Raw genomic sequence first — 72089 nt, forward strand, 5'->3', positions numbered from 1 at the left:
AGAGATTGAGTTCTCTATTGATTTAGTGCCCGGCACGATGCCAATCTCTATGGCACCTTATCGTTTTGCCCTAGCCGATTTGTGTGAGTTGAAGATTCAGCTCCAGGAATTGCTAGATAAGGGCTTTATTCGCCCTAGTGTTTCGCTGCGGGGAGCACCGACCCTCTTTGCTAAAAAGAAAGATAGTCCCTTGAGACTTTGCATCGATTACCGGAAGTTGAATCGGGCTACGGTTAAGAATAAGTACCCTATGCCTCGTATAGATGATTTGTTTGACCAATTGAAAGGATCCCGTTGTTTCTCTAAAATAGACTTGAGATCGGGTTACCATCAGTTGAGGGTCAGGGAGGAAGATATTCCAAAGACGGAATTTCGTACGCGGTATGGCCACTATGAGTTTCTGGTGATGCCTTTTGGGCTCACCAATGCACATGCAGTGTTTATGGATTTGATGAACCAGATCTTCCAGGAATTCTTAGATCATTTTGGGGTCATTTTCGAGGATGACATTCTGATTTATTCACCTTCTGAGGAGGAGCACAAGGAACACTTGAGAGTGGTGCTTGAGTTGCTTAGAGCCCATAGGCTGTATGCCAAGTTTGGGAAGTGTGAATTCTGGCTAGGAGAAGTCAAGTTCTTAGGCCATGTAGTCTCTGGGGAAGGGGTGTCTGTTGATACATCCAAGATAGAGGCAGTGCAGGATTGGGCACAGCCTAAGAGTGTTTTTGAGATCCGCAGTTCTCTGGGATTAGTTGGGTATTACCGCTGGTTTGTGAAAGATTTCTCCAGGCTAGCTTCGCCGTTGACTAGATTGACGTGGAAAGGGGTCAAATTTGCATGGTGTGAGACTTGTGAAAAGTCATTTCAAGAGTTGAAAGTTAGATTGACCACCGCTCTGATTTTGATTATTCCGGAGAGAGGGTTGGGTTATGTGGTTTATTGTGATGCCTCACGAGAGGGTTTGGGTTGTGTGTTGATGCAAGCGGGGAAAGTGGTAGCTTATTGCTCGCGGCAGTTAGAAATACATGAGAGAAATTACCCTACACATGACCTAGAGTTAGCAGGTGTGATTTTTGCCTTGAAGATTTAGAGGCACTACCTTTATGGTGAGAGATTCGAGGTGTTCTTGGATCATATGATTCTGAAATATCTGTTTACACAGAAAGACTTGAAATTGAGGCAGAGAAGGTGGATGGAGTTTATTGAGGATTACGACTTTGAGTTGCATTATCATCCGGGGAAGGCCAATGTTGTGGCCGATGCCCTTAGTGGGAAATCCATTAGTGATGTAGCTTGTATAGCCATCCGGGAATAGGAGATGTTGGGTGCACTTGGCGAGTTTGATTTGCTTTTAGGCGAATCTGTTGAGGCTGCGGCCTTGTTTTCTGTAGTTGCACAGCGTACACTTGTGACTCGAGTGTTAGAGGCACAGAGAGGTGACCTTGAGGTAGAATCCCTCTGGGAGAAGATCTCCAGTGGGAAGGTTGAGAAGGGTTTTTTGTGTATCCTGACCTGAGTATGAGATACCGAGACCGATTGTTTGTACCGGAGTCTTGCCGAGAGGAGGTACTCCGAGAGTTTCACCATTCATGCCTTGCGGTGCATCCGGGAGGCACTAAGATGTATCGTGATTTGGGTCGCCAGTTTTGGCGGCGGGGTATGAAGAGAGATGTGGCAGCTTTTGTGTCTAGGTGCCTTACTTGTCAGCAAGTGAAAGCCGAGCCTCAGAGGCCAGCGGGTTTTTTACAACCCTTGCTCATTGCAGAGTGGAAGTGGGAGCATGTCCCTATGGACTTCATTGTAGGTCTTCCGAGGACTCAGCGGGGTAGTGATGCTATTTGGGTGGTTGTAGACCGGTTGGCTAAGTCAGCGCACTTTATCCCTATGCACATGAGAGATTCGGTAGATCATCTTGCCGACTTGTATATTCGGGACATAGTGAGGTTGCACGGGGTCCCAGTGTCAATTGTCTCAGATAGAGATCCGCGTTTTACTGCTAGGTTATGGCAGAGTTTGCAGAGTGCCTTGGGCACTAGGTTGACCTTTAGCACGGCTTATCATCCTCAGATTGACAGGAAGTTCGAGTGTACTATTCAGATCCTTGAGGATATGCTTCGGGGTTATGTCCTTGACTTTAGTGGGTCGTGGGAGAGGCACTTGCCCTTGGTGGAGTTTGCCTACAACAACAGTTTTTAGTCGAGTATCGGTATAGCACCGTTTGAGGCCTTGTATGGCCGACCTTGTAGGTCTTCAGTGTTTTGGGCCGAGGTGGGTGATGCACCTTTGTTAGGCTAGGAATTGGTTCGTGAGATGACGGAGAAAGTTGAACTTATCCGTAGGAGGCTTGTTACAGCCCAGAGTCGCCAAAAGTGTTATGCCGACCATAGGAGGAGGCCTTTGGTATTTGAGGTGGGTGATCATGTTTTTCTAAAAATATCACCTAGGTGGGGATCGATGAGGTTTGGTAAGAGAGGGAAGTTGTCCCCTCGATTTATTGGCCCTTTTGAGATCCTTGAGAGGGTTGGCGAGGTTGCCTATCGTTTAGCTTTGTCGTCGCAGTTGTCCGGAGTCCATGACGTGTTTCATGTTAGTATGTTTCGGAAATACGATCCGGATCTATCGCATGTATTGGATTGAACCGACTTAGAGGTTGATGACGATGCCTCGTTTGAGGAAAAATCGGTTCAGGTCTTGGATTGGCGGGATCAAGTCTTGCGAGGCTAGACGATACCTTTGGTAAAAGTTTTGTGGAAAGATCACAGAGTGGAGGAAGCCACTTGGGAAGGTTAATTGGAGGTCCGAGAGAAATATCCGGACCTATTTGTGGATGTTTAAGCATATGTTGTATATTTTGTTGTATTGATGAACCTTGAGAGTATTGAATATGTCTTAAGTTGTAAAACATTGTATATATTCCGGTTTGTGGAAGTATTGTAGAACCTGCCTCGAAATGGAAGTTTATGATAACATTATATATGTTGAATGTGTTGCAGAAATGGAAATATATCATGAACATTGAATATGATATGGAATTGTAAATCTTGTATATTGGAAATCGTTGGATTAAGGAAATGCATGTTGATAATGCGTGTTGTAATATATATTGTAATATGCCACTTGAATAGAGATGGAATGACCAGTAATGGGTCAAGTTATGGAATTTTAAATTGTAATGTTATTGAGCATTGAGAAAAACTTGTTTTCGAAAACTCGTACTTAATTTCGGGAACGAAATTCTTTAAGGGGGGAGGTTATAGCGATCCCAGGTATTCTCCTTTATGTACAGTATTCCAGACTTAGGTTTCATGGTGTTGATTGTTGTTTATATCTTGTTTCTGTCCTTTAATTCCTTATAGTTGAGTTATAGGATGTGTTGGGCAGGTTTGTCACAAGTTTGGTGGGTTTTGAAACAAATGGTTGCTGCCCAGGTTTTGGTGTCTTCGCTCGAGCGAGGACTTTGTCGCTCGAGCGAGCTCTTTGTTTTAGATCCTTCGCTCGAGCCAGGTTTCCTTCGCTCGAGTGAGAGTTGGTTGATGTGTCTGGTGGCTCGAGCGAGAAGCCCTTCGCTCGAGCGTGCGTCTGCGTTTGGGTTTGGACCTGAGAGTTGCGATCCTTCGCTCGAGCGAGTTTTCCTTTGCTCGAGCGAGCGAGGACTATGTTTTGGAGTTCTTCGCTCGAGCGTGCTTCTGGGTTGCAGACCTGAAGCTTCGAATTGTTGGCTCGAGCGAGTCTTTCTTCGCTCGAGCGAGGGTTCTTTGTGTCTGGTCGCTCGAGCGACCAATTCTTCGCTCGAGCGAGCCTATGTTACATCAGTAGACAGTAGCGGGATTACACTTCACGTTTTCATCCCTTTTGATTTCAAAACCCTAGATTCAGCTCCCCCTCTCTCTACACTTAACTTCTCTCTAGGGTTTCATCTATTTTTAGTGTGTTTCTACCCTAAGTTCTTTATAAGAAAGGTAGAGGGTGTTGAGGGCTTCCTTTTAATTTCAAAAATAGTGGATTTGGAGCATTTTGTTTTTTCCTCATCTTCTCCTTTGGTCTCTTCATTTCGAGGTAGGAATACCCTACTCCATCTTATGGGTTTTGTCTTTGATTTTGGTCGTTTTGATTAGTTGGTGATGTTGGGTAATTTTTTGGAAAAGTTCGGGTTGTTGTGTAATTTATATAAGGAGGGGGTTTTCAAATAGTAAAACCCATATGTGTGTAAGACATTGAGAAATGGAATTATTGTTGTATTATTGATGAAAATGAACCTTAGGGTTGATATTGTAAATTAGGAAAAAAATGCCCTAGTTATGTGATAAATTAATTTGAATAATTAATTTTGTGGGAATATGAAATTAAGTTGGAGAATTATAAAGTTGAATGGCAGAGTTGGATAATTTAATCACTCACCAGCGAAATTGTTGATATTATATTTGTTGATGCATTTAGTACCTGTTTAGAAATAATTGTTTTGGGCTATCGGTGGAGGATAGTCTTGATTGTTGTGGACACTGCATGCTGATTAGGGAAAATCGAAACTAATCATATTGAATATGTCATTGAATATGACGGTTGGAATAATACATCAAATATGTGTATTGATTGATCCTTGTATATGATAATTATTTATATACTTGGAATATGTGTATTGTGTGGGAGGAGATAGGGGATGTACTCCATGGTTTAAGGGAAGATAGGGGATGGCCTCTCAAACCTGTTTGGGAGGACATAGGGGATGGACGCCATAGATACAACAAACACGTGTATCAGATTGAAGTGTTAATACAACAAATATGTGTATTGAATGGAAGTGATAATACAACGAATATGTGCATTATTTGAAGTATTGGAAGTGTTTTAATATGAGTTGCGACCTCATTTGAATTGTAAAGTATGGAAATGTTATGACCTGAGATATAGTCTCACTGAATGATTGGCCAGGTTCTGAGCCATGTTTATGAAATGATTGGGTTAAGTAAGGGAAAGCATAACGTAACATGGACATGATTTTCATGGGACTGTATAGTGATATAAACTGGTTATTAAGTGTTAACCATCTATCAAATGCTATTATTTTAGTCATTGCTTATATTTGGTTTAGTATATCTCTACTAGGCTGTGGCTCACCCTTTATGGGATATCATTTTCAAGTCTAGGTGATATGCCACCTCCAAGGACATAGCTTGGAAGGTTCTAGGAGTTGAAGACTCTTTGTTATTTTGTTATCTTTTGTTGTATTACATGTACATTCAAGCCAAGGGCTTAATATGATATGAGTTAATACTCTCTTTTGTGTAACCAAGTGTTGGCTTGGAAAGTTGTAAGCCGTTGGGCATTTACTTTTATTGTCAACATGTAATACATTTGAAAGGAATACTCTGATGAATGGAATTAAGTTTTGTTTACTTATGTCTATGCATGTCTATAATGTGGGTTTCTAAGTATTATTTTGAGGGCGTTACAATTAAAATTTTTAAATTTTAATTAAGAAATTAAATATTTAGCTTTAAAATATATCTAATATGTATTATATCATTATTAAAGTATATTTATATCACAACAATTATTTAATGTATTTTTAAACACTAAATTGACACATGTAATTTTTGATGTAATGTAAAAGGGAAATTTTAAATAGAAAATATATATTTAATATTTTTTGTAACATAAATAGAAAATATGCATACATATTATTTTGGTATATTTATTAAAACTTTTAAATTTTAATTAAGAAATAATTTTTTTAATAAATATATCTATTATCTATTATATCATTATTAAAGTATATTTTTATCTCAAAAATTATTTAATGTTTTTTTAAACACTAAATTGGCACATGTAATTTTTGATATAACGTAAAAGGGAAATTTTGTTATACACCCGTTTAAAATGGGTGTACCATATGCACCCCTAGTTATACAATTTTCTTCTTTAGTTATGACCAGTTTTCTTTTTTAATTATGACATTATTTTAATTATTGCACATGAATTCTTTAGTTATGACTCATGTTGGGTTTAGTTATGATATATATATATTTAAGTTATGACTCAGAAAATTGAAATTATGCCATTCTTTTTTTTTTTTTAGTTGTAAGGTGCACATGATGCACACCACTTGAGTGTGTGCACTATAGTGTTTTCCAACGTAAAAATATGCATTAAACACGCGCACACGCGCACACACACATATATATAATTTTCTTTTTATCTGTGTCAAGCCAAATTTTCTTTTTTATTAATAAATGTGTCGTAATATATTGACACCTAATAAGTTTTTAAATTTTTAGGCACCACATGTATTATTTAGTTTTTAAAAATATAACAAAAAAATTAGAGGTAAATGTTTTTAAAATGTGAAATTATACGAGACTAAAGTTACAATGAAATTTCCTTTTAAAAGTTTTTTACTTTCAAATTAGAAATGAGTTAGAAAAGCCTAATTTTTTTTTCTGACTTTTTATTTTGAGGATTTAAAAATTTTAAAATGTGTATTTACTAAAATTTAAAATTAAAAAAAATTAAGGAATTTAGATTAATGTTTTAGAGCTATTTTAGATGCAAAATCATTATAGTTTTCTATCCCACAATGCAATTTTGTAAGAATTTGTTCAAAACAAAGTCAAAAAAAAAAAAGTTTAAATTTAATTTTTATCCAAATAGATTAAACAAAAAAAAAATGACAATAATGTGTAGATAGGATTACAACCTTGTGTAGGTTTCATTATTAAAGGAAATAATTAATAAATAAATAAATAATCAAAACAGTAATGTTTTTTGATCAACAAAGAAAATGAACTTTATTAATGAAACAGAAAACTATTTCAACAATAAAAGAAAAAAAGAGGATGAGTGCAAAAAAATCATAGCGAGCCATATCAATCTCAATTAGGTTGGCACCAATAAGACCGCCTAATCATATGCTAGCATACCGTCAAGAGTTGGTAAGGAACCAACCACAAATACCCAAATCAACCTCAACCAAGTAAAAGCTAACCAAAACTAATACATACCGAAAAACCCAAAACTACCAAACACAACAAAACAGGACAACAACAAAATAACAGCTGCAACAGACACAATAATAAAACAGGACAACAACAAAATATCAGCTGCAGTAGCCCAATTAAAAGATCATTACCCACACAAAACCAGCAGCAACCCATATCAGCAGAAAATGGACATCAAAGCAAGAACATCAACAACAATAGCTAATTGAAAAGGATTACTACCCACACAGATCAACCACCACAGAGTAGATACTCCTTTTCACCAAGTAGAACCAGCATCATTAACAAGTACTATAGCGATCCCAATTTTCCTCCATTATTTATTGTATTCCGGACTCAGTTCTGTGGGTGGTTGTTGTTGTCTATACCTCATTTCCATCCTTTAATTCTTTGTATTTGAGTTGTGGGATGTGTTGGGTAAGTTTGGAACAGGTTAGTTGGGTGTTGGAACAAATGGTTACTGTCCAGAATTTGACATCTTTGCTCGAGCGAGGATTTTTGCGCTCGAGCGAGCCTTGGGTTTTTGCTTCCTTGCTCGAGCGAAGGTTCTTGCGCTCGAGCGAGATCTCTGTGATCTGTCTCTTCGCTCGAGTGAGCACTCTTGCGCTCAAGCGTGCTTCTGTGTCTAGATTGGACCTAAAGGTTGGTATTCTTCGCTCGAGTGAGCTTTCTTTCGCTCGAGCCAGCGAGCCCTATGTTGTGCGTTCCTTCGCTCGAGCGAGAACTCTTGCACTTGAGCGTGCTTCTGTGTTGCAGACCTGAAGCTTTGCATTGTTCGCTCGAGCAACGCTTCCTGTGCTCGAGTGAGGTTCTTTTGTGTCTGGTCGCTCGAGCGAGCCTCGAATGTATCAGATCGCAATAGTATGATTTTAATTAGTTTTTCATTCCCTTTTTCACTCCAAACCCTAGATCCGACTCTCTTTCTCTACACACTCATTCTTTCTACAAATACACTTGATCTAGAGGGTTTCTACCTTATTCCCTTTGTTAAAAAGCTAGAGTACCTCGTGGGCTATCTTTTGATCCGAAAAAGTGTGGATTTGGAGCACTTCCAAGTTTCTTCTTCTTCTCTTTTGGGGTCCTAACTTCGAGGTAGGGATAATCTAGTCCTTATTATGAGTTTTGACATAAATGTTGGTTATTTTGTATAGAAGGTGGTGTTTGGGAATTTTGGGTAAAGTTAGGGTTTGATTTGAAGTTATAAAAGAGGGGTTCTCATGTTGTTGGGCTCCATTGTGTATGAGATGTCTTGAGGTTGGGTCCATTTGTGTATAGTTGATGAAATTGAGGATTTGGAACTTGATGTTTAAAAAGGGAAATTTTTGCCCTAATTGGAAACTAAATAAATTGTTTGGTATAAATATGAAATTGAATTGAGAATTATGAAATTCGAGGAAATTGTGATTAAATGGTGTAGTTGGATTGATATATCAGTCACCCATGGGAAATGTAATAATATATCTATTTGATAGATTTATTTATCTGTTTAGAGATAATTGTTTTGAGCTATAGGTGGAGGATAACCATGATTGTTGTAGAACTGCTTGATGACTAGGTAAATTGAAACTAATCGACGAGATTATGTCATTGAATATGATGGTTGGATTAAAACATTGAATATGTGCTTTAATTGATCATTGTATATGATAAAGTGTTTGAATACATTTCATATGTATCTTTGTTTGGAAGGAGATAGGGGATGTACTCCATGGTTTGGGAGGAGATAGGGGATGTACTCCATTGTTTGGGAGTAGATAGGGGATGGACTCCATTGATAATTAAGTTGGCTGTAGTGTCCAGGGTGAAAGTCCCGAAATGTTAAATACGTTTGAATAACGTTGATGACTGAAGTATTGATAATATGAGTTGTAGTCTCATTTTAAATTGTTGATAGTTGAAGTGTTAATAAAATGAGTTGTAGTCTCATTTAAATTGTTTGAATAGATAATGAATCATGTCTATGAATTGATTTGGGTAAATGAATGGAAGTGGATGGAAATATGGATGTACTTGTTGGTGGCTTTATAAAGGGTGTAAATTGGCTTATAAGTGTTAACCATTTATCAAATGCTAATGTTTTAGTTATTTCTCATATTGAGTTTAGCATATCTCTACCGGGCTTTGACTCATCCTTCTTGGGACACCATTTTCAGGTGCAGGTAACATGTTGCCTCCAAGATCTTAGCTTGGCAGGTTTAGGAGTTAAAGACTCTGTTTTTGTTATTTGTTTTGTATGGAAATGCGATTTATCTATCATGTATATAGAACTGTTAGATGATGGGATTATGTATTATTTTGAGGGCGTTACAAGTACAACATCAGTAGCCCATCTTCACCAACATGAACCCAAACCCCCAGAATCGAGTTGGAAAGATTCCAATAGAACAACAGAAACAGCAAAAACACCCAAGCTTACAAAAAATTTATAAGCTTTCAGCCCCCTAAATATTTTCTAATATGAGAAAAATTAAATAAAAAGTCAGAAATAGAATATTGCTACTCTTTGAAGTAAGCCTTCAACCAAATAGCTAATTTGATAATGATTGCCTCCTTCAGCTCCCCCATCATTGGTTGTACACTGTTGAACAAGAAATCATTTCTATACTTCCATAAAGACCACAAGGCAACCAGAGGTAAAGCCATCCAGATTCTCCTCTCAGATTTTTGGACTCTGTTACCATCCCACCATTGTAACAACCTTTCCACTAATTTAGGAGCCACCCATTGAATTCCTCACCACTGTAGCAAATCAGTCCACACCCTCCAAACCAAAGGGCATAAGATTAGCACATGTTGAACTATTTCTAGCTCATTATTGCAGAATGCACAGTGATTAGACACACTTCCATCCAAAATTCCTATCCTCTGCAGAAAATCAGATGGTTTCACCTTGTGTTTCCATGCAAGCCACCCAAAGAATTGCACTTTGGATGGGAGATAATTCACCCATACCAGTTTACTAACGGTAGACTGCTCACCAGCCTCTAAATCTGTATACTTATAGTGGATGGAAACAATCTACTGACCTGATTGTGCTTCTAACAAAACTAGTTTATCCTCTTCATTCCTATTTAGTGATGGAGACAGACATAACTCCTCTCTGAGCTTGTTGAGTTCCTCCTTCTCCCAAACAAATAAATTCCTCCAAAAGCTAATTTCCCAACCAACAGTACTATCTTGCTTTTCAAAAAAAGACCTTAAAGAACCTCGTCTATTAGTGGATAACCTAAACAACCTGGGAAATTTCTCTTTGAAACAACCATCACCACACTATTTATTCTGCCAAAACCTCACTCTGTTCCCATTACCCACACTAATCTGAACATTGATTGTGAAAAAATTGAACATCATAGGCCTGTGCTCTGCAGCAGCTAAAATATCACTTCACAACTTTGATGCCCTTTTACCTTGGTTCAAAGTTGGAAACCATACTCCTTCATTTAGATTGTATTTACTACAGACCACCTTCTTCCATAAAGCCTCATCTTCATTAGCAAACCTCCACCACCACTTTATCAAAAGACAATCATTAAAATCTCTAATTCTTCGAATCCCCAGCCCTCCTTGCATCTTGCTCTTAGTAACATCCTTCCACTTCACCAAGTGTAATTTCCTCTTCAAATCTGGTCCTCCCCATAGAAAAGCAGCCTGAATTCTTTCAATCTCATTTGCTATTCCTGCTGGCATTTTAAATAAAGAGAGATAGTACACTGGCAAATTGGATAACGTAGCCTTGATCAAAGTCAACCTACCAGCAAATGATAAAAGCCTTCTTTTCCATCCAACGAGCTTTCGGCTTGACCTTATCAACAATTGGTTCCTAAGATTTCTTCCTACTTGGGCTAGCACCCAATGGCACCCATACTAATGAAAATAGTATTGTGAAGAATACAAAAATCAAACACAGAATAGGATATAATCCTCTCACAAGGGGTGGATCCCACATGCATGTGTGTTTTGTCTCTTTTTTCAATTGTTGTGGCTGGATAGGTCATTTCATGTTTGTTCCAATTAATGAGATTGTGCTTGTTGTATTCAAGATTTGGAATTTGAACTTTGAATGATGTTTGGCCATGAAAATGATCTATGAATGAATGTGGAGGTGAGGTCTATTACATTAAAAATGGTAATGACACATAATTTTCTAAGAAAATTTGATATAAAAATTTAGTTATATCTTGGCATTACTCAAAAATATAATTGCTAGTTTGTTGTGATTAAATTTTCTTAATTTGAAAAAATATCAAACAAAACCTCTTCCAATTCAGGATTTCATTTTTATTAATCTTTTGCTAAGGTTATTGTTATTAGGAGGAAAAAAAAAAACTAGAGTTTGACTTCTGTAACAAAGCAAATACTAACTTTTCGATTTTTTGAAATTGTTTTGATCAGCAAAAAAAAGTGCAACCGATTGTATTAGTGAACAATGGAATATTATATAAAAAATAATACATTAATACAATCCAAAACAACAAGAAGGAACAACTAGCAACACTACCACATTGGAGAGGTTCCCAAATAGGTAGCAAAGCATGAGAGACATTGAAACAAAGAAACTCATAATTGTTTCAAATTAAACCATCAACATTTAAAAATATACGAATTCTAACCATTGAAATCCTTATCACGTGGTTTCCTCTACATCTGAATACAATTTTTTTTTTCTCTTTCAAAAGACTCATAGACAAATACACTTAACATGAACAGTCATGAATTAATTAATGAAATGCTATTATATATGACTTTGATACTATTGATAAAAAATTTCAATTTGAGATTTAAAAAGCGCAAAAAATTCTTTGCAAGAACCATCCTAGAACATTACAATAATTGGAGGAGACGTTATTTTTAGCAAACAACCACTAATTCCATACATACATAAGGTAAAGAAATTAAAATTTCATGTTCAACTTCTCATTTCTTCCCAACATTACGATTTGGGTATCACAGATTTAAATCAAGAAAACATTCTCTCTCCACACAAGAGGAAAAAGCTTTCTATATTTGACCCTTCTCAAATCTTCTTGTGCAATACATTGGTACAACCCTCTAGTAGCATATATGTGGTGGGGACTACAGTTTGTTCCACAACACTTAAAAAAACTATCCAACAATCATGGAAAGCACTAGAATGATACTTGTGGTCTTCGGTATCTTTGCTTCCGAATCTGAAACTACAATGTGAGTGAACTTGTGATATAGTTTGTCCATGATTTCACGTCCAAACTAGTTTGAAATTATAGGCTCTGTGAAGGCCATGGCAACCTTGGCAAACTTTTCCCCTCTAACCCATTTATCATTCCCTTGCATCCGTAGGCTATCAAGTTCAAACCCCTCCATATGATCAATTGTGAATGATCCATCCCTCTCCACTATGCCTTTCACTTCCTCAAGTGATGGAAAATAGCTAGGTACATTGAAGGTGTCTACTTTATCTTCATCTATCAATCCCTATTATCACGAAGGAAAGAGAGAAAATCAATAGATTGGAATAAATAAAGCAAATAATTTTAGGGTAGTGCTATGCCAAATATGTATATATATATACAAATGATGGGATAAGTATTGATTTTATCATTTTAAAGGAAAGAACTCATCAAGATGACTTATATTTTTAAAATGTTGGGAGAAAAATTAAACAAAAAATTATTAATTTTGGACACATTGAACTCTGTTTTTCATGATCCGAAATAGTTGGAAAGCTTTAAGAATCTAACTGGTTTGAGCACCAAACTCTTAGTACGTTTTTGAGTTATGAATATTTTACCTTCAGAGAGTAAAATATGAGTCAATGTGATAACATGTTCATAATAATTTCATTTTAACTCTGATTAAGGCGTAGTTTATATATATGAAATGATTTTTTAGAGCAATGAAGAATACTCATTTTTGTAAAACGCTAATAACTATTTCATGTAGCCGATCCCATTTGATGAGACTTAAGGCTTGGTTTGGTTTGGTTTGGCTAATAACGATTTCATTTTAACTCAATTAAAGAATAGTTTATATGTGTATGTAACGAATTTTGAGAGTAATGACGAATGATGGAAACCAATTTTGAGAAATGAGAGATTTGGCACAAAAAATATATAAAAAGCGAAATCAGACCTTTGTGGACGGTGTAGATCGCCCGAACATCCTCCACGCGCCCCCCGTTTCGAAGAGGACGCGGATTAGGTTCTTAGCTACTACAGTTCGGACTCCCGTCATGGTTCTGAATCTAATCTCACAAAGTGCAATGTAAGACTGATAAATCACCAAAAAGTCCAAATCCGGCAAATCGTTTTGGAAAATCGATTTTGATCAAGAAGTGCCAAACATGGACTGCTTTGCCAGATAATAGAGTCGACACCTAAATATTTTATTTTGGGAAATTTAGGGAACCCTGACTTGTGCCAAAGGCCACGTGTCCGTCATCACCAAAGTTACCTAGGCTTGGGAACTTGGGTACGAGAGGGAAAGGTCATGCAATGAGCACCCCCACTCGCCCGATCAAAGATCGGCCTCTACTAACATGATATCTTGTTTTATAAACACATGTGTTCTTATTCCGGTTTATTAGCTAGCTTTACTACGTGATGCGCATAGCAAACAAATATAGACTCAATCACGAGAATTGGAACAAAACAACTCATGTTTGTTTTTGAAAATGGTTTGAAAGTGCTACTCGCAAGTAGGCTAAAGCGCGGATTTGCCACCCTTACGTGGGCTTGAAAACATGATGTGCCACTTCCAAAGTGGGCTTAAAACTCACAATCATCGAGTTGTTCCAATTCAGGCAATCAAGCCTCCATCCACAGGCATTCATGCAGTTAATCACTTAAGCAAATAGCCTCATGGAAAGCATGCTATCATGGCAACACTCACACTCATGTAAGGATGCTAAAGCATAAACACTTACAATATACTCCAAGCCAAAACATAGAACTAGTTAGAAATCATGCATGATTCTAGCTATGTTAAAATGCCTAATGCAACACACGCAAAAATGCAACTAAATAGGCTCGGCTGTCTAAGACGGCATATGAATGTAATGATTTGATGCACGTATTCAAATATGTATTGAATTACAATGCAGTTTGTATGATGAGCCGAGCTCGGTGCATGCGAGACGAATGAACGATGCACGCATGCAAGCATAAGGATGCTAATCGAAATATACCCTAAACTAACCATCGAAAGATGATAAGTAAAAGGGAGAAAGAAGTGGGGTTGGATGACATGCATCACACACACGCACACTTATTGCAACAAAGCGCCCTCTCGACGGAGGGTCTGAATAATTAAGCCAAGTTATACTAAGCTAAGCTAGGCTAGCTAATTAAGTAACTTAGCTAATTAGTTATTACAAACTAAATTAAATTTGAATAACTAGCTAATCTAAGCTAATTAGAATATTACAAAAATGAATTGCATTAGCTAAGCACATTAACTAATTAATTACAGAACCACTAAAGTAATTAGCTAAGTAAAGTAATAAAATGGCCTTGGGGGAGGGAGACATGCATGCTCGATGTGCTTCGCCCAAAGATGCATTGTCTAGCCATGAGTTGCCTCTGTTTGCACTCATTGTGATCTCAGAACACTGCACAAACTTCCAGATGGTTTCTGCCCCAAAACAAGAACATTTTGGACAATTTCTTCTTCAGGTGGCCAGCCGGCCACCTCAACTGGTCTGTAGGCTACTTCATATGGCCGGCCGGCCAGTATAAGTGGTCGGCAGGCTAGTGCAAGTGGCTAGAATCCTGCCTTTGCTGAAACAGAGAGCAATAGAGCCAAGGCAATGTATTTGGCTAGAAATGTGTGTACTACCACCCTCATCATCATCTCTCAGACTCAAAAGAATGTGTGGTACTTGGCTCTTGAGCCACCAATCATGCATCTCAATGCATGATGGCTCAAAAACCGAGCTTGTACAAGCTTAGTGAATGCGCATATAAGACTCAAAGTGCCTTCACCCTATCATGCATGATCAAGGGTGTTGGTGACCAAGAATGCAACATGTTTCATTACTTGGAGTATGAAACGTCTCACATTTCTTGTGTTTGGATTAATGTCCGATCCAAACACAATGCAATACAAACAACGTGTGTTATCTTGGCATGAGACACAAGACTCAAACATGCAAATAGCGCATGCATAACATGTTAAGGGACTAAAATGATGAAACTAGTGAAGGACACAACACTAGAGACAGGCAATACAATGCTCCATGGACCAAACCAGCCCTAAACAGACCTCATGCGTGCCAAAATAGTGGCCAAAAAGTGCTAAGATGATAGCATAAAAGGGAAGAAAATGCATGCTCAACTTATGGCTCGCAAGTAATATAAAAAGATCAACTCTCAAACGCATTGAAAGAGTGATATATACGAGAGTATAGTAGAGATATGAGCACTGAAATCACATGCCAAATGATGACGTATCATGCAAACATCACAAGTATAGCATGCAAGAGGCCCTAAAACTCAAAGCTAGTTATGGCATTCACACAAGAGGCATGCAATACATGGCCTAAACAGCCAAACCAGCTATGGACAAAGCTTAATCATGCCAAATCAGAGGCCAAGACATGCTGAAATTGAAGCTCAAAGGACTAGACAAACATGCATACATGTTAGGCCACAAACAAGGCATAAAGCTCAACTCTTAAACACACTTAAAGAGTGATATATGTGAGAGTGTGACAAGGCTACATGCATTGAAATCATGGGTGGAATGATGCTAAGGCATGCAAATAACTCAAGTAAAGCATGTCAAGGGCCTTAAAGTCAAAGCTAGTAAGGGCCAACAACACTATAGCTATACAAATCAAGGCATGCATGACCAAAGCTATTCAAAAAAGAGCTAGAGCATGTTAAATAAAGGCCAAAAACATGCTGGAGTCAAGCTAACACATGCTAGAATGATGAGCCAAAACATCAAGTACACTAGGCCAGTGGGCAAGATTACACTACAAGTGTAAGAAGAATGCAAGAAGTGGCCAAGCCAGCCACAAACATAGCCAAAACATGTTAAAAAAGTCACAAAAACATGCTTAGATAAAGTCAAGAGACGGTAGAAACACATGCTCAAGTATGAGGCCAACAAGACATGTAACCAAGAAGCAAAGAGGGGAGGCCACCCCCTCCTACTTTAGACCTCAAAACATGGTTTCTACCACTGAAATTTCTCTGAGTTTCAGTGGTAGAAAGGCCAAACAAAGAGTACCTCAAAAGCCTTAAGAGATGGTACAAGGCTTAAGCAAATAAGGCACACAAGGGAGTGAAACACCCCCAACTCCCACAGGGCCTCAAACAGGCACTCTTAACAATTGAAAAATAGAGATTTTTGTAGTTGAAAGCTAGGCCAAAAACAACATGCAAGGGTGGTCAAACCAATGTACAAAAACAAATATTAAGGAGGTAGAATCTCACCTTTGAAGCACAAATTAAAATAGCATGCTAACAACTAACTTCTGAGCCAAAATCACTCCAAGGAGCTCCAACCAGGCCTCCAAGAACCTCAAGTTTAAGGCTAAGGTTTTGACTAGGTGGCTTAGTGCAAATATGTGAAGAAAACACACTTTTAAGCTCAATTTCACACAATATATATATATAGAGAGAGAGAGGGGGGCAAATTTCAGCTCTGAAATTTTGTAACCGTTGTAAAGGGAGAGGGAGCCCCCCTTATATAGAGCAAGCAAGCAAAATGGCTTGCTTGATCCCTCCATACACGTGTATGGAGGATGTGTTTTAGTGAGCCACAACTAGCTCAAAAGATTTGAAAATATCTAAAAAGGAGAAAAAGTGGCCGCCGGCCAGTTAAGGTGGCCGGCCGGCCACTTCCCTTAGCCGACCGACCACTTGAAGTGGCCTACAAGAGAGGAAAGTGGCCGGAAAGTGCCACAAGTGGCCGGCAACGCCTTCCCCTCCCACTAGGCAAGAGGCAACAAGGTTTGGTCCAAAACAAGGGCAAAACACAGAGAGTTAAGAGGCTCAAAGACAAGGCACTCAGCTGAGACCTTCGGGCACTCAAAACAAGCACAAACATGCGCAATCATCGAGTGCATAACCGATGACATCGAAGTCTTGAGGTCGGTCAAAAATGGGGTGTCTATAGTTTTCCCTCTTTGACAGAACTCGAAATTCATAAAATGACGGGAGTGAATGTCAAACCCCAAAGACGACCCATTTTTGGACAGGCCAAAGACTTAGACAAACAAAAATGATAACAAAATAGATGCGCCCGCAGGCAAGGGCAAGATGCAAGTGAGATGCACAATGCAGAACATAAATTACGTTTATGGAAAAAGGGTTGTAATGAAATATTTATGCAAAATAAATACAACATTTTAAGCAAACCAACATGTCACAGCAGTCTCACACATTTCGTATAGAAAGGATACAAGAAAATTATGCAATCTTCACTGCACCACATGCAGGAAAGGCTAAAAGCGACTACCAAGAATACCCGAAGTCTCAAACAAAACACCTCTTAGCGTATCTGTAGACACCCCATTTTTGACCGACCTTAAGACTCAGAAGTCACCGATTGAGCGCTTGGTGATATTACATAATATGCTCGTTCAGAAGTTTTAGAGTCGCGATCGTGAGCCCTGCCTCCGGATTTCCGAACCCTCTTCTGTGCCTTGTCTCGGTTTGCGAACCAGACTCGGTTTTCTCTGTTTCTTTTCCTGAGGGGAGGGAGAGGTCCCGTAGACCATCTCTCAGTGGCCGTGGGCTACATTTGGTGGCCGCAGGCCATTTTGCTCATTTCGGAGCCCGGTTCCCGGTTTTCGGAGCTACCAGGCCGTGTGCCTCGGTTCGGGACCGCTTAACCATCTCCGTTTGGTCTAAAATTTGGCATACCTCCTATTTACTCCCTTTTGAGGGACACTGGGGTCTGAGAAACCCACTTCGTGGCCGAACGCCACTTTCGGTGCTTGGCAGCCCATTTTCGGGACCCCGAACTGCGTGTTTTGGCCCTCGAGGGTTCGTTTTGCATCGGTTCTTGTTCATTTTTGGCAGGTGCCTCTGTTTTATCACCAGGGAGGTCACTGGAGGGTGGGAGGCCAGCAATTATCTTGGCAACCAGTTATATTCTATTTTCGCTCTCCGACAGCCGCTTTTCGCACTTCCGAGCCAATGTTGAACACCTTGGAGCTACTTTCTTCAACCCCAAACCACATATTTGTGATGTACACACATGGGAGGACCCTAAAAGTTGGTGGCCGGCCAGTAATTCCACCTGACCCTTTTGAACCCCTCCTTCCGGGCTAATGTTGAACACCTTGGAGCTACTTTCTTCAACCCCAAACCACATATTTGTGTTGTACACACATGGGAGGATCCTAATATCATATGGCCGGCCATTAATTCCTTCTGACCCTTTTGAACCCCTCCTCAAAATGGCTTGTTCTCTCTCCTGTTTTAGAATTTCCAAATTCGAACCACGTGGTTGTGAAGAGGAGACCTGGGAGGCCACCAATATGTGGTGGCCGGCCACTGATTATACTTGACCCTTTTGACCCCTAGCTGGCCGGCTAGGGGGGGTGGTTGGCCGGCCACCTGCAGCAAAAGTAAGGGGCCGGCCTGCTTCCTCTCAACTTGCACTTTACAGCTGTGCAGCTGTTTCCCCCAGAAAATATCCCAATCCGGGGGATATTTTGTGGGGGAAAGCTTACCTCCTTTTTGCCCCACCTTTACACCCTCTTTTTGTCCATATAACCAGCTGGTGGCATCACATTTGGAGGTTAGAAAATTTGTTCTTCAAGCCTCAAGATCCATATCTCCCTCCATCCTTCTCATTTTCCTAAAAAACCTTAAGTCCTACACCTTGTTTTCTTCATCACCTCCAAGCTCTACCATCACCACTTCATTTCCAGCAACAAGGAGGGCTTCTCAAAGGCTAAAGGAGCTGCAAATTGGTCCAAGAAGCAACAAAAGACTTGTCTCCAAAGGTGAGTTGCCATTTTCTCTTTTTTGAGCTTTTCTTTGCAATATTTCTTAGCCTCTCCTTCTTATACATTTGAGCTCCGACCAAAACTGAAAGTACCTTTTTTTTTAGCTCATTTTCATGTCTCATTAAGGGATCAACCCTGTTTGAGCCCTCCATATGCCACTTGCTTCAATACCCTTCGTAAATACCGTTTTCTTGCATGATTTTTTTAGCTCGTGTGTAATTTGTTTTGGAGCATGAAATAAACTGTAAATAGGCTTATTTTGAGCCCCTCTTCAACATTGAAGAAGGGCTCAACACTTTTTGGGACCTCCATGTTATACTTGCCTTTATACTCCCCTTTTGGTCCCATTTTTGCATGCTATGGAAGCCTATCATGCTTTGGTTTTTGGCCATTTTACAGTTCTGAAAATAGTCTCATTTTGGTCCATTCTTCATGTTTTGTTTAGGGTCTTTCATGGTTTGGGACCTCCATATGCCACTTCATGTTATATCTCACTTTCGGTTCCCATTTTTGCATGTTTTGTTAGCCTATCATGCTTTGGTTTTTGGCCATTTTACAGTTCTGAAAATAGTCTTATTTTGGCCCATTCTACATGTCTCATTAAGGGTCTTTGGCCGTTTGTGGAATATTTTGCATACCTCATGTTATAGCCTCTTTTGAGCCTTATTTTGCATTGCATTTCTAGCATGTTTGTATACTGTTTCTGGGTTTTTACAGTTCTGTAAACATGCTTATTTTTGGTCCCTCTTCAATGTTGTAGAAGGGAATTTTTCAATTTGGGCTGTGAATATACCACTTGCCTCTTTGGCCACCTTTTGGTCCGTTTTCTTGCATAAAAATTTAGCCTTATCTATGTTTGTTTTTGAGGTTTTTACAGTTCTGTGAAAGTGCTTATTTTTGGTCCCTCTTCAATGTTATTGAAGGGTCCTAACCTGTTTGAGGACAGCAGCTATGAGTTGCTTCTTAATCCCATGTTTAGGGCCATTTTCGCATGCTAATTTTGCCCTATCTTTGCTTGCTGTTTGGCCTTGTTTTGTACTAGTAAAATGCTTATTTTGGGGCTGCCTTGCTTCTGTATTTTCATTCCATGTGCCAATTATGCATGTTTGGTATAGCTATAGGCCATTTCGGGTGCCTAATTTTGCATTTCGGGACAATTCCATGCATTTGGTGCCATTTCGCCTCATTTCGGGACTGTTTTCCCCCATATCTTAGTGCCGAAATTCAATTAGAATGATTTCTACTCATTTCATGTCATTATATCGCATTTTGCCATCACCTCGGTTTGCGTGCCCGTGTGCACGCATTTCGAGGCACTTCATTTTTATCCGTCGGCATCCTATGTGAGTGTGGCTGCGGCTCACTCATGTTGGTATAAGCCCATATCATGTTTTCATGTCATTACATCGCATTCTGCCATTGCCTCGGTTTGCGTGCCTGTGTGCACGCATTTCGAGGCACTTCATTTTTATCCGCCGGCCTCTTATGTGAGTGTGGCTGAGGCTCTCTCATGTTAGTGTAAGCCCATATCATATTTCCATGTCATTTACATTGCGTATGTCATTTTCTCGGTTTGCGTGCCCGTGTGCACGCACTTCGAGGCATCTCATTTACATTGCATTCTGTCATTTTCTCGGTTTGCGTGCCCGTGTGCACGCACTTCGAGGCATCTCATTTTCATAGCATAGTGCATATTAGGTTGTATCTTAGATCACATTCTGTCATTTTCTCAGTTTGCGTGCCCGTGTGCACGCATTTCGAGGCATCTCATTTTCATAGCACAGTGCATACTAGGTTGTATCTTAGATTGCATTCTGTCATTTTCTCGATTTGCGTACCCGTGTGCACGCATTTCGAGGCATATCATTTTCATAGCATTGTGCATACTAGGTTGTATCTTAGTCGCATTTCATGCATATCATGCACATTGCATCGTGTCCGGAATAGGAGTTAGCCCGGGCACGGGAAACGAGGTACATTTCGTACTCCGAGTGACGGAATGTGTTTCAATTCCCCAGTCACCGACACTCCGGATTATCCATGATGGAGTTAGGTTTTAGCTGTAGTTTCATGTGCATTCATTCTATATTGAGTTGTGCATTTCGACTCCTCGGCCATCATGCCTCGGTATGCGTGATTGGTGGCACGAGGATCGAGACATGCATATATCTATGCAAATACATTACTATGCCCCTTTCCTGCTCTCTGTTGCAGCAAAACAAAGAATCAGCAACCTTTTGGGGCTTGGCACGCATTTAAAGAACAGGTGTAAACAGAGGCTAATTGGGGCATTCCGGTGGATTTCCGCGCAAGACAACCTGGACATGCATCACCCATCAGAAGCAAGGCAGTCCCTGGCTTGCATGCCAGTTTTATTTATTTCCTTAGTTGATTTGTTAATTAATTAGGAATTTGTACATTATTCGGACTGTAATATTCGGGCTGTAATATTCTTTTATTTGGGACTGTATTATTTATTCGGACCCTCTGTGCGAGGGCAATGCTGTAATAAGTGTGCGTGTGTGTGTTGCATGTCTTCCAACCCCACGTCTTTCTCCCTTTTATTTATCCGCTTATGATGTTTAGATTAGGGCATATTTCAATTAGCATACAGTATGATAGCATGTTTGCATTCATTCATCTGTTTCGCATGCACCGGGCTCGGCGCACCATACTAACTGCATTTCAATTTCCAAGTTGAATACATGATAGCTGTAGCATTCCATATGCCATGTTTAGAATAGCCGAGCCTGCTATAGTTGCATTTTTGCATGTGTTGCATTAGGCATTTCTGTATATTTAGGATCATGCATGATTTCTAATAAACTTCTTTTTCTTAGTTTGGAGTACTCGGTGAGTTTTATGCTTTAGCATCCTTGCATGCGTGTGAGTGACTGCCATGAATAGCATGCTTACCATGAGGCTAAATGCTTATGTAATATATCTGCCTGAATGCCTGTGGGTGAAGGTTGGGTTACTTGGATTGGAATAATTCATCAAATGTGTGTTTTAAGCCCATTAGATAGTGGCAAGATCATGTTTTCCTAAGCCCACCCGAGGGTGGCAAATCCACGACTTAGCCTACTTGCGAGTAGCACCATCAAACCATTTTCAAACAAAAACAAACATGAAATGTTTCGTTCCAATTCAGGCGACCCGGTCTATACTTGTATGCTGTGCGCATCACATAGTAACCTAGGCTAATAACCGGATTAAGGACACACAAAGTTTTCAAAAATTGATATCATGGTTAGTAGAGGCCGGTCTATGACCGGGCGAGCGGGGGTGCTCACGAAGTGACCTTCCCCAATCGTACCCAAGTTCCCGAGCCGAGGCAACTTTGGTGATGACGGACACGTGGCCTTTTGGCACCGAGTCAGGGTTTTCTAAATTTCCCAAAATAAAATATTTAGGTGGCGACTCTGTATCTGGCAAAGCAGTCCATGTTTGGCACTTCTTTCAAAAAAATCTGTTTTCTCAAAAACGATTTGCCGGATTTGGACTCTTTGGTTCAGATTACGAACCGTGACTACAAAATCGAGTCCGAGCTGTAGCGAGGTCCCCCGCGGGCTTGTTACAGTTTCTGGCGACTCCACTGGGGATTTAGAGAACTTGACTCGAACTCATGATATCTGTTTTTGACTACACTTGTGTGTTTCTTTGCATTACATTTGCATTGGTGTGCCTAGGACACCGTGTTTGCCATCTGCTATTCCTGAACGGTTTACCGGAGGCTTGTCTTGTCAAGGCATGACCATAAGGCTGACCGGTTGTGGGCTCTGCCAGTATGGGAACACAAACCCCGGTTTTACCGGGGCACCCTCTTTGACCATTCGACCTAGTGCATATTCGGATCCATAGTGACCATTCCAAACTAGGACAGGTTGCTTACCCGTTTATAGGTTGTTTGAAGCCGCTGTGTGCGTAATGAAACCCTAGCTCCTGACAAAATAGGACAGGGAAACCTTATCCTAACATAGGGGTGTTTTGGCTCTCACTTATCTGTTATGTGCTTTAGAGTGCGTCTCTACAGGAATGCATGTATCAGTGTATGAGTTTGGGCGTCAGGCCTGCGGGCACCAGTTTGCGAATTTTGGCATCAGGCCTGCGGGCATTACTATCAGTATTTGGGAGTCAGCTTTACCCGTGGGTATCAGACTCAGATTTTGAGGCCGAATTTTGGGGCAGAATTCAGTAGAGAGCACACTCATTCAAATAGGCTCATATCTATTCAGGTGGAATCAGGCTGAGATGCTGTCTATTTTCTCTTTTGCAAGGTAGTCTGGGAACCATAGCTTCAGAAGGCTCCGATATCCCCTGAGGTTCATCGAACTTGTGCTGATTAGACTTTGTTAGGGCAGAAATTCAATTCAAGGGCAACCAGTGTTCTTTCGCTGCGGCAAGGTAAAGAAAAGTCGGTCAGGGCTCATCTGTTCATCTAATCCGTCAGTCGCCAGTCACATCACTTTTGTTCAGACTCAGCAGACCGTGATGGCACAAGGTTCGGAAGAATTCGCAGCCGTGACAGCAGCGCTAAATCGGGGAACTGCGATGCAAGCTGAGACCAGTATTGAAACGCAGCGCCCATCTGGGGCATCTACCTCACATCCAGCTTTGGGACCCCAGCCGAACTTTGACCCAATTCTGCCAGTTGAAGACTTGCAGTGTCTGAATCCTCGAGAAGGGTTGGCTCAAGCTCAGGTGCTCAGACCCCTGGTGCAGCCTAATGAGAAAACTCAACCCTTTCATGTTGATGAGTTCAATCCGACTGCAGTGAAAATTGCAAACCTTGAGAAGCAATTCAAAAGGGCACAAGGCCTTAACTCCATTCCTGGCATTGAGGATGGGCACACCGAGGCTTCCATCCGGCTCCCAGACAGATTCAAAATGCCATATATCGACCGTTTCGACGGGTCTGGAGATCCAATGGTACATATCCGAGTTTTCTTAGATGTCCTGAAACCGATGGGTCTGACTAAGCCACAGAAACTCTCTTTGTATGGAAGAACCCTGTCGGGTGTGGCAGCCACTTGGTATACCAAATTGGAGGATACAGTGAAGCAAAACTGGGAAGAACTGGCTGAGGCCTTTGTCGATCAGTATTCCTACAATACCCAAGTTGAAATGACCATCCAAGAGCTTGAAGCAACTCGCCAAAACCCAACAGAGCCTTTTGTGGAATTCATAGCAAGGTGGAGAGCAAAGGCAGCACAAATGACAGATCGTCGCCCTTCTGAGAAGGATCAAGTGCAGATGATGGTCCGAAACCTCGAGCATGATATGTTGCAAAAGTTGATAGTCGCTCCACTATTCACTTTCAAAAGTTTGCATGAACTGGGGGTTCAAGTCGAGAATGCGTTCAACAGCGGGATCATTCCCAGGACAAGGGAACTGACAAGGAAGGTGATTTCAAGGAGTACCAACGCTGGTAGTAGCGCTATTCCCAAACCCACCGAAATCAATACGGTCGCCACAGCCGACCCTTTTGCCAAACCGAGCCTACAAACAGCTAGCCCAGCCCGAACTCAGGGTAGAACTTTCACCCCCCTCTATATGAGCCTGACTAGCACACTAAAAGCCTTGATGGAAAAAGGGCATCTCAAACCCCTCGATCCTCAACCTCTTCCCAACCCACTCCCAGCCAGACATAACCCCGCCAAGTATTGTGTGTACCATCAGCAGCGCGGTCATGGCACCGACCGTTGCTACCGCCTTCGTCATGAGATCCAAAATCTCATCAACAACCGGACGATAGCTCCACCTTCAGACCCCAATGACCAAACATCTCCTGCCTACCTCAATCACATCCACATACTGCCATCCACCTTTGACCCCAGCATATACATCACCCTGGCCCATCTACCCAAGCCTGAGGTGTTTATCCCAGAAAGCATGGACTTATGCATGATGGGTACACCCGAACCTCAACCATTTCAAACCCGTGAACCCACTACTTCTGAGTTGATGGGAATGATTAAAGATCTTCAAAAAACCGTGACGGATTTGGCCTCCGGGACATTGGCTCCATCATCCACCACACCACATACCAGGAACTTCATGCCAAGAGACTCCCCGATGTTGGGACAGGCTGCATTTGAGGAAAGCCAATCCCTTGGCAGAATGGAGGTGAGTGGGAGGAACAAGATAGGGGCGGACATGGATCCCAATGAACATCTTCTGTTGGCTGTTGAGGCTTTGAAAGCCGAGGGGCTGAACAAAGAGCAAGTCCTCGCAGTTGTTACAAAAGCTGTGGATGACACTTTCGCTACTCAGGTTGGAGGCAGTCCGAATCAGAAGGAACATCGGGGGAAGGGCTATCATACCAGAGACGATCCTGTTATCTCTAATCCTCCACTCGGAAGAGATCACCAAACTAGGCCAACACCTGCTAATCCCCCTGCTGGTGCGTCCAGCAAAAATCCACAAACCTTGAAATACCAACCCCGAGGTCGGAGGGTCTTCCATGCCCTCTATATGCCTCTGTCCAAAGCTCTCCAAATCCTTGTTGGACAAGGCCATCTCAAACCCCTTGAGCCTCGGCCTCTCCCGAATCCTCTTCCGGCTACACATGATACTACCCAGTACTGCGCGTACCATCAACAAACTGGCCATACTACCAACGCCTGCTTCCGTCTTCGCCATGAAGTACAGGATCTATTTGACAATGGGGTCATCCCCGCACCAGGTCCTGCAAAGTCTATCGGCACTTGATCAGTGAATTTGTAGGGGATAATGTGATATGATTGGAGGGATGAACCACCTGCGGGCAGCGCTCAGTTTACTCCAGATATGGTGGATGGCATGCACTGTTTTGAGCATTGGCGAATGCCGGTTTCCGACTCGGGTATTGGGTCAGTCTTGTTGTTTTGTTTTGAGTCTGTCTTTTTGTTTTGAGTCAGTCTCTTTTTATTTTGGATCTGTCTTGTTGTATCGAGTTAGTCCTGTTGTACAGGAGTCGGGTGATTCCGGGGGGTGTTACCTCGGGCGTCACCATTTTGTTTTGTGTTTGTCTTTTCGTTTTGTTTTGAGTCTGTTTCTGCTAGGGAGCCAGTTGTACCAACAGATTTGAATGAAACAGCAGTATTTTTTGCACTTCTATGTTCCCTTCTGCCGTGTGCTAGTTGTGACGGAATCTGAATGAAATGGCAGTACATTCCACCTGCTCTCTTCTGCACCCCAAAATCATTGCATTTAACCTAAGTTTTTCAAAACTTTTTGAACACTGCGGTGAAAACGAAGAGGAAGGAATTCCTCGGGATTTGCAAAACTTTGATCATTTGAGAGAAAGAGAGGCATGCTAAGCCCTTAATGAATGAAATCATGCTTGTTAGTGTGAGTACTGAGAAGGACCCTGGCTTGATCCAGACTGGTTTCACACTACCTTCAGCGCGAGCGATTTGTCGCTTTCTTAAAAACTTTCAAAAACAAAATGTTTTGTGCGGTCTTGCGAAGACCTGTGTGGAATCGCTCTTGAGATTGTGCAGCCTAGGATCGCTCTCAGCCTCGAGACTCAACCCCTTCGCTTCCAAACCCTGAACTTGAAATCAGAAGGTTCGACGGTCAACTACGATGTGAGGCCTGTGTGGCTAGATTTGAAGCAGCCCTCGAACAAGAGGCACCAAAGTCAGGTCAAGAAGATCAGATCTCATCAGAAGAAGCTTACAAAGCAAAGCAGCAGCCATTCTCCTGGATTCAGATGACTCCAGGATCTCAAAACCATTTGGCATGGACTTGTTATACTTTTACCCTTGAGAGGCTCGCTGGGCCGAAAACCCGGAAGGGCGACCCAGGCAAAAGTTAGAGCAAGAGAAAAATACAAAAAAAAAAGAAGCAAAAAATGCAAAAAGAAAAAAAAGAGAACAAAAAAGAAAGATGCAAAGAAAAGAACGAAAAAATCAAAAAAGGAAAAAGAAATGAAAAGAATTGAAAAGAAAAGAAGAACAAAGCTCGCAAGGTCGAAAACCCGCAACGAGCGCCTTGGCAAAAGTTAGAGCCTAAAAAGGAGAGGTTAATACCCGAGTGTACCTTAACCCCGAACTACGTGAGGCTTGATTCCCATCTTTGGGATACGTAAGCAACTTCATTCTGAAGTCCAGCCGTAAAACACTTCAAACTCAATCATGTCCATGTAATGGTTCTGATAATCTTTGCCTTCTCTATATCTGAGAGTCTGGTTGCATTCGTCGCTCTGAGGACTGACTACAATACACTACGGTGCCATTCAGACAAGGGGCAACTTTCCGTTGCCATTCAATGCACCGCGGTGTCATTCAAACAAGGGGCAACTTTCCGTTGCCATTCAATGCGCTGCGGTGCTATCCAAACAAGGGGCAACTTTCCGTTGCCATTCAGAACGCCGCAGTGTCATTTCAAACAAGGGGCAACATTCCGTTGCCATGCAGTCTCCTTCAGACAAGGGGCAATTTTCCATTGCCATGGATCCGAGGTTACGCATCTCAGGAGTAGGTCCCATGCTCGTTGAGCAGTGGTCGTTTGCGAAAATAGTTTTTGAGAATTTTTACTGAGGTTGACTAATCTTCTCGAAAAGTATTCCATTTTCAAAAATGGACCATTTCTTGGACCCAAAAAAGGAAAACTCTCAGTGCTCACTGCCTAACTTGTATGATTTTAAATCAGAAAATTGAACAAGTATGTTAATCTAACTCTCATTTTGGTCAAAATTTTGTTTTAGGAGAAAACTAAAACTAAAAAATGGTCAAAATGATGAACTAGGGGTACAGTTGAGTCAGATGTTCTGTCTTTTCCCCATTGTCAACATACATGCCAAAAAAGGCGCCATACTTGCCAAGAAGGGCACTCTACCTGCCAGAAAAGGCACAACTAAAGGCGACAGCGGAAGGGCTGAAAGCTCTCTCACCCTCCAAGCTGCGAGGTATCAAGCCAAGTGCGAAGCACGAACCGGAATGGGGCAAGATATTCCACTCCATCATCTAGACAGATCTTATCACGTCCAAACTCCCCAGCAAAGCATCATCAACTGATGTTAGCTGCAGATTTGCTACACACCCAGTTGTAGCGCAACCTTTCCGTGGGAGAAAGTCCACTATTGTGAGCAGAAGAAGAGAATCTAGCAGAACGCTAGGGGCGCGAGCCCACAATTTGCTGTTCATCCATCAACTACCCAGGGGAGGGATAAAAAAAATGAGAGAATGAAGAATAGAGAGATGTGCGATGAGAGAAAAAGTGAGAAAAGGGCTTTTTCAGAAAAATAGAGCTTGAGGGCCGAGGGATGCGAGGATCACAAACGAGAGAGGGTGGGAAACACTACCCGGTGAAACAGGCTCCCTGAGCACGTCTGAGTGTCGTGTCTTTTTGTTTTATCTCGATTCTTGTTTTGAGTCGTTTCGAGTGTTACCCGATGTGTCTAGGTTGTGTGCCTTTTATTTCCGTGTTGGGTTGTCTTGCTGTGTTCAGTCGTAGGCTCGATACCCGGTCAAGAGCTCATTTATCAATTTCAAAATAAAATCGTTTTGTGCTCCGAGTGCCGTGCCGTTCTCCACATCTGTGCAAAACAAGATTCATTCTTTCATAAAACCGCATGGGTTCAGCCCAAGTCATATCAGAACAGCAAAACAAGGACCTATCTGAAGCTATATAAGTTCCGGACTACGAAGCAAAAGAAAATAGGGAAAATTTTGAGCATCTGAGTGTGTTTCACCTTCAGAAAATTCTGAGATTGCATTCCATATGTACCTCTTCAGGCCTTGCCAGTGCCCTGAAGAATGAGCGTGCCTCTACTCCAAGCTTAAGCATGCTTCAAGCCAGAACGGCAATTAAAGCAGCAGCAGCAGATGTTATCTCCCGCCAATATGAACAGGGTGTGCCCTTTTTGAGCTGAGTGTGTTGCAAAGTCCTCTAAGAGGTAAATCAGAGGCACCAGAGTATATATTTGATACTCCTCTACTACATAGAATGTGAATTTTCATATACACTGTTGTTGCATGCGTTCCGCACATCGTTATGATTCATGCATAGAATATGCCTACTTTCGATTCTGCATAGAATTTGCTTTCAATATTGCATAGAATATGCTCCTGTTTCTTGCATAGAAAATGCTCGTATCTTTTGCATAGAAAATGCACTCTTCCATACTTCCGTAGAAAATGCACCTCATTTGCATAGAACATGCATCACTCGCACTGTCTAGTGCATTTCAAAATCAATCGTGCTGTTTAGCGTATCGCACTGTTTAGTGCATTTCAATCGCGCTGTTTAGCGTATCGCACTGTTTAGTGCATTTCAATCGCGCTGTTTAGCGTATCACACTGTTTAGTGCATTTCAATCGCGCTGTTTAGCGTATCGCACTGTCTAGTGCATTGCAAAATCAATCGCGCTGTTTAGCGTATCGCACTGTTTAGTGCATTTCAATCGCGCTGTTTAGCGTATCGCACTGTTTAGTGCATTTCAATCGCGCTGTTTAGCGTATCGCACTGTCTAGTGCATTTCAAAATCAATCGCGCTGTTTAGCGTATCGCACTGTTTAGTGTATCGCACTGTTTAGTGCATTTCAATCGCGCTGTTCAGCGTATCGCACTGTTTAGTGCATTTCAATCGCGCTGTTTAGCGTATCACACTGTTTAGTGCATTTCAAATCAATCGCGCTGTTTAGCGTATCATACTGTCCTGTGCATTTCAAATCACTCGCGCTTTCTTGCGCATTGCACTGTTTTGTGCACCTTACTTGCATTTTGCATGCATTCCATCGCGCTATCTTGCGCATCTCACCTGTACTTGTTAGTGCATTGTATCGCGCTATCTCGCGCACCTTATCTGTTTAGCACTGTTTTGTGCATTCACTCTGCATCGTACTGTCTTGTGCACTCCCTGGTCTAGGAGACCTTAAATCCTCTAAAGGTGCAATTCTTTTGGTGTTTGTCGTGCCCGAACGAATTCTGGTGGTCTGGTATAGCCACCTGCCTGTGTTCGCGGTGAGTTCCTAGGAGACCAACTGCGACGGTGGAAACTAGAGTTCGGATGGCTCATGCCTAGAACGCAAAGGTTCGGGATTTCCGAGACTAAAGTCTGGTTTAAATACCCAGAGGCGTGTCCTCGGCTTGAAATCTGTATGGAAGCCCCATAGGTTGAGATAGCGTGTACGCACCTCAATTCTGGATACTGAACCAACCTAGTCTGTCACCCTGTTGGAGAATAGGGAAAGCTGCGACCTTGGTCAGGGAGAAAAGTAGTACCTGCAGTTCAACCAAGAAGAAGCGAAAGATCCCCAGCAGCATGAGGTAAGTCATTGCCAATTGCCCCTGTAAGGTACCTTTACCTCTTAGCTATTACATTGCATTTTAGCCACTACATTGCAGTGCATTGCATGAATCCTCAACTTTCAAAACCGGCTTCGCGTAGCGTATAAGTCCAACTTTCAAACCGGCTTCGCGTAGCGTATAAGTCCAACTTTCAAAACCGGCTTCGCGTAGCGTATAAGTCCAATCTTCAAAATCTTATTGCATATCGTTTTGCATTTTGCCCCCCTTTGCCTGCGGGCATGCCTGCAGGCACATCTCTGTTTATCTTGTATGTTTGTCTAAGTCTTCGGCCTTGTCAAAAATGGGTCATCTCTGGGCTTTGACATTCACTCCCGTCACTTGTGACTTCCGAGTTCTGTCAAAGAGGGGCAACTGTAGACACCCCATTTTTGACCGACCTTAAGACTCAGACGTCACCGATTGAGCGCTTGGTGATATTACATAATATGCTCGTTCAGAAGTTCCAGAGTCGCGATCGTGAGCCCTGCCTCCGGATTTTCGAACCCTCTTCTGTGCCTTGTCTCGGTTTGCGAACCAGACTCGGTTTTCTCAGTTTCTTTTCCTGAGGGGAGGGAGAGGTCCCGTAGACCATCTCTCAGTGGCCGTGGGCTACATTTGGTGGCCGCAGGCCATTTTGCTCATTTCGGAGCCCGGTTCCCGGTTTTCGGAGCTACCAGGCCGTGTGCCTCGGTTCGGGACCGCTTAAACATCTCCGTTTGCTCTAAAATTTGGCATACCTCCTATTTACTCCCTTTTGAGGGACATTGGGGTCTGAGAAACCCACTTCGTGGCCGAACGCCACTTTCGGTGCTTGGCAGCCCATTTTCGAGACCCCAAACTACGTGTTTTGGCCCCCGAGGGTTCGTTTTGCATCGGTTCTTGTTCATTTTTGGCAGGTGCCTCTGTTTTATCACCAGGGAGGTCACTGGAGGGTGGGAGGCCAGCAATTATCTTGGCAACCAGTTATATTCCATTTTCACCCTCCGACACCCGCTTTTCGCACTTCCGAGCCAATGTTGAACACCTTGGAGCTACTTTCTTCAACCCCAAACCACATATTTGTGATGTACACACATGGGAGGACCCTAAAAGTTGGTGGCCAGCCAGTAATTCCACCTGACCCTTTTGAACCCCTCCTTCCGGGCTAATGTTGAACACCTTGGAGCTACTTTCTTCAACCCCAAACCACATATTTGTGTTGTACACACATGGGAGGATCCTAATATCATATGGCCGGCCATTAATTCCTTTTGACCCTTTTGAACCCCTCCTCAAAATGGCTTGTTCTCTCTCCTGTTTTAGAATTTCCAAATTCGAACCACGGGATTGTGAAGAGGAGACCTGGAAGGCCACCAATATGTGGTGGCCGACCACTAATTATACTTGACCCTTTTGACCCCTAGCTGGCCGGCTAGGGGGGGTGGCTGGCCGGCCCCCTGCAGCAAAAGTAAGGGGCCGGCCTGCTTCCTCTCAACTTGCACTTTACAGCTGTGCAGCTGTTTCCCCCAGAAAATATCCCAATCCGGGGGATATTTTGTGGGGGAAAGCTTACCTCCTTTTTGCCCCACCTTTACACCCTCTTTTTGTCCATATAACCAGCTGGTGGCATCACATTTGGAGGTTAGAAAATTTGTTCTTCAAGCCTCAAGATCCATATCTCCCTCCATCCTTCTCATTTTCCTAAAAAACCTTAAGTCCTACACCTTGTTTTCTTCATCACCTCCAAGCTCTACCATCACCACTTCATTTCCAGCAACAAGGAGGGCTTCTCAAAGGCTAAAGGAGCTGCAAATTGGTCCAAGAAGCAACAAAAGACTTGTCTCCAAAGGTGAGTTGCCATTTTCTCTTTTTTGAGCTTTTCTTTGCAATATTTCTTAGCCTCTCCTTCTTATACATTTGAGGTCCGACCAAAACTGAAAGTACCTTTTTTTTGAGCTCATTTTTATGTCTCATTAAGGGCTCAACCCTGTTTGAGCCCTCCATATGCCACTTGCTTCAATACCCTTCGTAAATACCGTTTTCTTGCATGATTTTTTTAGCTCGTGTGTAATTTGTTTTGGAGCATGACATAAACTGTAAATAGGCTTATTTTGAGCCCCTCTTCGACATTGAAGAAGGGCTCAACACTTTTTGGGATCTCCATGTTATACTTGCCTTTATACTCCCCTTTTGGTCCCATTTTTGCATGCTATGGAAGCCTATCATGCTTTGGTTTTTGGCCATTTTACAGTTCTGAAAATAGTCTCATTTTGGTCCATTCTTCATGTTTTGTTTAGGGTCTTTCATGGTTTGGGACCTCCATATGCCACTTCATGTTATATCTCACTTTCGGTTCCCATTTTTGCATGTTTTGTTAGCCTATCATGCTTTGGTTTTTGGCCATTTTACAGTTCTGAAAATAGTCTTATTTTGGCCCATTCTACATGTCTCATTAAGGGTCTTTGGCCGTTTGTGGAATATTTTGCATACCTCATGTTATAGCCTCTTTTGAGCCTTATTTTGCATTGCATTTCTAGCATGTTTGTATACTGTTTCTGGGTTTTTACAGTTCTGTAAACATGCTTATTTTTGGTCCCTCTTCAATGTTGTAGAAGGGAATTTTTCAATTTGGGCTGTGAATATACCACTTGCCTCTTTGGCCACCTTTTGGTCCGTTTTCTTGCATAAAAATTTAGCCTTATCTATGTTTGTTTTTGAGGTTTTTACAGTTCTGTGAAAGTGCTTATTTTTGGTCCCTCTTCAATGTTATTGAAGGGTCCTAACCTGTTTGAGGACAGCAGCTATGAGTTGCTTCTTAATCCCATGTTTAGGGCCATTTTCGCATGCTAATTTTGCCCTATCTTTGCTTGCTGTTTGGCCTTGTTTTGTACTAGTAAAATGCTTATTTTGGGGCTGCCTTGCTTCTGTATTTTCATTCCATGTGCCAATTATGCATGTTTGGTATAGCTATAGGCCATTTCGGGTGCCTAATTTTGCATTTCGGGACAATTCCATGCATTTGGTGCCATTTCGCCTCATTTCGGGACTGTTTTCCCCCATATCTTAGTGCCGAAATTCAATTAGAATGATTTCTACTCATTTCATGTCATTATATCGCATTTTGCCATTACCTCGGTTTGCGTGCCCGTGTGCACGCATTTCGAGGCATTTCATTTTTATCCGTCGGCATCCTATGTGAGTGTGGCTGCGGCTCACTCATGTTGGTATAAGCCCATATCATGTTTTCATGTCATTACATCGCATTCTGCCATTGCCTCGGTTTGCGTGCCTGTGTGCACGCATTTCGAGGCACTTCATTTTTATCCGCCGGCCTCTTATGTGAGTGTGGCTGAGGCTCTCTCATGTTAGTGTAAGCCCATATCATATTTCCATGTCATTTACATTGCGTATGTCATTTTCTCGGTTTGCGTGCCCGTGTGCACGCACTTCGAGGCATCTCATTTACATTGCATTCTGTCATTTTCTCGGTTTGCGTGCCCGTGTGCACGCACTTCGAGGCATCTCATTTTCATAGCATAGTGCATATTAGGTTGTATCTTAGATCACATTCTGTCATTTTCTCGGTTTGCGTGCTCGTGTGCACGCATTTTGAGGCATCTCATTTTCATAGCACAGTGCATACTAGGTTGTATCTTAGATTGCATTCTGTCATTTTCTCGGTTTGCGTACCCGTGTGCACGCATTTCGAGGCATATCATTTTCATAGCATTGTGCATACTAGGTTGTATCTTAGTCGCATTTCATGCATATCATGCATATTGCATCGTGTCCGGAATAGGAGTTAGCCCGGGCACGGGAAACGAGGTACATTTCGTACTCCGAGTGACGGAATGTGTTTCAATTCCCCAGTCACCGACACTCCGGATTATCCATGATGGAGTTAGGTTTTAGCTGTAGTTTCATGTGCATTCATTCTATATTGAGTTGTGCATTTCGACTCCTCGGCCATCATGCCTCGGTATGCGTGATTGGTGGCACGAGGATCGAGACATGCATATATCTATGCAAATACATTGCTATGCCCCTTTCCTGCTCTCTGTTGCAGCAAAACAAAGAATCAGCAACCTTTTGGGGCTTGGCACGCATTTCAAGAACAGGTGTAAACAGAGGCTAATTGGGGCATTCCGGTGGATTTCCGCGCAAGACAACCCGGACATGCATCACCCATCAGAAGCAAGGCAGTCCCTGGCTTGCATGCCAGTTTTATTTATTTCCTTAGTTGATTTGTTAATTAATTAGGAATTTGTACATTATTCGGACTGTAATATTCGGGCTGTAATATTCTTTTATTTGGGACTGTATTATTTATTCGGACCCTCTGTGCGAGGGCAATGCTGTAATAATTGTGCGTGTGTGTGTTGCATGTCTTCCAACCCCACGACTTTCTCCCTTTTATTTCTCCGCTTATGATGTTTAGATTAGGGCATATTTCAATTAGCATACAGTATGATAGCATGTTTGCATTCATTCATCTGTTTCGCATGCACCGGGCTCGGCGCACCATACTAACTGCATAGTATTTCAATTTCCAAGTTGAATACATGATAGCTGTAGCATTCCATATGCCATGTTTAGAATAGCCGAGCCTGCTATAGTTGCATTTTTGCATGTGTTGCATTAGGCATTTCTGTATATTTAGGATCATGCATGATTTCTAATAAACTTCTTTTTTTTAGTTTGGAGTACTCGGTGAGTTTTATGCTTTAGCATCCTTGCATGCGTGTGAGTGACTGCCATGAATAGCATGCTTACCATGAGGCTAAATGCTTATGTAATATATCTGCCTGAATGCCTGTGGGTGAAGGTTGGGTTACTTGGATTGGAATAATTCATCAAATGTGTGTTTTAAGCCCATTAGATAGTGGCAAGATCATGTTTTCCTAAGCCCACCCGAGGGTGGCAAATCCACGACTTAGCCTACTTGCGAGTAGCACCATCAAACCATTTTCAAACAAAAACAAACATGAAATGTTTCGTTCCAATTCAGGCGACCCGGTCTATACTTGTATGCTGTGCGCATCACATAGTAACCTAGGCTAATAACCGGATTAAGGACACACAAAGTTTTCAAAAATTGATATCATGGTTAGTAGAGGCCGGTCTATGACCGGGCGAGCGGGGGTGCTCACGAAGTGACCTTCCCCAATCGTACCCAAGTTCCCGAGCCGAGGCAACTTTGGTGATGACGGACACGTGGCCTTTTGGCACCGAGTCAGGGTTTCCTAAATTTCCCAAAATAAAATATTTAGGTGGCGACTCTGTATCTGGCAAAGCAGTCCATGTTTGGCACTTCTTTTAAAAAAATCTGTTTTCTCAAAAACGATTTGCCGGATTTGGACTCTTTGGTTCAGATTACGAACCGTGACTACAAAATCGAGTCCGAGCTGTAGCGAGGTCCCCCGCGGGCTTGTTACAGTATCACACGCGAGAAGCAAAAGGAAAGCACCTCTTAGCGTATCACACGCGAGAGGGAAAATGAAAGCACGTATTAGCGTATCACGCGCGAGAAGGAAGAAAAACACCTCTTAGCGTATTACACGCGAGAGAGGGAAGGGAAACACCTCTCAACGTATCACACGTAAGAGAGGGAAGAAACACCTCTCAGCATATCACACGCGGGAGAGGGAAACAGAAGCACCTCTCAGCGTATCACACACGAAAGAGGGAAAGAAACACCTCTTAGTGTATCACACGCGAGAGAGGGAAAGGAAACACCTCTCAGCATATCACAAGCAAGAGAGGGAAAGAAAACACCTCTCAGCGTGTCACACGCGAGAGAGGAAAAGGGAACACCTCTCAGTGTATCACACGCGAGAGAGGGAAGGGAAACACCTCTCAGCATATCACACACGAGAGAGGGAAAGAAAAATACCTCTTAATGTATCACACGCGAGAGAGGGAATGAAAAACACCTCTTAGTGTATCACACGCGAGAGAGGGAAGAGAAACCCCTCTCAGCGTATCACACGTGAGAGAGGGAAACAAAAGCACCTCTTAGTGTATCACATGTGAGAGAGGGAAAGGAAACACCTCTCAGTGTATCACGCACGAGAGAGGGAAATAAACACCTCTCAGTGTACCACACGCGAGAGAGGGAAAGGAAACACCTCTCAGCGTATCACATGCAAGAGATGGAAAGAAAACACCTCTCAGCGTATCACACGCGAGAGAGGGAAGGGAAACACCTGTCAGCGTATCACACGCGAGAGAGGGAAAGAAAAACACCTCTCAGCGTATCACACACGAGAGAGGAAAGGGAAACCCCTCTCAGCGTATCACACACAAGAGAGGGAAAGGAAACACCTCTCAGCGTATCATACGTGAGAGAGGGAAATGAAACACCGCTCAGCGTATCACACGTGAGAGAGGGAAAGGAAACACCTCTCAACGTATCACACACGAGAGAGGGAAAGTGAGCACCTTTCAGCATATCACACGCGAGAGAGGGACGGAAAACACCTCTCAACATATCACACGCGAGAGAGGGAAAGGAAAACACTTCTCAACGTATCACACGCAAGAGAGGGAAAGGAAACACCTCTCAGCGTATCACACGCGAGAGAGGGAAAGAAAAGCATCTCTCAGCGTATCACATGCGAGAGAGGAAAGCACATACATGAGGTTGGTGTAGACACCGGGCGTAGTCAAATGTCTCTAACCAACGAGAGGATGGTGTAAGCACCCAGGCGTACCCGAATACTTCCAACCAAAGCAAGGAGTGGTGTAAGCACCAGGCGTACCCAAATACTTCTAGCCAAAGCATGGTGTTCAAAGGACAAGAATGATCTTGCCCAAGATCCCTCTAAATGAACCATACATATAATACCGTCTGGTTACACCAGCTTCAAATGAACCGTACATACAATATCGTGCCTGCATAGGAAAGAAACTTAATAGATACAGCAAGATGAGAATGCATGTTCCATGCAAGGTTGACAGCATGCACCATGCTAATGTGAGAAGTGCTTGTACAATGCAAAGATGACAAATGCATGCTCCATGCAATATCGAGATACATATTCTATACAAGAATAATGCATGCATGTCCGATGCGGGAGTAACAAATGCATGTTCCATGCGAGATATTAAAGTGCATATTCAATTTAAGTGTAAGAAGTGCATATACAATGCAAACATGAGAAGTGCGTATACAATGCAACGCAACACAGCATACATATTCTGTGCACAGTAATCAATGCATATTCGATGCAATATGTTCAATGAAGAAATGTGCATCTTGACAAGACCGATTCAAACGCAACCTCCGATTTACCTCTCGGAGGAGTTGCAACAATTTAAAAGGATACACCTCGTACATGCTGAGCATAACATGCTGAAAACACAGTCCAGAGCTTCCATGTAGGCCACTTAAGCTTGAAAAAAGTACTTCCTTTGCATTTTCTTAAGGGATCCAGGCCCAAAACAGTAATACAATAACCAAGGAGAGCATCAGAGACTTGCTGGCCACTCCAGGAAGCCATCGGCCACCCAACGGCCACAAATTAATCTCATCGGCCAATAATGGCAGATTGGAGATTTCACCTCGTGCTGTTGGGGATCTCCTGCTTCTGCATCTTGCGCTTCCAAACCACAGGAACTACCTTTCTTCCTAGCCATGTTCACAACTTTCCTTTCTCTCCAACAGGCTGACAGACTACGTTGGTTCAATATCCAGAATTAAGGCGCATACCCGCTACCTCAACCTATGGGGCTGCCATACAGATTTCAAGTCAAGGATACACCCCTAGGTATTTAAACAAGACTTTAGTCTAGGAAATCCCGAACCTTTGTGTTCTAGGCATCAGTCATTCGAACTCTAGTTTCCACCATCTCAGTTGGTCTCCTAGGAACTCATTACAGGCACAACCAAGATGTCTCTGGCATGGAATAGTACTCAAGGAGAGCGCTTCTGATCACCATTATGGCTTGAAGCAGGCTTGAGCCAGAGCTTGAGGTAAAGGCACACGCATACTTTGGAGCATTGATAAGGCTTGAGGAGGTACATCCGAAATGCAATCTCAGAATTTGCTGAAGTTGAAACACACTCAGATGTTGCTCATTTTCCCTATTTTCTTTTGCTTTGTAGTCTGGAACCCATATAGCTTCAGATAGGTCCTTGTTCTACTGTTCTCATATTACCTGGGTTGAACCCTACATTTTTTTGAAAGAACAAATCCTGTTTTGCACATATGTGTAGAACAACACAGCACTCTGAGCACAAAACGATTTATTTTTGAAATTGAAATGGAGTTCTTAACCGGGTATTGAGCCTACGACCGACCAAAGTCAAAACGACTTAATCAAAGAAAAACAAAGGTAAAACAACCTAAACACCTCTATTGACACTCGAAACGACTCAAAACAAGAATCAAGACAAACAAAACCACACACACAACACTTAGATGTGTTACAAAGGCGAGAGACCTCTCGGTTCACAGGGAGCCCACAGCTTCTTCGGGTATTGTTGTCCATCCTTTCTAATTTGTGATCCTCATGTCACTTTGGCACTCAATCTCTTTTTCTCTGAAAAGCCCTTTTCTCACTTTTTCTCTCAGCGCACATCTCTCTATTCTTTAATCTCTCTTCTTTTTTATCCCTCCCCTGGGTGGTTGATGGATAAGCAGGAAGTTGTGGGCTCTTGCCCCTGGTATTCTACCAGATTCTCTTTCTTCTGCTAACAGCTAGTGAGCTCTCCCACATAGGGGTTGTGATGCGACTGGATGTGCAACAGATCTGCGATTGACATTTGTTAACGATGCCCTTGGCTTAGCTTAAATGTAATCAAACCCGTCCAAATGAGGAAGTGGAATATCCTGCTGCATTCTAGTTCGTGCTTCGCACTTGGCTTGATACTTTGTTGTTCGGAGGATGAGAGAGCTTTCGGCCCTTTGCTGTTAGCTTAAGTTGTGCCCTTTTCTTGGCGAACAAGGTGCCCTTTTCTGGCAAGTATGGTGCCTTTTCTGGAAAATAGGCTGACAACGGGGAAAAGACAAAAAACCTAACTCAACTGTGCCCCTAGTTCATCATTTTGACCATTTTTTGTTTTTGCTTTCTGTTAAAACAGTTTTGACCAACATGAGAGTTAGATTAACACGCTTGTTTGATTTTGTGATTTGAAATCATGCAAGTCAGGTTGTAAGCACTGAAAATTTTCCTTTTTTAGGTCTAAGAAATGGTCCAATTTTGGAAAAAATGGGATAATTTTCGAGAAAATTAGTCAGCCTCATTAAAAATTCCCAAAACTATTTTTGCAAATGGCCACTGCTCGACCAACATAAAATTTACTCTTGAGATGCACAACCACAGATCTAAACTTGAAATGTCTTGCAGCTGAATCTTCTAATGGAATAAGACAATCCGATTTTGAACGAAGGCGATCATGAAGATGAGCCACTTTGCACATGGATGAGATAGCCGAGTTGAACAAAGATAAACCAATCAACATGGATGAGCCAAGCAGGCTAAAAATGATTAGGGCCGAACTTCAAGATGAAGTTGCCTACATATCCCAAACATGGGAATCAGGCCTGACGTAGTTCCTGGTTGAGTTTCACTCTGGTGTTGACGCTCTCCTTTTGTGCTCTAACTTTTGCCAAAGCCGCCCTTTGGGTTTTCAACCTTGCGAGATCTATTTTTCTTTTCTTTTCATTTCTTTTCTTCTTTTCATTTATTTTCTTCTTTTCTTTTCTTTTCTTCTTTTCTTTTTCTTTTCATTTTTTCATTTTCTCTTTTTCTTCTTTTTCTTTTTCTGCTCTAAGTTTTTCCTGGGTCGTCCTTTGGGGTTTTCGGCCCAGCGAGCCTCTCAAGGATAAGAAAGTTTAACTTGTCCATGTTGATCAGTTTGAGATCTCAAAGCCATCTGAATCCAGGAGAATGGCTGTTGTACGCTAATGATGTAGGAGTATATCCAATGGGGGATGAAGTTGCCCCTAGTGTTGCGGATAGGAACTCGATTGTCCTTCAACAATACTTTCTTCTTCCAGCTACTGGAATTTGGCCTTTTGGCTAGTCCTCATTAGCATGAGAAATAACTCATCTTTCATTCTTCAAGCACATCTGACATTTTCTCCCCTAGTTCAAGGGATGCTTCTGATCTAGCTTTGCAAGCTTCCTTCGATAACATCTAATCTTCTTGATCTGACTTTCTTGCCCCTAGTTCAAGGGTTTCTTCAAATCTGGCCTGGCAGGTCTCCTTTGATGTCATACGACCATATTACCCCTAGTTCATGGGTTGCTTTAAATCTGGCCATGCAAGCCTCACATTGGGGTTGATCATTGAACATTCTGAATCCAAGTTCAAGGTTTGAAAGCAAAAGGGGTTGAGTCTTGAGGCCGAGAGCGATCCTATGTTGCACAATCTCAAGATCAATTCCACACATGTCTTCGCAAGACCACGCAAAACATTTTTCGAAATCTTTTAAGAAAGCGACTAGTCGCTCGTGAAGACAGTGTAGAACCCATCGGGATCAAGCCAGGATCCTTCTCAGTACTCACATTAACAAGCATGATCTCACTCATTAAGGGCTTACCATGCCTCTCTGTCTCTCAGTTGATCAAATTTTTGCAAATCCCGAGGAATTCCTCCCTCTTCATTTTCATCACATTGTTAGAAAAAGTTTTGAAAAACTTAGGTCAGTGTAATGATTTCAAGGCACAAAAAAGACACAGTTTTGGTCAAATACTGCCATCTCATTCAGAACTTCTGGCACAACTAGCTCCAAGGTAGAAACAGACTCAAAAGGGTGCAAATCACTGCTTTTTCATTCAGATCTTCTGGTATAACTGGCTCAATGGCAGAAATAGACGCAAAAGAAAAAGTGTAAAAGACAAACACAAAACAAGCAAGTGATGCTTGAGGTAACACCCCCGAAATCACCCAACTCCAACACAACAGGACTGACTCGATACAACAAGACAGACTCGACTGACTCAGTACAAAAAGACTGACTCAATACAACACAACAAGATTGACCTAATACCCAAGTCAGAAATTAAAGTAAACAACATTCGCAAATTGCTCAAAACAATGCGTGCAATCCTCATATCTGGAGTAAACTGAGAGCCATCAGCAGGTGGTTCATTCCCCAATCACATAATTACATTATCCCCCAAGTTCACTGATGCAGTGCCGATAGACTTTGCAAAGCCTGGTGCGACGATGACCTCGTTGTCAATCAGATCTTGTATTTCGTGGCGAAGACGAAAACACATGTTAGTGTCATGGCCAGTTTGTTGATGGAAAGCACAGTACTTGGCAGCATCATGCTTGGCCGGAAGGGGATTCGGGAGAAGTCGAGGCTCAAGGGGTTTGAGATGGCCCTTTTTGATCAACATGCCCATGGCTTTGGATAAGGACATATAAAGCGGGGCGAACACCCTCTGGCCTCGGGGTGGGTATTTCGAGGTTTATGAGGTTATATTGGACGTACGGTGAAAGGGTCAGTAGGTGCTGACTTTAAATGATCTCTTCTGAGCGTAGGATTGGAGCTGAAATGGGTGTTTCTGGTTTGACAGCACTCCTTCCAGCTTGCCCCTTGATTCAAAATGCCCCCAACTTGAGCGACAAAAGTGTCATCCACAGTCTTTGCAACAACAGCGAGCACTTGCTATTTGTTCAGTCCTTTAGCCCTTAAAGCCTCAACAGTCCACCGAAGATGTTCATTTGGACCAATGCCTACCCCCACCTTGTTCTTACCAATTGCCTCCACTTTGCCAAGGGATTGGCTTTCTTCCAATGCAGCCCGTCCCAAGATTGGGGAGCCTTTTAACATGAAATCCCTGATATATGATGTGGTTGATGACGGAGCCAATATCTCAAAGGCCAGATCTGCCACTGTTCTCTGAAGATCTTCAATCATTTTCATTAGCTCAGAAGTAGTGGGTTCATGGATTTGAGATGATTGGGGTTCAAGTGTATTAAGTCCACGCTTTTTGGGATAAACACCTCAGGCTTGGGTAGATGGGTCGGGGTGTATATACTGGGGTTGTAGATGGGTGGTTGTGTATGGTCGAGGTTGAGATGTGGAGGACGGGTTAGTACTAGCCAGAGGTCCTTTTGGTGGAGCTATGGTCTCCTTGTCAATAAGATCCTGAATCTTACGACGGAGGTGGATGCAACTGTTCGTATCATGACTATGTTGTTGATGATAGACACAGTATTTGGTGGGGTCATATCTGATAGGGAGTGGGTCAGGCTGAGGTTGAGGAACAAGGGATTTGAGATACCCTCTTTCCATCAGGACTCCTAGTGTGCTGGTTAGGCTCATATAGATGGGGGGTGAAAGTTCTACCCTGAGCTCGGGTTGGACCGGCTCTTTGTAGGCTTGATTTGGAAAAAAGGGTCGGCTGTGGCGACTGTGTTGATTTCAATGGGTTTTGGAATAGTGCTACTACCAGCATGGGTACTCCCGGAAAACACCCTCCTTGTTGGTTCATTTGTTCTAGGAATGATCCCTCTGTTGAACGCATTCTCGATCTGAATTCCTAATTCATGCAAACTTTTGAAAGTGAATTGTGGAGCCACTATTACCTTTTGTAACATATCATGCTCTAGGTTCTGCACCACTATTCGTACTTGATCCTTCTCAGAAAGGATATCTGTTATCTGAGCTGCCTTTGCTCTCCACCTTGCAACAAATTTCGTAAAAGAATCTGTAGGATTCTAGTGGGTTACGTCAAGCTCTTGCATGGTCATTTAAACTTGGATATTGCAAGAATACTGATCGACAAAGGCCTCAGCCAACTTTTCCCAGTTTTGGTTCACTATATCCTCCAACTCGACGTACCAAGTGGCAACTGCACCCGACAGGGTTCTGCTATACAGAGAGAGTTTTTGCGGCTTAGTCAGGCCTATCGATTTCAGGATGTCTACGAAAAGCTGGATATGTACCATAGGATCTCCAGACCCGTCCAAACGGTCAATATGCGGCATTGTGAATTTGTTTGCGAGTTGTACGACAGCCTTGGTGTACCCATCCTTAGTGTCATGATTGGAGTTAAGGCCCTATGCCTTTTTGAAGTACTTCTCAAGGTTCACAATTTTCACCGAAGTCGGATCGGGATCATTAGTATCAAGGGAATGAAGCCTCTCATCCGGCTACACCTGGGGTCCAAAAACTCGAGCGTGAGCTCACCATCCTCAGGAATCCGGACCATGCAAATCTTTAGTTTGCAGAAGTGGGTCAAAGTTTGACTGAGGTCCCGAGGACTGGATGTGTGGTAGGTGCCCCGGATGGGCGTTGTATTTCAGCATTGGTCTCATCCTGCATGGCGAGTCCCTAGTTTAATGCTGTTATTATGGCCACAACTTTTTCTGATCTCTATGTTGTCATGGTCTGCTGAGTCAGAACAAAGGTGATGTGACTGGTGACGTGACTGGTGACTGTCGGATCAGTTGAACTAATGAGCCCTATCTAGCCCTTCTTTGCCCTTCGACCGGCGAAGGAATACTGGTTACCTTTTAACTAAATCTCTGACCTGACAAAGTCTATCAACACAAGTTCAATGTACCCGGGGGATATTGGAGCCTTCTGAAGCTATGGTTCCAAGACTACCTTGCAAAATAGAAAACAGATAGCATCTCAGCCTGGTTTCACCAGAACAGATATGAGCATAGCGGAATGACTGTGCTCTCTACTGAATTTTACCGTAAAATTCTGCCTGAAATCTGATACCCTTAGGTTGATACCCAAACTTGCAGCTGATACATATATTCCTGTAGAGACACACTCTAACAGCACATAGCAAGAAAGTGCGAGCCAAAACACCCCTATGGTGGGGTAGGGTTTCCTTGTCCTATTTTGTCAGGAACAAGGGTTTCACTACGCACACATGCGGTTTCAAACAACCTATATTCAAGTAAGCAACCTGTCCTAGTTTGGAATGGTCTCTATGGCATCCAACATGCAACTAGGTCCATTGGTCAAAAAAGGTGCCTCGGCAAAATCGAGGTTTGTGTACCCATCGTGGCAGAGCCCATAACCTGTCAGCCTTCTGGCACGTTTTTCCAAGCAAGCCTCCGGCAAACCATTCAGCAATAACAGATGGAAAACATTGTGACTTAAGCGCTCCAATGCAAACGCAATGCAAAGAAACACATAAGTGTAAATAAAACAACATATCATGAGTTCCAGTCAAGTTCTCTAAATCCCCAGTAGAGTCGCCAGAAACTGTAGACCACCTGAACTTCCTCCGCGCGCCTCCCCTTTCGGAAAGGGCATGGATTAGGTTCTTAGCTACTGCAGTTCGGACTCCCGTCACGGTTCTGAATCTAATCTCACAAACTGCAATGTAAGACTGATAAATCACCAAAGAGTCCAAATCCGGAAAATCGTTTTGGAAAATCGATTTTGATCAAGAAGTTCCAAACATGGACTACTTTGCCAGATTACAGAGTCACCACCTAAATATTTTATTTTGGAAAATTTAGGGAACCCTGACTCGTGCCAAAGGCCACGTGTCCATCATCACCAAAGTTACCTAGGCTAAGGAACTTGGGTACGAGAGGGGAAGGTCATGCAATGAGCATCCCCGCTCGACCGATTAAAGATCGGCCTCTACTAACATGATATCTTGTTTTATAAACACATGTGTTCTTATTCCGGTTTATTAGCTAACTTTACTACGTGATGCGCACATCGTACAAGTACAGACTCAATCACGAGAATTGGAACAAAACAACTCATGTTTCTTTTTGAAAATGGTTTGAAAGTGCTACTCGCAAGTAGGCCAAAGTGCGGATTTGCCACCCTCAAGTAGGCTTGAAAATGTGATGTGCCACTTCCAAAGTGGGCTTAAAACTCACAATCATCGAGTTGTTCCAATTCAAGCAATCAAGCCTCTATCCATAGGCATTCATGCAGTTAATCACTTAAGCAAATAGCCTCATGGCAAGCATGCTATCATGGCAACACTCACACTCATGCAAGGATCCTAAAGTATAAACACTTACAGTGTACTCCAAGCCAAATCAAAAAACTAGTTAGAAATCATGCATGATTCTAACTATGTTAAAATGCCTAATGCAACACATGCAAAAATGCAACTAAATAGGCCCGGCTATCTAAGATGGCATATGAATGTGATGATTTGATGCACGTATTCAAATATGTATTGAATAACAATGCAGTTTGCATGATGCGCCGAGCCCGGTGCATGCAAGACGAATGAATGATGCACGCATGCAAGCATAAAGATGCTAATCGAAATATGCCCTAAACTAACCATCGAAAGATGATAAGTAAAAGGGAGAAAGAAGTGGGGTTGGAAGACATGCATCACACACGCACACACTTATTACAACAAAGCGCCCTCTCGACGGAGAGTCCGAATAATTATGCTAAGTTATACTAAGTTAAGCTAGGCTAACTAATTAACTAACTTAGCTTATTAATTATTACAAACTAAATTAAATTTGAATAACTAGCTAATGTAAGCTAATTAGAATATTACAAAAATGAATTGCATTAGCTAAGCACATTAACTAATTAATTACAGAACCAGTAAAGTAACTAGCTAAGTAAAGCAATAAAATGGCCTCGGGGGAGGGAGACATGCATGCTCGGTGTGCTTCGCCCAAAGATGCATTGCCTTGCCATGAGTTGTCTCTGTTTGCACTCATTGTGATCTCAAAACACTACACAAACTTCCAGATGGCTTCTGCCCCAAAGCAAGAACATTTTGCACAAATTTCTTCTTTAGGTGGCCGGCTAGCCACCTCAACTAGACGGTAAGCTACTTCAACTGGACGGCCGGGCAGTACAAGTGGTCGGCAGGCTAGTGCAGGTGGCCGGCCGGCCACTTTTCTTTCTAGAATGCTGCCTTTGCTGCAACAGAGAGCAACAGAGCCAAGGCAATGTATTTGGCTAGAAATGTGTGTACTACCACCCTCCTCATCATGTCTCAAGCTCAAAGGAGTGTGGTACTTTGCTTTCGAGCCACCAAATACGCATCTCAATGTATGATGGCTCGAAAATCGAGCTTGTACAAGCTTAGCGAATGCGCATATAAGACTCAAAGTGCGTTCACCCTATCATGCATGATCAAGGGTGTTGGCAACCAAGAAATGCAACACGTTTCATCACTTAGAGTATGAAACGTCTCACATTTCTTGTGTTTGGATTAACGTCCGATCCAAACACAATGCAATACAAACAACATGTGTTATCTTGGCATGAGACACAAGACTCAAACATGCAAACAACGCATGCATAACATGTTAAGGGACTAAAATGATGAAATTAGTGAAGGACACAACACTAGAGACACGCAATACAATGCTCCATGGACCAAACCAACCCTAAACCGACCTCATGCATGCCAAAATAGTGGCCAAAATGTGCTAAGATGATGGCATAAAAGGGAAGAAAATGTATGATCAACTTATGGCTCGCAAGTAAGATACAAAGCTCAACTATCAAACGCATTGAAAGAGTGGTATATACAAGAGTATGGTAGAGATATGAGCACTGAAATCACATGCCAAATGATGACGTATCATGCAAACATCATAAGTATAGCATGCAAGAGGCCCTAAAACTCAAAGCTAGTTATGGCATTCACATAAGAGGCATGTAATACATGGCCTAAACAACCAAACCAGCTCTAGACGGAGCTCAATCATGCCAAATCAGAGGCCAAGACATGCTGACATTGAAGATCGAAGGACTGGACAAACAAGCATACATGTTAGGCCTCAAACAAGGCATAAAGCTCAACTCTTAAACACACTTAAAGAGTGATATGTGTGAGAGTGTGACAAGGCTAAATGCATTGAAATCATGTGTGGAATGATGCTAAGGCATGCAAATAACTCAAGTGAAGCATGTCAAGGGCCTTAAAACTAAAAGCTAGTAAGGGCCAACAACACTATAGCTATACAAAGCAAGGCATGCATGACCAAAGCTATTCAAAATAGAGCCAGAGCATGTTAAATAAATGCCAAAAACATGCTGGAGTCAAGCTAACACATGCTAGAATGATGAGCCAAAACATCAAGTACGCTAGGCTAGTGGGCAAGATTACACTACAAGTGTAAGAAGCATGCAAGAAGTGGCCAAGCCAGCCACAAACAGAGCCAAAACATGTTAAAAAAGTCACAAAAACATGTTTAGATCAAGTCAAGAGATGGTAGAAACACAGGCTCAAGTATGCAAAGAGGGGAGGCCACCCGCTCCTACTTTGGACCTCAAAACATGGTTTCTACCACTGAAATTTCTCTAAGTTTTAGTGGTAGAAGGGCCAAACAAAGAGTACCTCAAAAGCCTTAAGAGATGGTACAAGGCTTAAGCAAATAAGGCACACAAGGGGGTGAAACACCCCCAACTCTCACAGAGCCTCAAATAGCCACTCTTAACATTTAAAAAATAGAGATTTTTGTAGTTGAAAGCTAGGCCAAAAACAACATGCAAGGGTGGCCAAACCAATGTACGAAAACAAAGATTTAGGAGGTAGAATCTCACCCTTGAAGCACAACTTTAAAACAGCAAGCTAACAGCTAACTTCTGAGCCAAAATCACTCCAAGGAGCTCTAACAAGGCCTCCAAGAACCTCAAGTCTAAGGCTAAGGTGTTTGACTAGGTGCCTTAGAGCATATATGTGAAGAAAACACACTTTTAAGCTCAATATCACACAATATATATATATATAGAGAGAGAGAGAGAGAAAGAAAAAATTCTAGAGAGAGAGGGAAATTTCAGCTCTGGAATTTTGTGAAGGGAGCCCCCCTTATATAGAGCAAGCAAGCAAAAAGGCTTGCTTGATCCCTCCAGAAGATGAGTTTCAGTGAGCCACAACTGGCTGAAAAGATCTAAAAATATCTAAAAAGGAGAAAAAGTGGCCCCTGGCCAGTTAAGGTGGCTGGCCGGCCAATTCCCTTAGCCAGCCGACCACTTGAAGTGGCCTACAAGTGCCACAAGTGGCCGGCAAGGCCTTCCCCTCTACCTAGGCAAGAGGCAACAAGGTTTGGTCCAAAACAAGGGCAAAACACAGAGAGTTAAGAGGCTCAAAGACAAGGCACTCAGTCGAGACCTTCGGGTGCTCAAAACAAGCACAAACATGTGCAATCATCGAGTGCATAACCAATGACGTCGAAGTCTTGAAGTCGGTCAAAATTGGGGTGTGTACAGACGACACCTAAGGGAATTTGGGTTTATAGTTTGCATGTTTTACTAGTTTTAGGCCTAGAAAAATTTTGTTCTAGAGGTATGTTAGAGCTTGTGAACATCAAACAAAGACATTTAATGGTAAAGAAGTGTTAAAAATTACAGCTACCTGTGAAACTAATTCAACAATGGCTATGGATAATAGTTCCCAAATAAAGCAGCTCTCCATGTCTGATAGATCAAAAGATAGCCTACCACGAAGTATCAACAGGATACAATCATTTGGAACCACCTCTTGGGATCTAGCATTGAGAAACATTGTGAAATCTTCATGAAATTGAGATAAGTAGGCTTCTCTTACAACAGGAGGGCTTGTCTTTGATATGTAAATCTTCCCCTTGTTTAATGCCAAGCCTTATCTGCTTGTGAGTCCTTTTGGTGCCTTTTATTTCACCAAAGAAACCATTGAAATGGTTAGTGTGCAAGCTTATTACACGTCAAAAGAAAATGGGTCATATGAAATAAGTAATACAACTTATACAAGTAGTACAATGATATTACATTAACAAAAAGAGAGTAGGATCGAACCATCATTCATTGCTTAAGAAGCACATCCTAATTATGTTGCACATGCACCAAGCCCATCATATGAAAATTCTAGACTTTATGAAATTTTCGGTAAACACTAGGAAAGACACGGAGAAAGACCATTTTACACGGGTTTATATTGCCCATTTTTTTGAGTCTACATATTTTGAATAATTTTACAATTTTTTAAAAACTTTTATATGTATCCATACAACAAATACAAATAAATACTTATAGTACCTGTCATATAGTTCGAGTAAAATATTGATCTTTCTCTAGTGGCATGGCATGGTCAATGAAAATTATTCATGTGTCCATCACAGTATGTGACCAACATCTAACTCCTCTGCTCATATTGTGATAGGAATTAACATAGGATAATTTGATAAGTGCAAGGTTAATTACTAGTTGAAACAAATGGATGTACAAACCTGAGTAAGCCAATGAACACTGTAACAGGAATGAACTAAATGCATGTTGTTACGAGGAAAAAGCCAGCCATGGAAAGACCCCGGTGCTCCCATCACATAACAAGAAACTTCCTCACATTTGTTACCAACAACCTTAGATGACAGGCCATTGACAAGGGTATTGAAATCGTTTCTAGGAAGATCATTCAAGTAAACCTGAAGTTACAGTGTTTGGCAATTCAATTCCCTGCATTTCTTTTCCATCATTCTCCTGATTGTAGAAATCACTGTGAATGTGGTTGGACCCACTACACAGCCCAAGTCCGCTGCGTTAAGAGCTTGAAAAAGGTGGAAATCTTTGGAGAAGAGAGTTTCAACTGCATTTTCTAGCACTGGCATTGTCATTGAGGCCACTTTTTGCTGCAAGAGAGAACTACTTTTGAGTTTGTTCTGGAAAAAGTTATATGAATCTGAGCACATGTCACTTACGACATGTTTGATTGATAGGATTAGAGTATGAGATTGAGATTATTAATATACGAGCCTAATAATCCTGTGTTTATTTTAAAATTTTGTTTCAAGATTATTAATCCAATGGATAATTAATCTAATAAATTTGTAGGATTATTTGTAATGGGGTGGGGGTGAGATTATATATCCTAAGTTGGGAAATAAAATAAAAAGACTCTATTACCCTTGATTAAAAATTTAAAACACTTATTATTCTTATATAATTTTATATTTTAGAAGGCTAAAAATAATTTTTAAAAATTTAAAATATTTTTTGATATTTATTTTATCAAATTAGTTCTGTGGGAGCCAGAAAAAAAATATATATATCAGTTTATAGGGGTTAACCTAAACAAGGCTTATAATGGGTCCAGCCCAAACAAATATCACACCCCCCCCCATCTATATAGGGGAGAGGGGGCATCCCAGAAGAATGGTATGTTCTCTTTCCCTACACTACACACCAAGCACTCTACACTTTCTACACTTTCATTCTGCTTAACAGGTGACTGACTTCACCATCGGAGTGCCTCCGGCCAACAACCCCGGTTGGGTGGCGTCAATCATGCACATCTTTGCAGGTATACAAGAACCAAGTTCATCTCTTCGTTGGATCTCTACAATCTATGTGAGAGGATATTTCATGGTCTCACAATTGGCGGCGTCTGTGGGAAAGACTGAATAAGATCAACGAAGAACACAACAAGCATGTTACTGTAAGTAAACACTCTACAACACTTTGATGGTTATCACGAGCCACAATTAAGCTTCGAATTTTCTCTCTCATGAAACTTATTATAAAATTACTGTAAAATTGATTCTTGAATTGTATACATATACCTGTGTGTACTGACAAACTCCATGGAATCTCTTTTCTTTTTTCATGGTAAATCTTGATGAAAAGTGTTATAATAAAATAGTGCTCATGGATTTACTTTTGCATCTTCATTTTCTCTCTCTAAAAATGGGTTTCAGATTATGTTTGTGGGAGCTTCTTTTCGGCATTATCAAAAAGGTTGCTCAGCTAAACCCACCCCAGGATTGTTTATTTAGTTTTTGCCTCAAAGGAGTTTATTTTATAATTAATTCTTGAGATATACATATGTCTATACTAGCAATTTTTATGGAATCCACAATTGGGTCTTTACTTTCTCTCTCTAAAAGTTTATTAATCAGGATATTCGACACCACTATCTTCTCAGCGGGATCGAAATGAGATCGGAGTAAGCTGTTAAAACTGAAAGGCTCATTTAATTCGGCACTTTATTTGTCTTGTCTATCAACCAACTCAGCAACAGTAACTCTTTATTGGGTTGTTTGTCAACTCTCTTGTTATTCTAAAATCTCATTTCTGAATTTATGCTTATAGATTTGGTCCACTATATATTAATGCTCATAGATTTGGTCCAAACATTTGTTTAATAGCTATCTCGACATTCTGAGAAGAGTAGTCAGCACATATTATGTGGATCTGCTTTTACATTTTCATTCTCTCTAAAAATGGATTTCATACTTTTCTTGGTGACAACATCTTTTCGGCATTACAAATGGGACTGCTCGGTCAAATTCATATGTAGTCTACCATTTATCTATTTATTCTTTGTTTCTCAACACTTTCCTTGCAGTTGATTGTTAACGTAGCTGTGCATCTATGTTAAAAACAAAATTGGTCTTCACTTTTTTACTTTTTCTTTCTCTAGACGAAACTAACATAAACAGGGCTGTCAGTTATTATAAAACAATTTTTAAGGTTTTTATTTCATAATTTGTGCTAGTCTGAGGCAATCTCTCTTTCTATATATATATACATAAGAATTCATTTGTCATGAACGGCTCATTTTGATGCCGACCAAAATCTCGGCAAAACTGAACAAGTTGCATGCGTAAAGAAGTCTTGCCGACAGCCGGGTTGACACTAGAATCACAAGTATTCCAACAAAGGTTGTTTAGCAAACCATGTTTGGCAGCTCTTCCACCTTTCTCGGTATCACTACACTCCCCAAGTTGCCCATCATTGCAACACAACTCGGCATCTCTTCAACCCAATCTAGCCGCGGCGAACTTTGCAGAAGGCTACTCAGCATGACCACACATGGATCTTTGTACTAAACCATTCTGCGTTCACCGGCCGTTCCAATTACCTGTCCCATTGTAGACGCCCTTTTGAACAACAATGCCGAGAAGACAACACCAAACACGCACCTCCAAACGCACGTAAAACTGGCACTTACGCATCCTATCTGCTCGGCAACACTGCCATCTCCATACCACGGCTTAAAGGCAACGTGCACCTCATGATTACAGTGGGTCTTTATTTCATCTATTAGCAAGGTTTTTGGCAAAGTAAAGCACCAAGAAATTACCCACCAAGATCAGGCCCCTCCACTTTGTTGAATGCAACAAGTTCGGCGCTGACGGAATTATAAGGGCCAACCCATACTTCAAACCAAACCCAAATTTTTGTCACCTCGACATCGAGTTTTCTAAAAAGATGGTATTATTTACTCGGCGTCACCATGGGCCCATCAACTTGCCAGTTCATCTCTGCCTTCGAAGTTCGGCGCTAGCACTCCAATTAAATTATTCGGCAACATCAAATAGCCAATTGACCACGTTGCAAAAATAAAGAGACCAAGGTATAAAGAAATATTTTCACCATAAGCAAAGAGCCAATGAATGATCATTGCCAACCAAGCTCTCGCCAAACACAAAGTAGACAAGGTGACCAAATCATTTCGGCAAGAGTTATTCGGCATTTAAGCCATTGCATGTGCACTTCACCAGTGTCGAGATTCATAGCAAATTTCTCGGCAAAGCGAAAAAGTTGCTCCGTGGTGCCATACCTCGTACAAGGTTACTCAACAATTCTTCAACCCTCTCAACATCACTCCAGCTCGGCTCAGTGGATCTGGTGACGAATACGGCCCAAATATTATGCACTGTGCATAGCCAACAACCATACATCTTGTTTTTAGTCCATTATAGGCAATCCAACAGCATCCAAGACGTGGCAGATTGGAGCGAATGAGTGACGAAATGAATACTAGGCCGCAAGACAAATCCAACGCAAAAAATCACGTCACAATCAGAGCTAAAACATAGTCATACGAGCCGGTCAAAGTTTCGCCCACAAAGTCGACGGTTTTGCTGAAGAAGACAATCCAGCAAAACCATGCAAGAGAAGTTGTTCAATGCTTCGCAGAGCAAAACTCTCAACCAATCTGCATCATTAGATCCATTTTGGCTAAAATGACGCCATCTTGAGTCCGACTACAATGATCCAATAGTCGTTTCCAACTATTTCACGTTTTCTGAATACATCCGTGCAGTCCAATTTTGTAAATTCTGAGTCTCATATTGGGATCAATAAGCCAGCCAATTGGGAACATTAAATGATAATTCATCGGTCAAATCATGTCTGATCAACGTGCAATTTTGATAGCAGGCTCCTAGAGCTAGGCCATAATCATCCATCTTCACCGATCACTCACCCCAACTTGAATTTCTTTTACATTCGGCTATCACAACTATGCATATTCGGAAACCACCAACGAACCAACTTACATCCACAGGCCCAACGAATGATTCGGCAACTTATTGACTTATTCGGCTCATTGCTTACTCAGCAACACTACTCTACCGCAAGAATACTCGTATAGCGATCCCGGTTTTTTCCTTCCTTTGTATACTGTATTCTAGACTTGGTTTCGTGGATTTGTTTTGTATCATTATCACTTCTAGCCTTTACTCTTTGTATTTGAGTCTTGGGTTGTGATGGGCAAGTTTAAAACAGGTTGGTTGCGCTTTGAAACCAAAAGGTGATGCCCAGGTTTTTGCCTTCACGCTCGAGCGGAAGTGTTAACGCTCGAGCGGGCTTTTCGTTGTTGCTTCTCCGCTCGAGCGGGAGTTTTTACGCTCGAGCGTGGTTTTCCATCTCCCAGTACTTTACTCTGCAGTCCGTCCGCTCGAGCGATATTTTTTTTACGCTCGAGCGTGATCTCTTGATTTTGTCCCTCCGCTCGAGCGGATACCATCGCCTGCAAAACTTCTGGAAGGGTGCAATCGACGCTCGAGCGGATCTTTTCATGCTCGAGCGTGAGTCTGTGTCTTACGCTCGAGCGGGGTTTTTCACACTCGAGCGTAGAGTCGACTACATCAGTCCGTGATTTCACTTTTTGGATCACTTTTTGACCTACTTTTTCTTTCTTAACTTTTAAAAACCGCCATTTGAGAGTTTCTCTCTCTACTCTCACCTTCTCTCTAAGATTTGATCTATTCCTTGGGGTCTTCTACCCTAGTTCCTTTGAAAGAAATGTAGAGCTTCGCGAGAGCTTTCTTTTAATCTGAAAAAGAGAGGATTTGGAGCACTTTGGAATTTGAGTCTTCATCTCCGTCTTCTCCATTCGGGTTATTTTCTTCAAGGTAGGGATTTCCTACTCCATCTTATAAGTTTTGTTCTAAGTTTTGGTATTTTGATATGTTGGGAATACTTTGGTAATTTTGGGAAAAACCCTAGTTGTAATAATGAATTAATTTGTATAATTAATTCAGGAAATTGGGGAATTTGGTTAAATTCATGAAATTGAGGAATTCATTGATTAAATGGTGTGGTTGTATAATTTAAATCACTCACCTATTGAATTGTTGATGTATTTATTTCCAGTCTAGAAATAACTGTTTGGGCTATCGGTGGAGGATAGTCGTGTTTGTTGTAGACATTGTATGTGGATTAGGGAAAATTGAAACTAATCAAATTGTTTAAGTCATAAATTTAGACTATTGAATTAATACAGAATATACATGTATTGATTGAGCATTGCATATGCATATTGTTTGGGAGGAGATATGGGATGTACTCCACGGTTTAGGGGAAGATAGGGGATGGACCTCTAAACCGGAATTTTGTTTGGGAGGAGATAGGGGATGGACTCCATTAGCATCACTATTATGTGTGCTTATTATATTGAAGTGTTTTACATGTCATTGATACAGCACTAAAATGTGTATCAAACGGGAAGTATGAAGTGTTTTAATATGAGCCTGATTCTCATTAATGTTGTTGATATTGGAAGTAATGTGAATGTGATATATAGTTCATTGTTGTAAGTTTGGCCAGGTTCTGAGCCATATTGATAATAATGGGAATTGAAACATGTCATAGACATTAGTGTCTTGAGACGGTATTAAGTCACAATTGATTATCTTGGTTAACCATCTATTGAATGCTATAGCTTTATTCAATGCTTATATTTGGTTTAGTATTTTTATACTGGGCTGTGGCTCACCCTTTATGGGAACATCATTTTCAGGTTCAGGTGATAAGCTACCTCCAAGGACTTAGCTTGGAAGGAATTGGAGTTGAAGACTCTGTTTAGTTTAGTTGTTATTTATTTATTTGATATTACATGTAAACATTCAAGCCTAGGGCTTTATTTGTATTTGAGTTAGCACTCATATTTTGTGTCCAAGTGTTGGCTTGGAAAGATGTTAGCCCGTAAGGCATTTAATTTGATGTTACATGTAATGTTTTTCAATAAGAATACTCTGATGGATAGAATAACGGTTGGTTTTCTTTTATTAATGCATGTCAATGTTATGTATATTATGGGTTTATTTTGGGGGCGTTACAACTTGGTATAAGAGCGTACCAGGTTTGAATACTTTGGGTACATGGGAAGTGATTAGTATCACAATGGGTTCGTCTCGTTTGACAGAGACTTATTGTAATGTTATATGCTTACATGATAACATGTTTATGTGGCTATGTGGGTATGGAATGTAGTTCCTTGGATGTTGATTGGACCCTTGAGTTTCTAGTAGTCTTGTTGGAAAGGTACTTGATCAATGCTGCTTCCAACCGGAACTATAGTAATGCTTCGGGACTATCATCACCCAGGAATGAAATTCGTAGGTGCTTATGTGATTATGTGCTTACATGGAATGAATTATTGTTGTCCAATGCATTAGAACGCGAGTGTTTAGCCTCGGCACATTTATTAATGTGCTAACGTTTTGTTTCCTTTATTAGGATCTCAGGACGAGGACGAGGACACGGTAGGCGTGGTAGGCCGGGTAGGCAGGAGGTGCCTGTGCCAGAGGAGATTCCGGCAGTTCCGGAGGGAATTGGCCAGGCCAATGTGGCCGAGCCAGTAGGCCAGCAGGCTATGGGCGCTCTGGCCCGAGAGATAGCAGGGGCATTCAGGGAGTCAGAAGGCATTCTCAGAGCTGAGAATCAAGCTCGGGTTGTTGTTGCGGATGCAGGACCTTCCTTTCTGAAGAGGGAGTTCTTTCGGTCTAACCCGGATGAATTTGTGGGTGATCCTAAAGAGCCGCTTAAGGCAGATGAATGGCTCGAACAGACAACGAAGACGTTTGAGATGCTTGGCATCGAAGACGAGGGGTTGAAAGTGACCTTGGCATCTTTCCAGCTGAAGGGGGATGCGGGTCAGTGGTGGAAGTTCACTAAGGGTCGGATATGAGGTACATGGGAGGCTTTTGTGAATGCTTTCCAGGAGAGGTTCTTATCTCCAGCAGTTAGGGAGAGGCTGAGAGACCAGTTCTGCCAGCTTAAGCAGTCGAGTTCTTCAGTGGCCGAGTTTAAGGCTGCATTTACTAGCTTGTCCAGGTTTGCACCTGAGTTGGTGGCGTTAGAAGAACGCCGTTGTATCGAATTTGAGAAGAAGTTGAGGCGTGGTCTCAAGCTGCGAGTTGGGGGAACTATGATTCGGGATTATGGGCGTCTGGTTGATGCTGCAGCCCACATGGAAATCATGATGCAGGAGGAGGAGGAAGGACAGAAGGGCTCCAAGAGGAGTCAGGATGGTCAGAGTGATGGTAGGAGACAGAAGGGTTTTAATCCCCAGCAGTCTCAGAGTAGCTTTTCTAGATCGACTTTTCCTGTGCCGAGTGCTAGTTCGGGGAAAGGCAGTCAGGGAGACATTACCTGCTTCAAGTGTGGCCAGCTGGGTCACAAGTCTCCAGTTTGTCCTCAGAGGGGAGGAGTGCAGAGAGCAGCATCATCTTCGGCTCGATCTCAGAGCCAGAGTCAGGGTAGAGGCCAGCCACTCTCGTGTTATCAGTGTGGTCAGCCAGGGCATATGAAGAGGTATTGCCCTCAGTTGGGTGGCACACCTGGTGCATCTGGTTTGAGACAGATTCAGGGTCAGCAGCCAGCTCAGTCAGTTCAGGCCTCAAGGGCCAATCAGGAGGTTTCATCGTTCCAGTCGGTGCAGCAGTCTTATGCTCCTAGGGGTGAGCAAGTTGATCAGAGGTCGTCTGGGCGCGTGTATGCTGTTACCGCGCAGGATCTTGTATCGGCTCCATCAGTTGTGAGAGGTACTTTCTTGTTTTGCAACTCGGTTGCTAATGTTTTGATTGATACGGGTTCATCTCATTCCTTTGTGTCTGCTGCATTTGCATCTGTTTTGGAGTTGGAGTTAGCACAGTTAGCATCTCCTATTTGTGTAGTGTCACCTCTTGGGGGTGAATTGATTTTGAAACAAGGTGTTAGGGGTTGTGATATAGAGGTTGATTATCATAGAATCCCATTTTCCTTTGTAGTTATGCCTATGAGGGGCTTCGATGTTATTTTGGGTATGGACTGGTTATCGTCATACCGAGCAGTTATTGATTGCTACTGCCAGAGGGTCACTTGTTGTACCGTGAGCGGAGAGTGTTTTCATTTTCTGGGGGACCGGGTTGGTAGTGTGTTGCCACCGGGGTATGTTCCGCGAGGACGGAGTGAGCTTAGTGGTCTACTTGCTAACCTTTCGATTAGTGAGGATGATGAGACTCAGATTGTGTTGTCAAGGGTGGTTTGTGAGTACTCGGACGTCTTTCCTGAGGATCTTGTTGGTTTGCCACCGCATCGGGAGATTGAATTCTCTATTGACCTAGTGCCCGGCACAGCGCCGATTTCTATGGCACCTTATCGTTTCGCCCAAGCTGAGTTAGTTGAGTTGAAGATCCAACTCCAGGAGTTGCTAGATAAGGGCTATATACGTCCTAGTGTGTCACCATGGGGAGCACCGGCCCTCTTTGTTAAAAAGAAAGGTGGTGCTTTGAGACTTTGTATAGATTACCGGAAATTGAATCGGGCTACGGTTAAAAATAAGTATCCTATGCCTTGTATAGATGATCTGTTCGATCAGTTCAAGGGTTCCCGTTGTTTCTCGAAGATAGACTTGAGATCGGGTTATCATCAGTTAAGAGTTAGGGAGGAGGATATTCCGAAGACGGCATTCCGTACGCGGTATGGCCACTATGAGTTTCTGGTGATGCCATTTGGGCTCACCAATGCACCAGCAGTGTTTATGGATTTGATGATCCGAATTTTCCGGGAATTCTTAGATTGTTTTGTAGTCGTCTTCGTGGACGACATCCTTATCTATTCACCTTCTGAGGAGAAGCACAAGGAACATTTGAGAGTGGTGCTTGAGTTACTTAGAGCCCATAAGCTTTATGCGAAGTTTGGGAAGTGTGAGTTCTGGCTAGAAGAGGTCAAGTTCTTAGGCCATGTAGTTTCTGGGGAAGGGGTGTCTGTTGATACATCCAAGACTGAGGCAGTGCAAGATTGGGCACAGCCTAAGAGTGTGTTTGAGATCCGCAGTTTTCTAGGGTTAGCTGGGTATTATCGTCGGTTTGTGAAGGATTTCTCCAGGTTAGCTTCACCTTTGACTAGATTGACTCGGAAGGGAGTCAAATTTGTATAGAGTGAGATTTGTGAAAAGTCGTTCCAGGAGTTGAAAGTTAGACTGACCACTGCCCCGGTCTTGCTTATTCCAGAGAGAGGGTTAGGTTATGCAGTCTATTGTGACGCCTCACGAGAGGGTCTGGGTTGTGTGTTAATGCAAGAAGGGAAAGTAGTTGCCTATGGCTCACGACAGTTGAAAATTCACGAGCAGAATTACCCTACGCATGATCTAGAGTTAGCAGCTGTGATATTTGCCATGAAGATTTGGAGGCATTACCTTTATGGTGAGAGATTTGAGGTATTCTCGGATCATAAGAGTCTGAAATATTTGTTTACACAGAAAGACTTGAACTTGAGGCAGAGGAGGTGGATGGAATTCATTGAGGATTATGACTTTGAGTTACATTATCATCCGGGAAAGGCCAATGTAGTGGCCGATGCCCTTAGCAGGAAACCTGTTGGTGACATAGCTAGTATAGCCATCCGAGAATGGGAGATGTTGGGTGCACTTGGGGAGTTTGATTTACTTCTGGGCGAATCCGTTGAGGCTGCGGCCTTGTTTTCTGTTGTTGTACAGCCTACACTCGTGACACGAGTGTTAGAGGCTCAGAGGGGTGACCTTGAGGTAGAAACCCTCCGTGAGAAAATTTCCGGTGGGAAGGTTGAGAGGGGTTTGACGGTGTATTCCGACCTGAGTGTGAGATACCGAGACCGTCTGTTTGTGCCGGAGTCTTGCCGAGAGGAGGTACTCCGAGAGTTTCATCATTCGCGCTTTGCAGTGCATCCGGGAGGCACTAAGATGTATCGGGATTTGGGTCGCCAGTTTTGGTGGCGGGGTATGAAGAGAGATGTGGCAGCTTTCGTGTCTAAGTGACTTACTTGTCAGCAAGTGAAGGCCGAGCATTAGAGGCCAGCGGGTTTGCTGCAACCCTTGCCTATTGTCGAGTGGAAATGGGAGCATGTCACTATGGACTTCGTTGTACGTCTTCCGAGGACTCAGCGGGGTAGTGACGCTATTTGGGTGGTTGTCGACCGGTTGACTAAGTCGGCGCACTTCATTCCTATATGTGTTAGAGAATCAGTCGATCATCTGGCCGATTTATATATTCGGGACATAGTGAGGTTGCACGGGGTCCCGGTGACGATTGTCTCAGATAGAGATCCTCGTTTTACTGCCAGGTTGTGGCAGAGTTTGCAGAATGCCTTAGGCACTAAGTTGACCTTTAGCACGGCTTATCATCCTCAGACTGACGGGCAGTCCGAGCGTACTATTCAGATCCTTGAGGATATGCTCCGGGGTTGTGTTCTAGACTTTAGTGGGTCGTGGGAGAGGCACTTGCCGTTGGTGGAGTTTGCCTACAACAACAGTTTCCAGTCTAGTATCGGTATGGCACCGTTTGAGGCCTTGTACGGCCGATCGTGTAGATCTCCTGTTTGTTGGGCCGAGGTGGGTGATGCACCTCTGTTGGTGAGGGAAACGACGGAGAAGGTTGAGCTTATCCGTAAGAGGCTTGTTACAGCACAGAGTCGTCAGAAATCTTATGCAGACCGTAGGAGAAGACCTTTGATGTTTGAGGTGGGTGATCATGTCTTTCTGAAGATATCACCTAGGCGGGGTTTGATGAGGTTTGGGAAGAGCGGGAAGTTGTCCCCTCGGTTCATTGGCCCTTTTGAGATCCTTGAGAGGATTGGCGAGGCTGCTTATCGTTTAGTTTTGCCGCCGCAGTTATCCGGAGTACATAACGTGTTTCACGTGAGTATGCTCCGGAAGTATGAGCCGGATCCATCGCATGTATTGGATTGGACTGACTTAGAGGTAGATGAGGATGTCTCGTATGAGGAGAGACCGGCTTGGGTCTTGGATAGACGGGATCAAGTTTTGCGAGGTAAGACCATCCCTTTGGTAAAGGTTTTGTGGAAACATCACGGGGTGGAGGAAGCCACTTGGGAACGCGAGTTGGAGGTCCGAGAGAAATATCCGGATCTATTCGTAGATGCTTGAGCATATGTTGCTTATTTTATTGTAATATTGCACCTTAAGTGTATTGAATATAACTTATGTTGTGAAACATAGTTTATGTTTTGATTAATGAATGTATTTTGAAACTCGCCTCATAATGGAAGTTAGTGTAACACTGCATATGTTGAATGTGTTGTAGAATTGGAGTTATATCATGAGATTAAATATGATATGGAAATGGAAATTATAGATCTTGAAAACTGTGGAATTTGAAAGGAAAATGCATGTTGATAATGCAAATTGTTATGTATAATGTGAAATGCCTCTTGAAAAGAGATGAGATTGATTGGTAATGGTCAGGTTGTTAATAGAATGTTGGCATATTGTGAGAAGTAGAGAAAACTTTTTTTTAAAAAAAAAAAAAATATTTTCTTGTACCTAATTTCGGGGACGAAATTCTTTAAGGGGGGGAGGTTATAGCGATCCCGGTTTTTTCCTTCCTTTGTATACTGTATTCTAGACTTGGTTTCGTGGATTTGTTTTGTATCATTATCACTTCTAGCCTTTACTCTTTGTATTTGAGTCTTGGGTTGTGATGGGCAAGTTTAAAACAGGTTGGTTGCACTTTGAAACCAAAAGGTGATGCCCAGGTTTTTGCCTTCACGCTCGAGCGGAAGTGTTAACGCTCGAGCGGGCTTTTCGTTGTTGCTTCTCCGCTCGAGCGGGAGTTTTTACGCTCGAGCGTGGTTTTCCATCTCCCAGTACTTTACTCTGCAGTCCGTCCGCTCGAGCGTGATCTCTTGATTTTGTCCCTCCGCTCCAGCGGAGAGTTTTACGCTCGAGCGGATACCATCGCCTGCAAAACTTCTGGAAGGGTGCAATCGACGCTCGAGCGGATCTTTTCACGCTCGAGCGTGAGTCTGTGTCTTACGCTCGAGCGGGGTTTTTCACGCTCGAGCGTAGAGTCGACTACATCAGTCCGTGATTTCACTTTTTGGATCACTTTTTGACCTACTTTTTCTTTCTTAACTTTTAAAAACCGCCATTTGAGAGTTTCTCTCTCTACTCTCACCTTCTCTCTAAGATTTGATCTATTCCTTGGGGTCTTTCTACCCTAGTTCCTTTGAAAGAAAGGTAGAGCTTCGCGAGAGCTTTCTTTTAATCTGAAAAAGAGAGGATTTGGAGCACTTTGGAATTTGAGTCTTCATCTCCGTCTTCTCCATTCAGGTTATTTTCTTCAAGGTAGGGATTTCCTACTCCATCTTATAAGTTTTGTTCTAAGTTTTGGTATTTTGATATGTTGGGAATACTTTGGTAATTTTGGGAAAAACCCTAGTTGTAATAATGAATTAATTTGTATAATTAATTTCAGAAAATTGGGGAATTTGGTTAAATTCATGAAATTGAGGAATTCATTGATTAAATGGTGTGGTTGTATAATTTAAATCACTCACCTATTGAATTGTTGATGTATTTATTTCCAGTCTAGAAATAACTGTTTGGGCTATCGGTGGAGGATAGTCGTGTTTGTTGTAGACATTGTATGTGGATTAGGGAAAATTGAAACTAATCAAATTGTTTAAGTCATAAATTTAGACTATTGAATTAATACAGAATATACATGTATTGATTGAGCATTGCATATGCATATTGTTTGGGAGGAGATATGGGATGTACTCCACGGTTTAGGGGAAGATAGGGGATGGACCTCTAAACCGGAATTTTGTTTGGGAGGAGATAGGGGATGGACTCCATTAGCATCACTATTATGTGTGCTTATTATATTGAAGTGTTTTACATGTCATTGATACAGCACTAAAATGTGTATCAAACGGGAAGTATGAAGTGTTTTAATATGAGCCTGATTCTCATTAATGTTGTTGATATTGGAAGTAATGTGAATGTGATATATAGTTCATTGTTGTAAGTTTGGCCAGGTTCTGAGCCATATTGATAATAATGGGAATTGAAACATGTCATAGACATTAGTGTCTTGAGACGGTATTAAGTCACAATTGATTATCTTGGTTAACCATCTATTGAATGCTATAGCTTTATTCAATGCTTATATTTGGTTTAGTATTTTTATACTGGGCTGTGGCTCACCCTTTATGGGAACATCATTTTCAGGTTCAGGTGATAAGCTACCTCCAAGGACTTAGCTTGGAAGGAATTGGAGTTGAAGACTCTGTTTAGTTTAGTTGTTATTTATTTATTTGATATTACATGTAAACATTCAAGCCTAGGGCTTTATTTGTATTTGAGTTAGCACTCATATTTTGTGTCCAAGTGTTGGCTTGGAAAGATGTTAGCCCGTAAGGCATTTAATTTGATGTTACATGTAATGTTTTTCAATAAGAATACTCTGATGGATAGAATAACGGTTGGTTTTCTTTTATTAATGCATGTCAATGTTATGTATATTATGGGTTTATTTTGGGGGCGTTACAACTCGGCCGCCTATACGTCAGCATCGGACAATCCCGCCCCGTTATCTACGTTATTCGGCTCAAAACATTATATGTCGACTTATTCAGCAATAGAATTCATCAGCAATAAGAACGCTGCATGCATATGATCAACTCGGCTTATAACTTAGCAAAAATTACACCGCAAAATTTCTTGTTCGGCACATTCTTTGACCAGTTTACAATATTATTCCGCAACAATATTCGACAACTTTTTGACTTATTCGACACTAATAACTTGGCATAGAACTAGTATCTCGGCTTGTCGAAATCCACATCTGAACATACCACAGGATTCGCATCGGCTCAGAGAGTCCAAACCCACCAACTCGAGAAGTCAAGCAGCAACCAAAGTATGCCGAAAAGTGCGATACGGCTCACATTTTCCGACAACTAAAATTTTCGAGGCAGTCAAACTCAAGTTTTGCCCATACCAACGTGAAGTACTCATTGAGACGAGTCCAATGCAACAAACCGCGCCACAATCGGAGCTCAAATGAAGCCGTACGGGCCACACAAAGTTTGCCCAGAAAATGAATTCTTTCGCTGGAGAAGACGATCCAGCAAGATATGAAGAAATAATCATGTGTTTCACAGTTGCATCACACCCTGTTGATCTGAGCCGTTAGATCCATTTTGGCTATAATTACGCCATTAGGAGTCTGATCACAGCGATCCAATAGTCCTTTTCAGCTATCTGACGCATTCCGAGTCCATCCGTACAGTCAGAATTTGCAAATTCAGCTCCAATATATATATATATATATATATATATATATATAATAAAAAATAAAAATAAATAAATAAATAAATTTGCAGATTTTATTCAAAAATTGAGCGCAATGGCTCACTTCGCATATCACTAAGCACCCTACTTTGTCTCGACTTCATTCCAATTTCACCACGGCACCAAACAAGGGCACAGAATCCGTTTCAAATTGTTATTAGCCTACTCAACGATTTTGGCCCAAGTCAATTTTATTCCTTCCGAATAAGCAATCTTATTCAAAAGTAATGGGGCAAATATACGTTGGACAAGAATCTCAACTTCAATAAATTGGCAACCATTGCCAACCAAGTTCTTAGCAAATCCAACTCTGAAGTGATGCCAACACACCGCGAAGCTAAGAAAAATCGCCGACCAAAAGATCAGCGCAGTCACCGACCCAAGCGTAGCTGACCAACTTTTCGGCACAATCACATTATATATGAAAGACACCGATGTTTTGACACTAGTTACTCCGCAGTGCATCACCTTTACTCAGCAAGATTATTTGGCACCATTATTAATTCAACATTACGCATGAACATTATTCGGCCGTGCATCAACTCTTTTTAGCTAAACAACATTATTTGTCAACTTTATGCATTGTCAACTTTATGTAGCAACATTGGCCACAGTATTCGGCAACTTTATTCGCCTAACAACATAATTCGGCAAAACAATTAAATGCAAAATCAACGGTCAAATCCAATCCGATCGGCACGCAATTTCAACAGCAGGACCTTGGGGTGAGGAAATAATCATCCGTCTTCCTCGATCATTCGTTGCATTACCTTGGCCATTTATTGCCCATTGGGACATCTTAGTCAATTTTTTGCTTTTCCATTGGGGCATATCAGTTGATCATCATCTCGGCACCTTTGCTATATATGCATACTCGGCCAACTTGGTCTAAACATTGCGAAGACATTTACTTGAGTTACAAACTCCCGCTCCTCTGCACATAGTTCGAAGCAAGTGCCAGTCGGCAGTTCGCATATTTTTGCGCGCCATCATTTTTACCAAAGCTGAATTTTCCCTGCAACATAGGGCAATGGGGCAAGTCTACCTTAACTGTGCAACTCGGCAATTAAATAGTATCTACTTGGCAATTCCATACAAGCGGAGCAATATTATTGGTGGTTGCATTATTCAAAGTCCTTGTCGTATTGGCACTTGGTTGCCACTTAAAATAAGTAAAAGTCTCCTACTACAGTGCAATCTTCGCACTCGGCACAGAGCGCCGTTAGCGAAGGCCTACACCCATGCCCGGGAGTCAGAATACCGCGGCCTACACCCATACCAAGGGTTTAGAATACCGCGGTCTATCGTTATGCTTTGGTTGTATTCCTTTCCGGGTTTTTGTTCACCCCCCTTCATCCTAAGATCGACTTATATACATTTATACATACATTCAAGACATACGTACATTTATACATACATTCATGCATACATTCAAGCACACATGCAGTCATTCATTTATCCAAAGTGTTCTTTATCAAAACACCTACAGCTATTTGAACAGCGTAACTTGGCAAGAAAAAACTCTCATTCCTTCTACCACAGACAATGAAAGTTTTTGGGGCAATTGTGGGGGCCAGGAAAAAATATATATCAGTTTATGGGGGTTAACCTAAACAAGGTCTACAATGGGTCCAGTCCAAACAAATATCACACCCCCCCATCTATATAAAGGGGGAGCATCCCAGAAGAATGGTATGTTCTCTTTCCCTACACTACACACCAAGCACTCTACACTTTCTACACTTTCATTCTGCTTAACAAGTGACTGACTTCACCATCCGAGTGCCTCCGGCCGGCAACCCTAGTTGGGTGGCGCCGATCATGCTCATCTTTGCAGGTATACAAGAACCAAGTTCATCTCTTCGTTGGATCTCTACAAGCCATGTGAGATGATATTTCATGGTCTCACAAGTTCATATTTGAAAAAATAAAAATAAAAAACAAACCAAACATGGCCTTTATATTTTGTATTTTTATTTTGCCTTTATTTATTTATTTATAATTTTTTTCAAAACCACGTTTATGAAGAAATTTTGATAATGTAAAGATTGTAAAGAAACATTGATGGATGGTAAGATTGGAAAAGAAGATAAATATAGTTGTAATCGTACATTCATATGTTTTCTTATCTAATGCAAATCAAACAATGGACAGTGGGATAATTTATCCTACTAATCCAATTGGATAGTAAATACCATACTAATTTGATGACATTATTAATGCTTTCACTATTAGTCTTGTGAATCAAATATGGCCCAAAAGTATTAAATTGTATTGTAAATTTAAACTTGTATGATGTATGCTAAATTTAAAATAAATTTGGTTCACACATTTCATTATTTAAGTACTTTTTATGGTGTGAATGATAGACTTGTTACTTATCAAACTAAAGATTCACATTTTTTTTTCTCTTAATTTATAAATATTGGAAAAAACAAAATTATTTATAAAAATGCTACACTTTTCAAACTATTTAGCAAATTAGTGCCTTTTTTTTGAAATCCTATTTTCAAAATGCAATTTCAATATAAAATCGCAAGTTAAAGATATGATTTCATTGTGATATGACCACCCCAAGCATCCACTAGCATTGCATAGGGCGCCAATGTGACGTGTTCAAGATACGATTTGAATCTTGCAATGTCTTATTTAAATTATTTTTTTAAGATGCGATTAAACATGTGATTGTAATATGCACATTGTGACAAATTAGCCGAGTAATTGAATTGTAAAATTATAATACAGGTCTTGGAGTGTTGTTTTCAATTTCACTCCAGACGATCTATTTTTAGTCTTTTAAGTACATATGAGTTTTAGAATTTGCTTGTAATTCTCTAATTGGGAGTTCTATCAATGCCGCATATGATCCATTGTAATATCTATTTTTTTGTTTATTAAATTCATTAAAAATAGACGTAAAATCACAGATAAAAATATTATAGAGTGACATGAATCAATTCATATCAGTGAATTGTCGTGTCATGCTATTATCAATGACTTGCTACATCATTCTATCTTAATGATATGAATATAATTTAAATGATTACAATTTTTCACTATCAAAGACTTATTTTTATTGTCGGTGACTTATCAAGCTGTCCTATTAGTAAATGGCTACAGTTTCTATTGTAGTTAAAATTAAGGGCATGTTTGTTTGGATGGATTAGATTAGATTAGATTAGATTAGTATTCCCATGACTAATAGTCTTAGGATTACGAATTCCTTTGGATTGTGTACCATATCCTATGTTTGGATTGAGTTAGGATTATAAGGAGGGATTAACAAAATATTATCCAATCCGATGTTTGTTTAAGGGGATTGGTATGGATAGGACATGACAGGACATGGGACATCCAATATATTGACCATAATACCCCTAATATAATTATTGTAAAAATTTTCACTAGCATGTGTTATAATTTTTAAAAAGAAAATTTCCCTATTGTTGTTCTACCTTCATTTCGATTCATTTGAACAAAATTTAACCTACTTTTTTTTTAATAGAAAAAATCAAAAATCATTCAACTATAAAATTTATATATATATAAGCAACCATTAAAAAAAATACACAGCTATTTTAATCATATATTCATTGCCCAAATTCAAAAAGGTATTTATTGGTACAAAATTTAACCCTCACTTTTTTTTTAACAGAAAAAATAAAAAATCATTCAACTATAAAATTTATGTATACACAAGCAATCATTAAAAAAATATGAACTGCTATTTTAATCATTCATTGCTCAAATTCAAAAAAATATTCATTTAACCCCCTTTTTCTTAATAGAAAACATCAAAATTCATTTCACCATAAAATTTATATACACAAGCAACCATTAAAAAATATGCACTACTATTTTAATCATTCAACCATTCATTGCCCAAAATTCAAAAAGACATTCATTTAACAAAAATTTAACTTTTTTTTTTTAAAACAAAAAATATCAAAAATCATTTAACTATGAAATATAGCTATTTAGAAAAATAATGCTACTATACAAATATACAAACATTATCTTACTATGAAAGAAGAGTTTTGTGCATAACAACTTTCTCCTCCTCTGTTCATGAACAATGCTTCTTTCACCTCCATCATCTCTCTCTCTCTCTCTCTCTCTCTCACAGGTTGTGTGTGGTGCCAACTGTAATGGCAAAGGCGTCTTCCTTTTTTATTTGTTTTTTTTTTCTTCTCTCGAATTTGTTGCATCAATTTTAGGTGTGTGGTTATAAACTAATTCCTAGTCCGCTGTCAATTCTCCATTTTAGCTTAGTGCAATGTGGTCAGCCACGCTGTCCTTTATGAAAGAACGATGGATGTGATATTTAGTGCTTTTCGAGTATTCTTCTATTTAATAATAATAATAATAATAATAATAATAATAAATAAAATAAAAATCAAACTTGCTGATTCTAATCCTAATTTTTGTAGGATTTAGACAATATTTTTGAATTCGGTACAAGTTTAGATAAAAATTTAAAAGTCTGAATTAAATTTGAGAGGATTTGGACAAACATATCAAACAACCCAAGCAGGGCCGGCCCTGAGGGCAGGTAAGAGAAGCCTGCGCCATGGATCCCTAAATTTGGGCTAAAAATAAGGGTCCCCAAATATAATTTGGTGTTTTAGATATATAAAAAAAAAAAAAAAGGCTCAAATACTATAGGCCCAATAGAACATGGGGTTCAAAAAAAAGCAATAAGACTTGATTTTATATTTTTGTTTTAAGTATTTGTAATGATTGTTTCCTATCTTAATATACCAAAGTAAATTTTTATTTATAATTTTAATGATTATATGTGCAAGTAAATTTTTTTGTGGTTACAAACAAATAAAAAAAGTTGTAACTTATCGTTTTAACTATGAATTTATTTATTTTTTTAATGTAAGAGGGCTCCATTTATGAAGTTCACCTTGGACCCCCCTAAATCTCAGGGCCGGCCCTGAACCCAAGTAACTCAAAACCCAAATTATACATATGTAGATATATAAAAATATTAAATATACATATAAATTTTTACCCATTATGTGATACTAAAATAATTTAGATTATTAAATCATATTTAATATATATTATATATACAAGTAACACAAAATCTTAAATTTTTTATTTTCACCCATAAATTGTAAAAATCATTATAGCAGCATCTCTCTTACATTGTATAAATTATTTATTTTGATATTATTAATGATTTTCTATAAAAAAAAATTGTAAATAGATTCTAATTTTAATAAATTAATAATTGTGGTGAAAGGGGTTTGGAAATACTCTCTGATCCAGATAGACCTTCCTGATCCTTGAAATGATACCTGAAAGTGGAACAAACGCTCTGGTCGGGGGTACCGAAATTATCGCTCCGACGAGCAAGTTAGTATTTTGCTTTAATGCTTGTTTTTCTTACGAGTTACTTACTATTATCTCACATACCTTTACTTCAGATGAGGCTCCTTCTTTTATATTGTTCTTTGGGGGCCCACATCCGTATTCAGGGCATTCCTTCCTCACACTTGGGCCCCCCATATGTCGTATAGGTTACCTGGACAACTCGGCCATTGAGCTGGGTCATACTCGACCAGGGCGTTCAAACGACTGTCATCGGCCGTCTTGTATTCGGCCCTCCTCTTAATGTTCTCAGCTCGACTTGAGGGTGAAGCCTAGTTTGAGCTGACTTGTCTATGGCTCATTCAATTTTGGGTCCCCCACAATTGCCCCCCAAGCATCTGAATTGGATCCTTCTGATCAGTATGTTTGGTTGAAATAGTGCACGTTACTCGGTTATTTAGAGCAGAACACCCTCGATAGTTGGAAATACAACAGACGCGCTCCTTTTAGTGCTATTCATCAAAACCGACGCGATGTGAAATCATTACAACTTCCCGTCCCATCGAATCTAACATTCATTTAATGCGATTTGAAAACTATCACTCCGTATGCTTTGAATCGAAGGCTCTTCGCTCCTTCCTTTGGTATTCTTCACATCAACATTTCTTCTTCAAGACTTCTGCAATTTTGATTTCACTTCCCATTCTTCATCTTCTTCTTTAACCTATAAGTTCCCTCTTCTCTTCCTCTGCGCTCATTCCAATCCCCGTGTCTTATTTAGTACACATTTTGTTTTTATTCCGTTGTTAATGGCAAAACATTTGAAAGCTCTCCACTCTGAGGAGTGAGTCACAACATTGTCATTTTTCAAGCCCAGACGACGTCCAACTATCACTTGTTGCAGACACCGTAGTTGATATGGAGAGAGCTGATACGAACACCATTATCTTCTCTCTTTTGTTAATCACTGAGGGTGGGGTCCGTTTCCCCCTCCATCCTCTTCTTAGGACCGTTCTACGTTATTGGGGTTAATCCATTCCCAGCCTAGCGTGAACTTTTACCGCATAATTATGTGTATAGTAGAATTGAACCAGCGGTTAAGACTTAACCAAGGAACCCCAGCTATTCGACACTACTACATTATGGCAAAGTCAACCGGTCGGTAGGAGCGTTATTTCCTAAGAGCCAAGGACATAGATCACCACTTGGTGACTATGCTTGCCAGCTCTGGTAAAAGAGTTGATGATGTCATGGTGTAGCTCGACTTTTCGGGCTCCTTTCAGAAGACGAATAGCCCTACAGTATCGGACTCCCACGGTTCTGAATCTGATCTCACAAGTGCAATGTCAAATAGATAAACACCAAAGAGTCCAAATCCGAAAAATCTTTTGGAAAATCAATTTTGAATCAAATTGCAAAAAATGGACTGCTTTGCCAGATACAGAGTTGTCACCTAAATATTTTTGAAAAATTTGGGAAACCCATGTGTTTGTCATCACCAAGATTATTTCGGCTCGGGAGCTTAGGTATGAGAGGGGAAAGTCATGAATCGAGCACCCCCGCTTGCCCGATCAAAGATCGGCCTCTACTAATCATGATGTGATTCTTATTTACATTATATGTTTTTGTTCTGATTATTAGGCTAACCTTACTATGTCATGCGCACGAATATAGACTAATTTGCAAAAATTGGAACATTTGATTTCATGTTCTATTTGAAAAGAGTTTTGAATATGTACCGCTTGAAAAAGTGATCGCATATGAACAATACTCAAATTATTCCAATTCAAGCAACTAGCCTTCATCCACATGCATTTAAACAGTTTATCACTTAAGCACTTAGCCTCATGGTGGACATGCTTTGACATGGCAACATTCACACTCATGTAATCATGCTAAAGCAAAATAAAAGCTCACCTAATACTCCAAGCTAAAAAGATAAAAGAGTTAAAAAAAATGTATGATCCTAACTATGGAATATGGCTAATGCAACGCATTCGATATGCAATTACTATGGTCTAAGCACGTATTCAAAGAAGTATTAACTAACAATGCAAGTTGGAATGATGTGCCGAGCTCAAAGCATGCAAGACAAAGGATGCAAGGCATGAGACATGCTAAACGAAACAAGATGCCCTAAACTAACCATCATAAGCAAGTAAATAAAATGGAGAAAGACGTGGGGTTGGAAGACATACACATCATTACAATTGTGCCCTCATACAGGAGGGTCCAAATAAACAAACTAGCTAAGCTAATATTTACAAAACCAATTAATTAACTATAACTATTCTATGGAACTAATTAATTAATTAATTAATTACAAATTTGAATTGACTAATTAATTACTTAACCACTATCCCCATAACCGGCACGGGTATCAACCCAACAAGGAGTCTTGGTGCTGCAACCGTCTTCAACAAGGACAGCGTTTGGGATGACCACGTAAGTAAACCACTAATTTAGGGTCCACACATGTAAAAATAATAAAGCATTGAGAGACGTTGATTAATGATTTGCTAATTTTTGTTTGGTTGTGATTTGCAGTGGATTTTCTAGGTGGGCCCATTCATCGTGATTGGCAGTGGATTTTCTGGGTGGGCCCATTCATCGGTGCAGCACTCGCACCTTTGTACCACCAAGTCGTGAACAGAGCCATCCCCTTCAAGTCCAAGTGATGATCATGTTTAGATCCACCATATGATGCTTTTATTTGTGGACATTCATTCTCTGTTGTTTTGTTTTTGGCTGTGTATGTAATGAATTTCTTAGAAAATGTATTATATGTCACACCCTCAAAATAATACATATAAACCCACCATTTATGATATTCATAAACAGAAGAATAAAACATATTTCCATATATTAGAGTAGTTTTACACAAGTAATACATGTTGACAACAAAAGTAAAGGCCCCGTAGGCTTACAACTTTCCAAGCCAACACTTGGTTACAACAAAAGGAGAGTTCTAACTCTCTACAACAAAATAAGCCCTAGGCTTGAATTTACATGTATCACCAAAAATAACAAAATAA

At 41.2% G+C, this 72089-nt stretch overlaps 1 pseudogene across 1 annotated transcript; it reads right to left on the reverse strand.

Annotated features, from left to right (window-relative positions):
• Positions 1-11837: 11837 nt before the first annotated feature.
• On the reverse strand, positions 11838-49729 carry LOC114258666 (putative methyltransferase ICS2; annotated as a pseudogene). The gene is made up of 3 exons (XR_014365896.1): positions 49337-49729; positions 48487-48759; positions 11838-12446 (listed from the first exon to the last, which is right to left on the reverse strand). The product of XR_014365896.1 is annotated as a putative methyltransferase ICS2 (transcript).
• Between the last annotated feature and the right edge of the window lie 22360 nt (positions 49730-72089).

The sequence above is a fragment of the Camellia sinensis genome, chromosome 1 (genome assembly GCF_055761805.1).
Source record: "Camellia sinensis isolate YWXY chromosome 1, ASM5576180v1, whole genome shotgun sequence".
Lineage (NCBI taxonomy): Eukaryota > Viridiplantae > Streptophyta > Magnoliopsida > Ericales > Theaceae > Camellia > Camellia sinensis.